This window comes from Nicotiana tabacum, chromosome 16 (assembly GCF_000715075.1).
Source record: "Nicotiana tabacum cultivar K326 chromosome 16, ASM71507v2, whole genome shotgun sequence".
NCBI lineage: Eukaryota > Viridiplantae > Streptophyta > Magnoliopsida > Solanales > Solanaceae > Nicotiana > Nicotiana tabacum.
This window is the reverse complement of record NC_134095.1, coordinates 171018624-171090712: the sequence shown is the minus strand read 5'-3', so window position 1 is coordinate 171090712 and position 72089 is coordinate 171018624. Positions and strand designations below refer to the sequence as shown.

General features: G+C 37.7%; 4 protein-coding genes, 1 long non-coding RNA gene and 3 pseudogenes across 13 annotated transcripts; 6 read left to right on the top strand and 2 right to left on the bottom strand.

Annotated features, from left to right (window-relative positions):
- Positions 1 to 7905: 7905 nt before the first annotated feature.
- Positions 7906 to 10885, top strand: LOC107786231 (uncharacterized). Its single transcript, XR_012700425.1, has 2 exons — positions 7906 to 8115; positions 8221 to 10885. It is a non-coding gene; the product is annotated as an uncharacterized LOC107786231 (long non-coding RNA).
- A 129-nt stretch (positions 10886 to 11014) lies between these two features.
- Positions 11015 to 12844, top strand: LOC142170517 (disease resistance protein RGA2-like; annotated as a pseudogene).
- Positions 12845 to 20690: 7846 nt separating this feature from the next.
- Positions 20691 to 30825, bottom strand: LOC107830562 (sodium/calcium exchanger NCL1). The gene is made up of 9 exons (XM_075233668.1): positions 30374 to 30825; positions 23724 to 23924; positions 23461 to 23642; positions 23185 to 23327; positions 22571 to 22817; positions 22231 to 22382; positions 21710 to 21947; positions 21281 to 21604; positions 20691 to 21112 (listed from the first exon to the last, which is right to left on the bottom strand). Exons 1-9 carry the CDS (start codon positions 30768 to 30770, stop codon positions 20882 to 20884), a joined length of 2115 nt encoding a protein of 704 aa, XP_075089769.1. The 5' UTR covers positions 30771 to 30825; the 3' UTR covers positions 20691 to 20881.
- Positions 30826 to 35197: 4372 nt separating this feature from the next.
- On the bottom strand, positions 35198 to 38655 carry LOC142170516 (uncharacterized). The gene is made up of 3 exons (XM_075232448.1): positions 37495 to 38655; positions 36519 to 37447; positions 35198 to 36380 (listed from the first exon to the last, which is right to left on the bottom strand). Exons 1-3 carry the CDS (start codon positions 38653 to 38655, stop codon positions 35198 to 35200), a joined length of 3273 nt encoding a protein of 1090 aa, XP_075088549.1.
- Positions 38656 to 40792: 2137 nt separating this feature from the next.
- Positions 40793 to 46440, top strand: LOC107806856 (mediator of RNA polymerase II transcription subunit 13-like; annotated as a pseudogene).
- Positions 46441 to 49049: 2609 nt separating this feature from the next.
- On the top strand, positions 49050 to 51473 carry LOC107815621 (uncharacterized). The gene has a single exon (XM_016641236.2). The coding sequence runs from the start codon at positions 49380 to 49382 to the stop codon at positions 51276 to 51278; it is 1899 nt and encodes a 632-aa protein (XP_016496722.1). The 5' UTR covers positions 49050 to 49379; the 3' UTR covers positions 51279 to 51473.
- Positions 51474 to 57758: 6285 nt separating this feature from the next.
- Positions 57759 to 60696, top strand: LOC107801089 (12-oxophytodienoate reductase-like protein; annotated as a pseudogene).
- A 713-nt stretch (positions 60697 to 61409) lies between these two features.
- Positions 61410 to 63839, top strand: LOC107801091 (uncharacterized protein At3g28850-like). Of its 9 annotated transcripts, none has more exons than XM_075233665.1 (3): positions 61410 to 62899; positions 63073 to 63184; positions 63438 to 63839. In XM_075233665.1, exon 1 carries the CDS (start codon positions 61770 to 61772, stop codon positions 62838 to 62840), a length of 1071 nt encoding a protein of 356 aa, XP_075089766.1. In that variant the 5' UTR covers positions 61410 to 61769; the 3' UTR covers positions 62841 to 62899; positions 63073 to 63184; positions 63438 to 63839. The 9 variants fall into 9 exon arrangements, with proteins under 9 accessions (XP_075089766.1, XP_075089768.1, XP_075089764.1 ...); XM_075233667.1 differs by having other exon boundaries at positions 63435 to 63839; XM_075233663.1 differs by having other exon boundaries at positions 63379 to 63839.
- The last annotated feature ends 8250 nt before the right edge of the window (positions 63840 to 72089 follow it).

The window sequence follows — 72089 nt, the reverse complement described above, 5'->3', positions numbered from 1 at the left end:
TAAAGGTATTTCCGAAAACTAATGAAATGTGCTTACTTGCAGGAATATTGGAAAACAAGCCAAAGAAGTCAAAATCAACTCATGAAGGAGTCAAAAGTGAGCAAGAACCAAAACTGGACAAAAAGGCTAGCAGTGCGGACCACACAATTCTAGTGCGATCGCAGAAGGGAGATTCAGAGAAGAGTATTATTGCCAACTCAGGGACTGCGGACCGCATCAAAATTGTGCGGCCGCAGGAAGTCAAGTGCAGCCGCAATCATTATTATATGGCCCACAAGATTGAAGAACCAGAGAGTTGGTTAAAGACCAAAAGTAGAAGAGTGCGGACCGTACCACTTTTGTGCGGCCACATAATCAGAAGTGCGGCTGCACCCACTTTTATGCGGATCGTAGAAGCCTGAAGTCCCAAGTTTTCAAATTCCCAAAGACTGCGGACCGCATGATAATTGAGCGTCCGCAGGAGTTCATTGTGCGGACTGCACCAGAATTATGCGGCCGCACAACCTTCGCAGGGACATTTTTGTCCGATATTTTCAGCTTAGTATAAATAGAACTCTTTGTCATTTTTAGGAAAAGTTTGGTTTGCATAGGTGCACCGAGCAGTTTTCTTTACTTCTTTGAGTAATTTTGTACTATATGACTTCTTAACATTAGTTTTTCTTTGTTTAATCAATGATTATGCATTCTATCTTAATTTCTTCTTATATTTCTTTATTTTTTATAAGTAGATAAATCTTTAGCTAGGGTTGTGGCTCAACGTGAGTATTTAATGGGTATTTAATTTTAGGGCTTGTTTGTGATTGGGTTATTGATATTTAGCCTTGTTTATGTTTAATTTCTAGAATTAATGGTTGCAAACATTAATTCATGCCTAATTGACCTAGTCTTTGCTTGAGAAAGAGAGACTAGGTTTATGAAAACTTTGCTAATAAGGAATTGGGATGAATTCAAGAAATTGATAGGCCCAATTAAAGGATCAAATCTAGAGATAGTAAACCCCGACTTGAGCATACATCACTTGATTTGTGCAATACCCATTTGGGCTTGAGAAAGCCAAATTGGGCAAAATCACTCAAACTACCGAAAGGTATAGAGTGAGCAATTGCATGTGATTGCTATACCACGATCCTGATAAATCAAACTTGCCCTATAGTTTATAACCCGTTAGATAGCCACCTAGGTGAAAGTCACGACCCAAGATTCCTTTATCATTTGAGAAACAACCAAAACCAAAAGCATTGTCTTCTTGTTTATTATTTGCAATCATTAGCTAAAAGTAGAAATAGAAACAACCAACGAATATGTGGAAGTACAAATTGGGTCACATCATACAACTACTCTAGTTATATACCTAATTCCATATCTAACTCTCTGAGGAATCGACCCCGACCTGTGTTGGGATTTATTATTTCTTCGATCACCTCACTACCTATAATCTTGGTGTGAGTTTGGACGAGATCAGATGCACTGACCGACTTTATACATTTCAAAAACAAATAATTATTTAAATAACTAATATTAATATCAAATAAAATTGTAACCACTATATATTTAATTGGGCGTCTAACTATATTTAAACTCCGAACTCTAGATAATTAGGATCCTCTAATTATGAATTAACTATGGAGTTTCTCACCATTCATTTTATTGGAAGTGCAACGGCACTTAAACTATTCTAAATAAACTAGGATCCTCCAACCATAGAATTTGCTCATGGAAAACAACAGTGCTCCGACTCTAACATTTTGGAACATATACAATTTGATTCTTGCTTGAAGATGTGGTATGTGACTTGCCAAATTTACGAAGTCTTTTTAGAATAAAACTACTCCAAGTCAAAGTGTAACGAACCGATCGGTCGTTTTGGGCATTTACGCTCCTTTCAACTATTTGAAGTCTTGAATATCTTCTTATGATGTATTATGACATGTGTGAATTGTCGGATTTGGTTTTCAGGTATTTCAGAGTCAATTTGGAAGAATGAAATTCAAAGTTTAAAGCTTATGTTTAAAGGTTGATGGGATGCTGACTTATGTATAAACGACCTCGGAATAGAATTTTGATGATTTCAATAAGCCCGTATGATAATTTTGGACTTAGGAGCGTATTCGGAAATCATTTGGAAGTCTGTAGTTTAATTAGGCTTGAAATGGCTAAAATGGAAATTTAAGTTTGGAAATTTGACCCAGCATTGTCTTTTTGATATCGGAATCGAAATTCGATTCGAAAATTGGAATAGCTCCATTATGTCATTTATGACTGGTGTGCAAAATTTGGGGTCAATCGGACGTGATTTCATAGGTTTTGACATTAGTTAATTATAGAAGTTTGAGGTTTCAAGTTCATTACGCTTGAATTGGTGTGCGGTTCATATTTTTATTGTTGTTTGATGTGATTTGAGGGCTCGACTAAGTTTATATGGTGTGTTTAGGACTTGATGATACCTTTGGTTGAGGTCCCGGGGACCTCGGGTGTGTTTCGGGGTGAGTTTTGAGAGAGTTCGGGTGTTTTGACACTCTGATATTGTTCTGGAACTTTTGGAGGTGCGGACCTTAGCAGAAAAGTGCGAACCTTATAGGAGGAGTGCGGACCGCACAATTTTGCCTGCGGCCGCACTCCAGGGAGCTCTGCAGATTCGCCGGTCTGACTTTGGAAGCTTATATATTTTGATCTACAAGGAATTTTGAGATGATTCAAAATCGAAAGTCGTAGCGCTTCGTGTCTAGTATCCAGAAAGGTAAAGAAGTCATCATTTGGACATCTGTAGAGAAAGTTATGGCCAAAATATGAAGGTCTGGCAGTGCAGTCACCAAAAGGTGCGGCCGCACAATTTTTGTGCGACCGCACGAGCTGGGATGTGCGGTCGCACTTGGAATTGTGCGGACCGCACATTGGGAGTTCAGGGGTGTACTATATAAATGAGGTTTAGGGTATTATTTCACATTTTGGAGCTCGGTTTGTGATAATATTTCGTGGACTTTTCAAGAAATTCATCGGGGTAAGTGATTCTAACTCAGATTTGGTTAATATACATGAATATATCATTATTTTCATCATTTAATTAGTATTTTGATATGGAAATTTGGGGAAAATTGTAGAAATTTTATAATATAATTTTTTGAGTTTTGAACATCGCATCGGAGTCGGAATTCAGTGAAACTAGTATGGTTGGACTCGTAATTGAATGGGTTATCGGATTTTGTGAGCTTTGTTGGGTTTCGAGGTGCGGGCCCCGGGTGTGATTTTTGATCGGATTTGGGATTTGATTTAGGATTCGATCTTTATCAATTGTAATTGATTCCTTGGGCTTTATCTGATGTATTTGAGTTGTTTTTGGCTAGTTTTGAGCCGTTCGGAGGTCGCTACGCGCGTGATAGCATTTTTGGAGCATCGCTTGCCTTGCTCGGTGTTGGAATTGGCTTTTTCAAGATAAGAAACTCTTTTAAACTTAGTGCTGAGGATATGAAACCCTGAATTATGTGTTGTGTGATTGGTATTGAGGTGACGCACATGCTAGGTGACAGGCGTGTGAGCGTTCACCCTATGAATTGTGACTCCGTTGTTTTCATGGCACAGTATAGTAGTCCTACTTTGTTGATATCTATATTTTCACCATGTGACAAAGTAATTGAGTTATCAATCATACTAGATATCATGTTTAGGCTTTATGCCGATACTATTAGGACCCATAGTGGTCGTTTCTTGCTGTCATTTCACTGATTTCATTGCTATTTTGTACTCAGTCATATTCATGCATTCATATCATATCTCAGTCTCAGTTGTTATTTATTGATACATCATATTATTGTTGTCGGGCTAGCTTTATGACATTGTGAGCCCAGAGTGAGACTGGAGAGATTGATGACTGAGTGAGGCCGACAACTTAATTGTGAGGTTATTGATAGTATAGCACGTGAGTTGTTCGTGCAGCATGTGAGTTGTCCATGCGGATTCTAATATTGATATTATAACACGTGAGTTGTCCGCGCGGGTTCTGACATTGATATTATAGCACGTGAGTAGTCCGTGCGGATTTTGATATTGATACTATAGCACGTGAGTTTTCTGTGCGGCACGCGAGTTGTTTGTGCAGTACGTGAGTTGTCCGTGCAGATTATAGCGCTTGGGCTGAAGGAGCCCCTCCGGAGTCTGCACACCCCCAATGAGCGCAGTCGACTATGTGTGTGTGTATGTGTGTGTGTATATATATATATATATATATGTGTGTGTGTGTGTGTGTGTGTGTGGATCGAGTTGCACGCCGCAACGAGTACTGTACAATGCTGAGTGATTGAATGTGCTGAGTATTGGGCACAGTAAGAGATAATGCGAGACAGTGAGGTTGAGTACTCTGAGAGTGTGAGTGCATGAGTTCATTACTGAGATGCATTGCATTTGACATACGTACTTGAGATACATGCACAGAGATGCATTTTTCCTTTTGCTGCCCGATTTTGGTGACATTCATAATTTTTACCTGTATCTTGACATGTAGGCATAAAGATGTACTTTCCTAGTGCTATCTGAAAATGAAACATTTACCTGATGAAAAGTTTTTGGGAAAAAGTTACAGTTTTCAAACTTACTCTTATTTTTGACGATTTCGGTAAAGGATTTGAATTTTCACTAATATACTTGAAAAGCAGAACTGTTTCGGAAAACTATGAAAAGGCTGAGCATTTTATCTTTGAGCTACTTATTTATTTACTTGCTTTAAACTGTTATGAACTGCTATTGGTTATTGGTGTTAGACCCGACCTATATTCCAGCTCGTCATTGCTTTCAACCTAAGTTTAAGTTTGTTACTTATTGAGTACATGGGGTCGGTTGTACTCATATGACACTTCCGTACATTGCGGGAGCTGGATTCGAAGGTGTACATGTGTCCCTGTTGTAACATGCCTCTTGTTCATGGTAGCCTTAGATTTATAAAAACTCTGTTTATGTACTTTTCAAACAAAAGATGTATTTACTTCATATCAGCTTTGTAAACTCTATTCTTAGAAGCTCATGATTTGTACTACTAGTCCTTGGGAATTGTATAAGATTCAGATAACTCCTTTGTTTAAATATTATTGGAACTGGATATTATTAATTGGCTTACCTAGTGGGTTGGGTTAGGTGCCATCACGACTGGTAGATTTTGGGTCGTGACACAAAGTATATAAAAACTTAAAATATCTACCACAATTATAAGATTGTTTTTTACCATCCTATGACTCGGATACACGTAATATAATAACATAAAAATATACGAAAATTCATGTAATTACACTCCCCTAAATTTCTCTAAAGGCAGAATACATAACCGGATCCTTAAACTTGGTCTTTTTTGTCACTTGGACACTTAAACATAGAGTTGTTCCTATCAGGCCCTTCAACTAAACCACATCTGTGCCAATTAGACACTGTGTAGACCATCCGAGAAAAACTTTTATAAAAATTAAATGCATATATTACAGTTGCCTCTAACACCTTAAAATATTCCACCTTATAGAATTAACCCCCAAAACAAATTGAAACTCATTTTCAGAAAATGGAAAACCTAACCGTCGGCTCTGGCGACTTAGTGCCCTAAAAAGCTCACTGAAAATTTCCTCCGTTCAACTTCATCTCACTTCTTCTTGTTTCGATTTCGCACGCTATTCTCTCTATTCCTCGTCTAAGTTGGTATAGCTTACAAGTGTCGTATAAAGAGAACAAACATGCCAAATGAGAATAGTCAAATCCATGTACACTAAATTTTCTTTTAAAAAAAACTAGAAGGAAAAATGATGGGTTCACGAGAAGAAGAAGAGAAATAGAATGTAGGGTAAAAGTTAGCTTTAACTGAAATAATATATTAGAATATAAAAATAATGAACAACCTTTTTCTCATGTTCACACACGCACTCAATCATGTCACTACAAAGTGTCTAATTGGCACAGATGTGGTTTAGTTGAAGGGCATGAGAGAAACAACTCTATGTTTAGGTGTCCAAGTGACAAAAACACCAAGTTTAAAGGTCCAGTTATGTATTATGCCTTTTCTAAAGCTTTTTGAACATGACATTGTTGATAAGTCTGGATATTAATTTCCATAATACATCAAGTATTTATAACTTATATGTGCAAAGACTCGAGAAACACACACATAGCTATGAAGTATACAAATTACGGACATAGTATTGCGCGATTATTGAGATAAAGGCAGATTTTTAATTTAAACTCAATGGACTCGCAATATTTCTAAAATTATGGGATCATATTTATTATTTATTGCAATTTAAATAATTTTTTTAAATATAAATTCATGTTCTGCATCTAAAGTACTGACTAAATCCACATCCATTCTTAATTGGGTATTTCGTCTAAATTATGCAGTAAAAATAGCACGGGCTAGTTAATTTTCAGACTGGTCATTCAAAAATAGTCAGTGTTTGCAAAGTCATTGAAAAATAGCCACTATTTTGTTGCAACAAGGAAAGGTCCATCATAAATACTGGAGATCGGTGCATCTGTGTATAAACTTCCAACATATTATACTGGAACTCCAGTATAATATATACTGGAGTATTTTTCTGGTTTTTAACAGTGTTATCGTTCAGATTTATCTTTACATAAAAAATGGCTAAATTTTAATTACTTTTAAAATTGTGGCTATTTTTGAATGACCACTTATAAATCTAACTATTTTTGAATTTCTCCCAATTATGCAAGGTGGCTTACTATCATTCCTCGCTCTCAAAGGCTAGAAAAACATGAGAACCTTTTCCATTCATTTTTGAATAGTGTGCTTTTTTTTGTTTTTTGCACTAGCAAATGTTTGAGACATATAAGAAGGAAAAATTAGGGAACGTCCTAAACACTCCCAATTTATTAGATTGGACTTGACATTGGGCATAGGCTTATCACCGCCAATCAGTGGTGGAGGCAGGATCTCTATGAAGGGGGTTCAAATTTTTTTTTTTGTAGCTAGTGGGAATTGAACCCATGACCTTATGTAGATTTTGAACCCCCTTGACCACTAAATTACACTTTTGGATTATATTAAGGATGTTCAAAACTTAATATATAGAGATAAAAAACAGATTTTGCCTTATATATACAGTATAATTTTTCGGCGAAGGGTGTTCGGGTGAACACCCTTGCGGGGTAAATCCGCCCCTGCCGCCAATGGTTGTCAATTGTCATCTATTAAACTGCATTCTAAAATAATTTTTCTCTTTTGGAGAATGCAACTAAATTATCACGATATTTATTAGAGACAATATTATTAGATAATATTGTTATCAAGTTGATGTTTTCCTAGCGATTATAATATAGTAACTAAAAAATGTATCTATATGCTGATCAAAACCATTTTTTTTAAATCAAAAACTAGAACTTGCACTATCTATATGCTTTGATTTTTACTTATAAGTTATATAGGTAATTATTTTTAAAGTATGTCTTTATGTTAAAAGTATGTTAACTTTACATATAAATCCAATAATAGTAGTAGGGCCTACACGTGCGAGGCACATGACATAGACATAGAGACTATTACATATAAATTATAGCTAAAAGTGCATATTTTGGTGAAAGAATCTCATTATTTTGTCCGATCACTTAGGGTCGTTTGGTATGACGTATAAGAGAGTATAGTGCTGGTATAAAAATTAAATACCACCTTAATATTTCGTTTGGTTAGTAAACCAGGTATAAGTTATCCCAGGTTAAAATTAATACCGAGATAACTTATACCTTATAGAGGGCGGGGTAATTAGCATGCTTCTTACAAATTATGTAATTATCATATTTAATACAATATATCAAACAATAAATAAAAAACAATCTCAACATAACTAATACCAGCATAACTTATTATAACTTATTCCGGCATAAGTTGTATTCAAACCAAACGACCCCTTGCTAGTACTAACTACAGTAATCTTTCAACTTACTGTAGATTATAATTTGAGAAGTACATGGGCCAGATTGAAAATTTAGCTATATGGGTCCCACACACTGACACAGGTGCGTGCCTTGGTGGCTTCTATCCTTTGCCGACAGCAGTACCTTCCAAATTACAAAATGGTTCTGTCCTTCTACCACTATATATCGAAGGTTCTTGTACAAATCATTCCTAAAATGGTAAGTCATTAAAGAATATCCTTTATTTGAAATTAAGTACTTTCACACAATTACTTTTGTCCTATATAATATATGTGTGTGAATTTATTAGTAGCTTTTTTGCAGCAAAAATCAATTCAAAAGTTTGGTGGGGTTCAAGTGGTTGGTCTTTCCCAAGAATAAATTTTGGATCTTTTTTGGGACTGATTTCAACAAAAGGTCAACTTTATTGAAATTCAAGGGGTAATTTGTTTCTCCTAATCTGATCAATTTTATAGCATAAACTGAGGAGTAGGGTTGATCTTGAAATGGATTTGGTGTAGAAAAGTGAATGCTTTTTTGGGTTTACATTTTTTTTTTCCTACGCGAATTGGAGCAATAAAGTGCTGAATCTCGGTCGTTCGTGGCAGCAAGGCCACTTGCAATATCTCGTCTGAGTTTGCATTGATTGTTGAATCTTGGAAAGAAAAGGAGGAGGTTGAGGATGGCAGTTCCATGGAGTATGACACTGTGGGTGGCTAAGATGGTGTGGGTGGCATTGAGTGGTTGGGTAGTCTCTTGCTTGACTATTGCAGATGAGGTTGCTGGCTCTATTCGAAGTGGCGATATTGGTCCTTTTCATGTTGGTTGAGTGGTATTTGTACAGCAAAATAGGGTCCATCATGTTGTGGTTTGTTCTTATCAATATGTGGGGTCATTTGTGGATAGTCTTTCTTTCCTTTTAATTGTTCTTTTTGGTTTTCATTTTGTGAATTGTTGCTTGGTTCTCACAGATTTTGTATATATCTGGATAAATATCATTTACAGCAGTTCAATTAATTGTTCTTCACTGTTCTTGCTTGATGAATGTGGTTTCCAGAGGAACCTAATAATCTGAGGTCACAGTGGCTTGATAGGGCTTAAGCTTCAGATACCAATGTGTTCAGCTCTTTGCAGCTTCCGCTTAGCTCCTAATCTGTGAATATTGCTGTTCGGCCAAATGATTCATTTCTTGCCGATTTCTGCGCTAAAATAGATAGCTTTGGATATGATAAGAACACTGTAATGTATTTCCTCTCAGTTAACTCTTTTACCGCACTTATACCTGCATCTTGTACGTAAAATGCAGCCATAATTCTGCTGTGCTATTATTTCTATACATTGAACTGCTATGATAAGATTACAATTTGAGATTCTTGTGCTTCTGATATGGAGGAAAATGTTTTCCGTTGTGAAATCACTTTTTGGGTGATTTTCGAGTGTTTGGTTGGGTATGAAAACAGTTGGTGTCTGGTAACTGTCAAGGTGTAGGATACGGTATGAAGATTATGCTTTCGTGAAATTTTTGTGTATTAAAGGATGACAACAATGTCTAACTTTTGATTGATACAAGTGAGATTGAATAAGATTTTGAGATATTTGTAGAGGGAAATGACTTCCACCTATGAGTGCCGGAAGTCATTTTCTCCATTTTGTGAGAAGACATTGTCCTTGAGGAAAACATTTTCCAGGAATACATTCATTGCACTTTTCATCATGCCAAACATTATCTGTGACTAGAATGCAGCTGCAATTAGCTTGACTTGTTACTTGTTTTCTGAATTACTGATAGAGCGGTCTCTGATACTTGTTGGAAGCATTCTGGTTGTATTGAGGATAATAATGCAGCCTTGTAACTGATTTGGCTAGGCTTGTGTTTTTTCGGGTTGTACTCTGTGCTAAGAGGGCTCTCAAGTTTATAGTGGTCATAATGATTTTAAGTTGGTAAAGGTTTATGACTAAATCTGGTGATTCTACCAGAGTGGCCTGTATAGACTCAATAAGAAAATTCTCCCTACTTAATTCTCTCTTTCATATGTCATTAGAATGCTTAAAGGAGAATGTATGTAGTAGTTGACAGTTCTGTAGTTTTTTAGTTACCTTAAGGTCAAATTATTTATAAGAGAAGTAGTATTGAAATGATATGGATCCTAATAGAGCGGAATGATTACATATGTATCATATACCCGACCCAACTTTGGTTGGGATTCATGAGTCATAGGTGACCGCTTGATCTTACCAGTGTCAAGTATTTTTGTTTCCTTTGCATTCATCTGTCGTGGTCCGATTATCTCTATAAAGTTCATCCGGAATCTAAAGAAGGTAATGTTTCCCATTCTTATAATATTCATGCAGATTTTGTTGCTCAAGTATGAGAATCTGTAAGATTGCACTACAATTAGGATCCCATGTTAAAAATCTCAGGTCTCAATGCAATCCTTTGTCTAGCTTTGGTGGATTCTTGGTTTCTGTAATAGCTCCCTCTCACTTCCTGAGGATAACAAGCAAAGAAGCAAGAATTCAGTTGTTTATTGACTTCCTTTCAAGCTTAATAATCTGTCAGAAACTGTTTTGGGCTCCTTGTTCTTTTATTTGAGGTGAAGTGGAAATCTTGTTTCATGTTGATCATCCCCTATGCTCATTGGGTGCGTAATGAAGGTGTACAGGCCAAGCTAATATCAGATTTCGACAGTGAGGTGGTGCATTGCCATGAATAATATAAGGAATCACCATTTGAGCTGTTTTGTCTTGACCACTTGTTGGAATGTCGATTTTTTTCTGGTTGTGGAGAGAAGTGTTAGAGTCAACGGAAGAAAGTGGATAGCAAAGAAGTGTTCGAGGATGACAATGAGTTACTGATCTTAACAAGTCAAGATTATTTTTCAGAAATTAGCACTGAGGGGTCCTAACTTTTTGATTAAATTGTTGGTTCTCATATCCCATATGACACATGAAGCTATTTAATTGGTATTTACAAGCACCAATTTCTGAGTATATCTCACCATATAATTTCCTTAGTTGAATTGTACTTCTTACTTGGCTCAAAACTATACCTACCCCATAATCACACGGGGTGACCTGATCTCCAAACCAAACTAGATAGTCTCTTACCCCAATAATCACAGGGGCCTCAGATATTATTGGTAGAGATACTGCTCAAGAAAAACATTGTAAAACAGCTGATAGATTCTCCTGATGAGAAAAATATTTCTGTGATTCCTGTTGTTGGACTCGGAGGGCTTGGAAATACCACACTTGTTAAGCTGGTTTATAACAATAATAGGATAGTTCAGAATCTTGATCGGAGAAGTTTTTTGGAAGATTTTAGTCTGAGTAAGGTAATTGAGAAAATTCTGAGGTCTGCAATAGGAGAAAGTTTTGGCCACCTAGATATGGACCAATTACAAAGTCATTTGAGTGAGGTTATGCAGTTGAAAAGGTATTTACTTGTGATGGATTATGTCTGGAATGAAGATCAAAACTAGTGGACGGATTTGAGGGAGTTGCTGATGATTTGTTATACAGGTAGTAAAACTGTTGTCACTACGCGCAGTAAGATGGCTGCTTTGATTACTGGAACAATCCCACCTTACTATTTGGGAGGTCTTGCTGATGATGCCTGCTTACCTTTATTCTTGAAATGTGCATTTGGAGGGCAGGACAATTTGTTTCCTTATCTAGTAGAAATAGGAGTGCCTTTGGCTGTGAAAACCTTGGGAAGGTTGTTGTATATGAAAGACTGAGAATGAACGGTTGCGGATAAGAGATGTGAAATGGTAGATTGAACAGAAGAAATCTGATATTTTATCAATATTGAGATTGAGCTATGAATAGATGCCATCACATTTAAGACAGTGCTTTGCCTATTGCTCTATGTTATCCAAAGCTCAAGAAACTCCAAGGGAGGACTTCGTCAACCACTGGATTGCTCAGGGATTTAAACAGAAACATGAAGTTGGAAGATATTGGTAATCAGTACTCTGTTGAGTTGCTATTAAGGTTTTGCTTCCTCGACGTTATACAAGATTTTGATGGAAAAATATTGTCATGTAAGATAGACAATCTTGTGCTTGATCTTGCACAGTGGTTCTGAATACTTAAATCTGAAATGTAATGCTTCTGTGGTTTCTGAAAGAGTTTGCCACTTATTTAAGATATGTCTAGGAAACACTTCCCAAGATTTTTATTTCCTTTGTAAAAGTTGAGGTCTTTCTCTTATTCATTTAACGTTGGACCTGTCAAATTTCAAATGCCTTCTGGTGTTAGTCTTGAAAGGAAGCCTTGGAGTAACTAGTGAAGTTGCTGCATGTGAAGGTCACGGGTTCGAGCCGTGAAAACAGCCTCTTGCAGAAATGCAGGGTAAGACTACGTACAACAGACCCTTGTGATCCGTCCCTTCCTCGGACCCCACACATAGCGGGAGTTTAGTACACCGGACTGCCCTTCAAGTGTTAGCCTTGAACAATTCAGATTTTGAGGAGTTGCCAACTTCAATAGGTCACTTGAAGGAATTAAGATATATTAACCTTAGTGACAATGGTAGGATCACAAGTTTCTTCCAAGGTCTATGAGAAAATTAGTAAATCTGCAGACTCTTAACCTCATTAACTATGAACAGGTTGCCAAGAGACTTTGGAAAGTTAATCAGCTTGAAGACCTTGTATTTGGAGTTATATCTTTTTATAAATGTAATTAAGTTCATATAAAGTTCATGCCAAGAGACTTTGGAAAGTTTATCTACATAGCAGATATCAGTAGAGATGAAGAATCAACACTCTTTCACGGTGAAGAACTTGATTTGATGGATGGAGAGATGAATTATATATGTTATGGGTGATATTTATTTTTCACCTAGCTCCTTTGGCTATAATTGGAGTTACTATGTTATATTTTTTTATATATGTATTAAGTTCTTGTAAAGTTAAAGTAGAATAATCATTTAATTTTATCATGTCGCGATTCTTGAGCATTTTATAAGTGGCAATTGACAATAAGTTGCAATTACTAAAGGCGATTTATTAGTCTCAATTAGCAGTGTTATCTAGGCCGATTTATTAGTTGCAATTAATGAATGTGAGTTATAAGTTGCATTTACTAATGTGATTTATAAGTTGTAGTTGCGATCAATTCCCATTCATTCTTTAATGGAATAGGGAATGGGTAGAGTTGCGGCTTTCAGGAATGGGCGATAGCCTATGACTAAAAGCGCCAACTATCTATGATTGACCAGGATCGAAATGCAAATCGACGAGATGAGCCAACGAAAGATTTAAGTTCAAACTATGATGACTGGCATCCACACTTACGCAACGAAATTGAGGTGCGATATGTAAGGCGCAATTAAGGAATACGATTTATAAGCCGTAATTTCAAAATGCGAGTTATAAGTTGCATTTACTGCATATGATTTATAAGTAGCAATTGCAGAATGTATAAATTGCATTTATTAAATACGATTTATAAGTTGCAACCGTATAATGCACTTTATAAGTTTCATTTGTAAATGCAATTTATAAGTACAATTGCATAATGCGACTTGTTTGATACGAGTTATAAGTTGCATTTAATAAAGGCAGAATAGCCTAGGAAACACTTGTACTTATTCCGGTTTGACATCCCGGTCCTTGTACTCCACAAAGTTTCATCCAGACACCTCTACTCGATCAAAACTAGTGTTTTGAACGCTTCTAACCATTGACCAAGCTTATGTGGCATTGAATATGTTGAGTTGGACGAAATGCGAGAAATGCACGCGTATAAAGCGAGTGTAAACAACGAATTTGATTTTTAAAAAAGATTAAATAAAAGAAAATAAAAAAAAAGGAAAAAAAGTTAAGAAATTGTTACTTTATTATTAAAAAGTTCCCCTTCATGTTTAGTCCCAAGATTCACCTCTTCAATATCGCAAACAAATTGTCTTTCACCTCTGATTTTTGCTTCCATTTTGTTTGTAAAAGAAGAAAACCAAATCTAAAAGTCAGTCAATAAACAACACTTAATTTGCTAACAATATAGGCTAGCAGGTGAGATTTCATTGAAATAATCTTTTTCTTTTACAAACAATTTCTGTTCATAAAAATGATTAAGATTTTATGGGTCTTCTTGTTGAAACAATATCTTGAAATCATCATAAATAGGATTGAGATCTCCACAGAAGAGTGGGAATTGCATGATTCCAATGTTTTATTTCGGATGGGGTGGCTGCGATTTGTAACATTTAGGAAGTGTTAATTCTATTAACTATTTGATTTTCTTCTTTTTCTTTCTTTGTTTTTGTTTTCATTTGTCAATGAACTGATTGCTGGATGTATTTGGGGTAATAGAGCTAGAGAATTTTTAGGGTTGTGAAGGTTAATTAATGGAGGGGGGGACTGTTTGGGGTGGTGAAAGTGGCGGCATAGAGGCGGAAATAACAAGAGATAGAGAGTAGAGGGGAGGAGTGAAGTGAAAATAAAATAAAAAATAGAGTAGAAAATTTTGAAATAAAGTGACAAAATAATGATATGGCATAAAATATATGAGATGGACATGGATGTGCATCCACATTGGATCGTTGAAGAGCACGCGAGGTCGAAAGGGTTTAAAAGAGTTGTTTTGAACGAGTAGAGGTGTCTGGATGAAATTTTGTAGAGTATAGGGACCGCGATGTCAAACAGAAATAAGTAAAGCTATCTCCTAGGCTACTATGGCTTTAATAAATGGATTTACAAGTCGCAATTCTAGACTGCACTTTATAAGCTGCATTTCGACATGCGTTTTATAAGACGCAATTGCAGAAGGCCATTTACCAAGTCAATTGCTGAGTGGCGGGAGTTTTCTGCGTGCGATTATTTGCATCATATTCCCCCAAATTCTGTCTCCTATGATGGCAATGGCCTGTCAGACAGCATAATTCTGTCTCCTATCATACTCTCCTCAAATTGAAGAATTTAGCAAAGGTCAGTTACTTTTCAAAGAATTATGCTGTTGTTGATGGGATAACGAAGGAATGGTTCTTTGCCTGATGTTGGAATTTGGAGCAAATAAAAACGTTGGTTGCATCAGTGGAGGCAGGCTTGAGATTTTCCAATTGTGTGTCTGCCGTAATCCCAACCCTTGTCCAATTGCTGGCCTCATCTTCTGCCAGTAATGTGGAGAGTACAATTCTTCTATTGATGAGATGCAGACAGTTCCAAATAGATGACTCAGAGGATTGCCTCCGGAAAATGTTTGCCACTGGTAATTCTTACTTTGCTAGTTAGTGCAAACGCTGACCATGTAGTGTTGTTTGAGATTATGCTTATTCCAGGTTCTTATTTTGTTTAGTTAGTAATCAAGTTTTACTCAGAACTCTGACCGATAGCAGCACCACACCTACAGGTATTTTCACAGGACAAAGCAATTTACGAAGCTGTTGAGAATGCTTTCGTTACAATTTTTGTAAGGAAGAACCCAGTTGAAACTGAAGCCGTAGATTCAAGTATTGGAGATCTTGCTGCTCTGGAGTTGATAGTTGGAGCCTTGGTGTCAAAAGGCGATATAACTGTTAAGTTTGGCAGAAATCTTTTGTCCCACATCGGTGGGAAAAGAATGGTTGGGGGGATTTTCCCCTTATAAAAGAAGGCTTAATGTTTAGGATTTAAACACACCTCTCATTTGCCTTCTCATCTGTTTAAGGCATTTGTATCTTCTCTCTTTAGTATTATTTCACTTGTATTTTTGGAGTGGAATAAAATATTGGTTGTGTCCGAGGAGTAGGCAAAATTAGCCGAACCTCGTAAATTCTGGTGTTCCCTTTATTGTTGCTTTGTTGTCTTATTTATTATTTGGTGGCTGTCATAAATTTTGGTATAGTAGTTGTGACTTATTCACACTCTATACATTTGGCTTCCGCAACCATTGGTATCAGAGCCAAGGTACTGTCTAAGTATGCTCTGTGGTTGCAGCATAGTCTGATCTTCCACATCAGAAAAGATTTATCTTGGTAACTGAGTCAAGGTTCTGTCTGAGTATGCTCTGTGGTTGCAGCTTAGTCTGATCTTCTACATCAGAAAGGAAATAATCTTGATTTGTGTCGTCATCTATTAAATAATATTTGTGTCAAATATGGGAGACAATAAACAAGAAGAATCTACATCAAGTGTCAACAATACGTCATCATTGGTATCTTCGCTTATGACAAGAATTGTGTCAAATGCGAAATTTGCGATAGAAATTTTTGACGGGTCCGGACATTTTGAGATGTGGCAAGGCGAGGTTCTAGATGTCCTTTTTCAACAAGGGCTAGATCTGGCCATTGAAGAAAAGAAACCAGATGTTATTGGAGAAGAAGATTGGAAGATTCTCAACCGTGTTGCTTGCGGTACCATTCGATCCTACCTTGCTAGAGAGCAGAAATATCCATACACAAAGGAAACTTCTGCAAGTAAATTATGGAAAGCACTGGAGGATAAATTTTTGAAGAAAAATAGTCAAAATAAATTGTACATGAAGAAAAGACTGTTTCACTTCACCTATGTTCCTGGTACCACGATGAATGAACATATCACCAGTTTCAATAAGTTGGTCACAGATTTGCAAAATATGGATACAACTTATGATGATGGTGACTTGACCTTGATGTTGTTGGCGTCACTTCCTGATGAGTACTAGCACCTTGAAACTACTCTACTCCATGGAAATGACGAAGTTTCTCTCAGAGAAGTTTGTTCGGCTTTGTACAGCTATGAACAAAGAAAGCAAGAAAAACAGAAGGGCGGAGAAGGAGAAGCACTATTTGTGAGGGGTCGTCCTCAAAGTCAAACGAGGACAAAGAAGGGAAGATCCAAGTCAAGATCCAGACCCAGCAAAGATGAATGTGCCTTTTATCGAGAAAAAGGGCACTGGAAGAAAGACTGTCGAAGTTGAAGAATAAGGCCAAACATAACAATGGAAAGACCATTATGGATTCAAATGTAGCTGATTGTGATGATTCAGACTTCTCATTAGTTACAACAGAGTCATTAACATCATCAGACATATGGTTGATGGACTCGGCTTGTAGCCATCATATGTGTCCCAACAGGGACTGGTTTGTGGAATTTCAAGAAGGAGAATATGGAGTCATCCACACAGCGGATAACAGCCCTCTTACCTCATATGGCATTGGTTCAATATGATTAAGGAACCATGATGGAATTATCAGAACATTGACAGATGTTCGATATGTACCGGATTTGAAGAAGAATCTCACCTCTGTGGGAGCCCTGGAATCAAAAGGGTTCAAAATCATTGCAGAAAATTGAGTGATGAGAGTATGCTCCGGTGCACTAATGGTAATGAAGGCTAATCGGAAGAATAATAATATGTACCGCTATCGTGGCAGTACAGTTATTGGGACAGCGACAGTGACATCTAGTGACGACAAAGAGGCAGAAGCAACCAAGCTATGGCACATGCGCTTGGGACATGCTGGAGGAAAATCCTTGAAAACTCTATCAGATCAAGGATTGTTAAAAGGAGTAAAGGCTTGCAACTTGGAGTTTTGTGAGCATTGTGTCAAAGGGAAACAGACAAGGGTTAAATTTGGTACAGCGATCCATAATACTAAAGGCATTTTGGATTATGTACACTCTGATGTTTGGGGTCCTTCCAAAACACCTTCATTGGGTGGGAAACACTATTTTGTAACCTTTGTTGATGATTTTTCCCGAAGAGTATGGGTGTATACAATGAAGAGCAAAGATGAATTGTTGGGAATTTTTCTCAAATGGAAGACGATGGTGGAGAATCAGACAGGTAGGAGGATCAAGTGTATTCGCACAGACAATGGAGGTGAATACAAAAATGATCATTTCAATAAGGTATGTGAAAATGACGGCATCGTCCGACACTTCACTGTTAGACATACAGCACAACAAAATGGAGTGGCAGAACGTATGAACCAGACCTTGCTAGAGAAGGTACGGTGTATGTTGTCCAATGCTGGCTTGGGCAAAGAATTTTGGGCTGAGGCAATTACATATGCATGCCACCTCATTAATCGCTTACCATCTGATGCTATTAATGGCAAGACACCATTTGAAAAATGGTATGGAAAACCTGCTGTAGATTATAACTCTTTGCACGTGTTTGGCTCAACTGCATATTATCATGTGATAAAGTCAAAATTGGATCCAAGGGCAAAGAAGGCTATTTTTATGGGAATTACTTCTGGAGTCAAAGGATATCGCTTATGGTGTCCTATGACAAAGAAAGTAATATTCAGTAGAGATGTTACCTTTGATGAATTTGCTATGGTAAATAAGGTAACAGAAGATACCAAACAAAATAAAGGTGCTTCTAAGCAGGTGGAGTTTGAGGGAAAATTTATTTTTCCTACACAAGAAGCAGAGGAGAAAACAAATGAAGATTACCCTCTGGAAGGAGAGCCAGTAGAGGAGATTCCAACTCAGGAATCTCAACAACAACTTGAATCAATAGCAACCAGCAGGCCAAAAAGAACAATAACAAAACCTGTTCGTCTCATAGAGACGGTTGCTTGTGCAACCTCAATTGTAGCTGATGATGTTCCTACTACTTATAAAGACGCTGTCCAAAGTTCAGAAGAAGATAAGTGGAGGATTGCCATGAATGATGAAATACAATCCCTTCATCAGAATCATACATGGAGATTGGCCAATCTCCCGAAGGGAAAGAAAGCAATTGGGTGCAAATGGGTATTTGCAAAGAAGGAAGGATTTCCTAACCAAGTAGATGTTCGCTACAAAGCAAGATTGATGGCCAAAGGATATGCTCAAAAGGAGGGAATTGATTACAATGAAGTGTTTTCTCCAGTTGTAAAACATTCCTCCATTAGAATTATGTTGGCTTTAGTAGCACAATTGGATTTGGAACTAGTTCAGATGGATGTAAAAACTGCGTTTTTACATGGAAACTTGGAGGAGGAAATCTACATGACTCAGCCAGAAGGATTCAAAGTTGCTGGAAAAGAAAATATGGTGTGCAAACTTGAAAAATCGTTGTACGGATTGAAACAATCTTCTAGACAATGGTACAAGCGATTTGACGAGTTTATGTTGCGGCAAGGGTACAAGAGAAGCAAATACGATCATTGTGTGTATTTGCACAAACTTAAAGATGGTTCCTTTGTATATCTTCTCCTATATGTTGATGATATGTTGATAGCTTCCAAAAATTTGGAAGAAATTGATAAGTTGAAGATTCAACTGAAGAAGGAGTTCGAGATGAAGGATTTGGGTGAGGCAAAGAAAATTCTTGGCATGGAGATAATTAGAGATAGACGTTCAAAGAAACTCTGTTTATCTCAAAAGGAATATTTGAAGAGAGTACTTCAACGTTTTGGCATAGATGACAAGACTAAGCCAGTTAGTACTCCACTTGCTTCCCATTTTAAGCTAAGTACTACTATGTCGCCAATGGATGAAGCTGAACGAAAGTATATGTCAAAGGTACCATACGCAAATGCTGTTGGTAGCTTGATGTATGCAATGGTTTGCACAAGGCCTGACATTTCACAAGCTGTTGGAGTTATTAGCAGATATATGCACAATCCAGGGAAGGAGCATTGGCAAGCTGTGAAGTGGATTCTACGGTATATTCATAATACTGTAGATGTCGGGTTAGTTTTTGAGCAGGAAGACAATCAGTCTGTAGTTGGATATTGTGACTCAGATTTTGCGGGTGATCTGGACAAACGAAGATCAACTACTGGTTATGTGTTTACTTTTGCAAAGGCACCAGTTAGTTGGAAGTCTACTTTGCAGTCAACAGTTGCTTTGTCTACAACAGAGGCAGAGTACATGGCTATTACAGAGGCTGTGAAGGAGGCAATTTGGCTTCAAGGATTGCTAAAGGAGCTTGGTGTTGAACAAAAAGATATCACAATTTTTTGTGATAGTCAAAGTGCTATTCAATTAGCGAAGAACCAAGTTTATCATGCAAGGACGAAGCATATTGATGTTCGGTATCATTTCGTACGAGAAATCATAGAAGAAAGAGGAGTCACAGTGAAGAAAATTCATACTACGGAGAATCCTGCTGATATGCTAACTAAGGTGGTGACTGCGATCAAGTTTCAACATTGTTTGGATTTGATCAACATTGTTGAACACTAAAGATTGAAGATGAAGACACAACCAAAATTTGTTATTGAGAGAAAATTGAAGATGTGGAATTTTGCCAAGGTGGAGATTTGTTAAGTTTGGCAGAAATCTTGTCCCACATCGGTGGCAAAAGAATGGTTGGGGGGATTTTCCCCCTATAAAAGAAGGCTTAATATTTAGGATTTAAACACACCTCTCATTTGCCTTCTCATCTGTTTAAGGCATTTGTATCTTCTCTCTTTAGTATTATTTCACTTGTATTTTTGGAGTAGAATAAAATATTGGTTGTGTCCGAGGAGTAGGCAAAATTAGCCGAACCTCGTAAATTCTGGTGTTCCCTTTATTGTTGCTTTGTTGTCTTATTTATTATTTGGTGGCTGTCATAAATTTTGGTATAGTAGTTGTGACTTATTCACACTCTATACATTTGGCTTCCGCAACAATTGGTATCAGAGCCAAGGTACTGTCTAAGTATGCTCTGTGGTTGCAGCATAGTCTGATGTTTTGATAAAATATCACAAATGCCTAGTCTACATTTAAGAATAATCAAAAGATAATGACGCCCTATTATTTTCTCTAGTTTGTTGCCCTATGGCCTGGTCTCCTTTGCTCACTAATTGCTATGCTTAGTTAGTTAGTGTGGGCAAAACCTGAAAGAACAAGAACTTAAAAATTTATAAGCACAAAAAAGTATAAAAGAATTTGAGACTAGTGGATCTAAATTACAGCATCAAGCAGTTATTATTGAAGAATGGAGAATGTAAAGCAGTACAAGTGAGATTTGATAGGTGGTGGGGATGATGCAAATAGGCCTTCTACAACTCAAGACCACCATACATATGTTGCTATCAACACTTTCATGAGTTGAATAACTTTGAGATTAGAGGATTTAATACAAGATGCAATTAATGGAAGAGATAAAGCAGTACAAGTGAGATAGGATAAAGTAGGAAAGCTATGATACAAGTCCAAAGTGGATAGGTTGTGCGGACGAATGCAAAAAGGCCGGTTACAGCACAAACCACCATAGATGTCAACACTTCAACTGAATACTCCCATGTTAAGTCCTTTGCATACAACACAAATAACACTGTTGACATCCCCATAATGTTGTTCAAGATTACTCGGACATATATCTGCTTGTAAAACAAATGAAATAATATTAGAGTTGTCAACACAAAATTACAAATAAAAAAGAAAGCAAGTACTCTGCCGGAGGTTTCATGAGAAAATAAAGAGAAAAAATTCTACTGAACATAGTAATTGTGTTGGAGAATTTGAGATAGAGGAGAAGAGATGTAGACCTCGGAAAATGTCAAAGAAGAAGTTGTGGAACTCTGCTGGCTTGTTGAAGATAATAAACTTATTGCTGTTATTGCAGTTCTTGCATTGATAGCCAGAGGTACTATGACAAATGATAGGAAGAAAGAAGGCGTGCCAATTGCATTTGCGAGTCGTATAATATTATCCATGAGTGGATCAGCACACAATGTTAATATAGCAGTGCCCAAAATCACTTGCAGCACAGACTTGCAGAATGCTCCTTTCAACACCAAAGAGTAGTCGAAACGTTTATGTTTTTCTCTTTTAGCCTCATCCAAGAACTTGTCGACTTCTCCCCATATCATCTGCAAAAATAAATTCCAAAACAAACTCTAGCTGTCAAAATATCTTGTACATATATACATCAGACACAAGACATATAGGACTATTTAGTTAGTAATATATTTTACTTTATCCTGAAGTTCTTCGGTACTCCTCTTGGCATTACGAAGCCAATATTTCACACCATCGAGAAACTCATTTTCGTCGATCTTGTTATCTTTATTTTGATCAAAATCCTTGATGATTTCCTCGATAGAGCCTTGGTGATCTAGATGTGCTTCTCTGATTTTGACATTTTCCGTTAGTTTCTCCAGTTCTGATGGTGTTAAGTAACTGTTTTGATCATCATCTAACTTATGGAAGAGCCTGTAACACGATCAGATGATAAGGATTAATGAGACATTGATTCTTAGGAGCTTGTGAAATTTCTCCTCTGAAGATTTATTGAAAGTTTCTCTCTTGAATTTTATTAAGCGTGGAGGGCTTTAAATAGCCTACTCTGAAAACAGAAAATCTGTAGAATAAAATTCAAAAGCCTAAAATATCTAAACTAAACTTATCTAACTAAAGTTAAATTCAAACAAAGAGTTCTCCTACAACTAGACTACTTATTATTCTAGTAACATATGCAAAATCCAACAAACATTACCTTTTAATAGCTTCTATGTTGGGGCTACCGTCATCTTTTAAAAGGCCTTCGGATTCAATTGCCTGGTTCTGTATTTGTGTGAGAACTCTTGGCATGAGCTCCTGAATCTTAACTACTTCTTTTTGTTGTCCCTCAGTGTACGCCTTAACTACCTGCATATATATGGAGTTGCCAAAATTAATCATTTTACATAGTACTAGCTCAAATTATGATCATATTCCACCTTGTTCCTATCAACATCCTTTTATTTTGACTAACTAAAAGTAATTCTTTTTGTCACAGATAGAGTCACTAGTGTCTATATTAGTGAAAGAGAGCAAAAGAAGAAGATTTGTTTTGCCTCATCAAAATATTTCTTGATGGAGGTGGAATCGCCCTTGGATTCCCGTATCAACTTCTTGCATCCCTCAATGAACTCTTCCTCATTTATCCTTTCATCTCCATTTTTGTCGAATATCCTTGACAGTGTTGACAGGGCAAAGTTACTGTCCACTTTAACCTTTCCTGATTCAAGCTGGTTTACCAGTTCTTCTAGTTCAGTGAGTGTTATGGAGTTGCTCCTATCTTTGTCGGCTTTGGTAAATAATCTGCACGAGTGAAATTATCTTGACTTAAATAGATCAAAATGCTGCTACTTTAAATGAATTGTAGTATTAACTGTACGCCAACAACAACAATAACAACAACAACCCAGTAAAATCCCACGGGTAAGGGTAGTGTGTACGCAGACCTTACTCTTACCCCGCTGGAGTAGAGAGGTTGTTTCCGATAGACCCTCGGCTCAAGATAGTATTAACTGTAAGTCTTGGTAAATATATGAGGAAACAAGACTTTTCATAAGAGTTTAACTTCTACACAGTGATGTGTAAAAAGGAAGATGTTTACACTTCCAGGTGACTTAAAAGTATGGGTGGTAGATTTAACTCATTATTTAAGGGTGTCAAAAAATGTTACCCTTTGAGCACGTTAATGTCAGGACGTCCATCTTTAAAGAGATTTCCTCTTGCCTGCCTTTGGATATGCTCCACAAATACTTTCACCAGGTTTTCGTATCTTATATATTCTAAACACTTTTCTTGAATCAATGGATTCCACATCTATATATATCAGAACATAAACAAACATGTTATTATAACATGAAGTACATAAAAGAGTGACTTATATGACCTTAAGTAATAAATAAATAAAGTGGTATTGGATAATAAACCATAAAATTAGGTTGTTGATCACCTGATATGCGAAATATGACAGCAGCAATGTGACTGATACTATGAGAGCAACAAGAATGGTGATGCGCTTTCCCACTGATGAACTAATGATATCGATGAATAGCATTATTATGAATGGTGCAAGGGAGAGAAACATGACACCGGCTATATAACCAGTTAGATCATTTGTTATGATTCCAGTACCTGTAAAGAAAGATCTCATTCTTATGATGCTTAGTTGTATCTTTTTCCAAACTTCTTAGTATGAAAAGGAAATTAACATACTCTTTAAGTCTTTCATTTTCAAAGTAGAAGAAGATGAGTCTGCACTTTGTGTATTTGAATTTCCTGAGATGTTTTGTCTCCCAAGTATGACACATATGCCCCAGAGCACAGTAAGATTCAAGACACTGGAACCAACATTCGAACCGAGTGCAGAAGATACCGATAGTTGAGCTTGCTCTCTACTGATCACAAGTCCAGATACTGAAAAACCAAATGCTAGCTAGTTAGAATATAATTTCCAAAAAGGAAGAATTGGCTAAATCCCCTACTGAATTTAGAGATGTAGCCATGTTGTTTCAATGCTTAAAGGGATGAGAAGCAGGGGCAGAGCTGCAACCAGGTTGTTAGTTGAACACCCTGTTGCGGAAGCCAAATGTATATAGTGTGAATAAGTCACAACTACTATACCAAAAATTATGACAGCCACCAAATAATAAATAAGACAATAAAGCAACAATAAAGGGAACACTAGAATTTACGAGGTTCGGCTAATTTTGCCTACTCCTTGGACACAACCAATATTTTATTTTACTCCAAAAATACAAGTGAAATAATACTAAAGAGAGAAGATACAAATGCCTTAAACAGATGAGAAGGCAAATGAGAGGTGTGTATAAATCCTAAACATTAAGCCTTCTTTTATAGGGGGAAAATCCCCCCAAAACTTAAGAGCCCACCGATGTGGGACAAAAATTTGCCAAATTCAACAAATCTCCACCTTGGCAAAATTCCACATCTTCAATTCTCTCTCAATAACAAATTTTGATTGTGTCTTCATCTTCAATCTTCAGTTTTCAACAATGTTGATCAAATCCAAACAATGTTGAAACTTGACCGCAATCACCACCTTTGTCAGCATATCAGCAGGATTCTCCGTAGTATGAATTTTCTTCACTGTGACTCCACTTTCTTCTATGATTTCTCGTACGAAATGATACCGAACATCAATGTGCTTCGTCCTTGCATGATACACTTGGTTCTTCGCTAATTGAATAGCACTTTGACTATCACAAAAAATTGTGATACCCTTTTGTTCAACACCAAGCTCTTTAGCAATCCTTGAAGCCAAATTGCCTCTTTCACAGCCTCTGTAATAGCCATGTACTCTGTCTCTGTTGTAGACAAAGCAACTGTTGACTGCAAAGTAGACTTCCAACTAACTGGTGCCTTTGCAAAAGTAAACACATAACCAGTAGTTGATCTTCGTTTGTCTAGATCACCCGCAAAATCTGAGTCACAATATCCAACTACAGACTGATTGTCTTCCTGCTCAAAAACTAACCCGACATCTACAGTATTATGAATATACCGTAAAATCCACTTCACAGCTTGTCAATGCTCCTTCCCTGGATTGTGCATATATCTGCTAATAACTCCAACAACTTGTGAAATGTCAGGCCTTGTGCAAACCATTGCATACATCAAGCTACCAACAGCATTTGCGTATGGTACCTTTGACATATACTTTCGTTCAGCTTCATCCATTGGCGACATAGTAGTACTTAGCTTAAAATGGGAAGCAAGTGGAGTACTAACTGGCTTAGTCTTGTCATCTATGCCAAAACGTTGAAGTACTCTCTTCAAATATTCCTTTTGAGATAACCAGAGTTTCTTTGAACGTCTATCTCTAATTATCTCCATGCCAAGAATTTTCTTTGCCTCACCCAAATCCTTCATCTCGAACTCCTTCTTCAGTTGAATCTTCAACTTATCAATTTCTTCCGAATTCTTGGAAGCTATCAACATATCATCAACATATAGGAGAAGATATACAAAGGAACCATCTTTAAGCTTGTGCAAATACACACAATGATCGTATTTGCTTCTCTTGTACCCTTGCCGCAATATAAACTCGTCAAATCGCTTGTACCATTGTTTAGAAGATTGTTTCAATCCGTACAACGATTTTTCAAATTTGCACACCATATTTTCTTTTCCAGCAACTTTGAATCCTTCTGGCTGAGTCATGTAGATTTCCTCCTCCAAGTTTCCGTGTTACATCCATCTGAACTAGTTCCAAATCCAATTGTGCTACCAAAGCCAACATAATTCTAATGAAGGAATGTTTTACAACTGGAGAAAACACTTCATTGTAATCAATTCCCTCCTTTTGAGCATATCCTTTGGCCACCAATCTTGCTTTGTAGCGAACATTTACTTGGTTAGGAAATCCTTCTTTCTTTGCAAATACTCATTTGCACCCAATTGCTTTCTTTCCCTTCGGGAGATTGGCCAATCTCCATGTATGATTCTGATGAAGGGACTGTATTTCATCATTCATGGCAATCCTCCACTTATCTTCTTCTGAACTTTGGACAGCATCTTTATAAGTGGTAGGAACATCATCAGCTACAATTGAAGTTGCACAAGCAACTGTCTCTATGAGACGAACAGGTTTCGCTATTGTTCTTTTTGGCCTGCAGGTTGCTATTGATTCAAGTTGTTGTTGAGGTTCCTGAGTTGGAATCTCCTCTACTGGCTCTCCTTCCAGAGGGTAATCTTCATTTGTTTCCTCCTCTGCTTCTTGTGTAGGAAAAATAAATTTTCCCTCAAACTCCACCTGCTTAGAAGCACCTTTATTTTGTTTGGTATCTTCTGTTACCTTATTTACCATAGCAGATTCATCAAAGGTAACATCCTTGCTGAATATTACTTTCTTTGTCATAGGACACCATAAGCGATATCCTTTGACTCCAGAAGTAATTCCCATAAAAATAGCCTTCTTTGCCCTTGGATCCAATTTTGACTCCGTCACATGATAATATGCAGTTGAGCCAAACACGTGCAAAAAGTTATAATCTACAGCAGGTTTTCCATACCATTTTTCAAATGGTGTCTTGCCATCAATAGCAGCAGATGGTAGACGATTAATGAGGTGGCATGCATATGTAATTGCCTCAGCCCAAAATTCTTTGCCCAAGCCAGCATTGGACAACATACACCGTACCTTCTCCAGCAAGGTCCGGTTCATACGTTCTGCCACTCCATTTTGTTGTGGTGTATGTCTAACAGTGAAGTGTCGGACGATGCCATCATTTTCACAGACCTTATTGAAATGATCATTTTTGTATTCACCTCCATTGTTTGTGCGAATACACTTGATCCTCTTGCCTGTTTGATTCTCCACCATCGTCTTCCATTTGAGAAAAATTCCCAACACTTCATCTTTGCTCTTCATTGTATACACCCATACTCTTCGGGAAAAATCATCAACAAAGGTTACAAAATAGTGTTTCCCACCCAATGAAGGTGTTTTGGAAGGACCCCAAACATCTGAGTGTACATAATCCAAAATGCCTTTAGTATTATGGATCGCTGTACCAAATTTAACCCTTGTCTGTTTCCCTTTAACACAATGCTCACAAAACTCCAAGTTGCAAGCCTTTACTCCTTTTAACAATCCTTGATCTGATAGAGTTTTCAAGGATTTTCCTCCAGCATGTCCCAAGCGCATGTGCCATAGCTTGGTTGCTTCTGCTTCTTTGTCATCACTGGATGTCACTGTCGTTGTCCCAATAACTGTACTGCCACGATAGCGGTACATATTATTATTCTTCCGATTAGCCTTCATTACCAGTAGTGCACCGGAGCATACTCTCATCACTCCATTTTCTGCAATGATTTTGAACCCTTTTGATTCTAGGGCTCCCACAGAGATGAGATTCTTCTTCAAATCCGGTACATATCGAACATCTGTCAATGTTCTGATCATTCCATCATGGTTCCTTAATCGTATTGAACCAATGTCATATGAGGTAAGAGGGCTGTTATCCGCTGTGTGTATGACTCCATATTCTCCTTCTTGAAATTCCACAAACCAGTCCATGTTGGGACACATATGATGGCTACAAGCCGAGTCCATCAACCATATGTCTGATGATGTTAATGACTCTGTTGTAACTAATGAGAAGTCTGAATCATCACAATCAGCTACATTTGAATCCATAATGGCCTTTCCATTATTATATTTGGCCTTATTCTTCAACTTCGGACAGTCTTTCTTCCAGTGCCCTTTTTCTCGACAAAAGGCACATTCATCTTTGCTGGGTCTGGATCTTGACTTGGATCTTCCCTTCTTTGTCCTCGTTTGATTTTGAGGACGACCCCTCACAAATAGTGCTTCTCCTTCTCCGCCCTTCTGTTTTTCTCGCTTTCTTTGTTCATAGCTGTACAAAGCCGAACAAACTTCTCTGAGAGAAACTTCGTCATTTCCATGGAGTAGAGTAGTTTCAAGGTGCTCGTACTCATCAGGAAGTGACGCCAACAACATCAAGGCCAAGTCACCATCATCATAAGTTGTATCCATATTTTGCAAATCTGTGACCAACTTATTGAAACTGGTGATATGTTCATTCATCGTGGTACCAGGAACATAAGTGAAGTGAAACAGTCTCTTCTTCATGTACAATTTATTTTGACTGTTTTTCTTCAAAAATTTATCCTCCAGTGCTTTCCATAATTTACTTGCAGAAGTTTCCTTTGTATATGGATATTTCTGCTCTCTAGCAAGGAAGGATCGAATGGTACCGCAAGCAACACGGTTGATAATTTTCCAATCTTCTTCTCCAATAACATCTGGTCTCTTTTCTTCAATGGCAAGATCTAGCCCTTGTTGAAAAAAGACATCTAGAACCTCGTCTTGCCACATCCCAAAATGTCCGGACTCGTCAAAAATTTCTACCGCAAATTTCGCATTTGACACAATTCTTGTCATAAGCGAAGATGCCAATGATGACGTATTGTTGACACTTGATGTAGATTCTTCTTGTTTATTGTCTCCCATATTTGACACAAATATTATTTAATAGCTGACGATACAAATCAAGATTATTTCCTTTCTGATGTAGAAGATCAGACTAAGCTGCAACCACAAAGCATACTCAGACAGAACCTTGACTCAGTTACCAAGATAAATCTTTTCTGACGTGGAAGATCAGACTATGCTGCAACCACAGAGCATACTTAGACAGTACCTTGGCTCTGATACCAATTGTCGCGGAAGCCAAATGTATATAGTGTGAATAAGTCACAACTACTATACCAAAAATTATGACAGCCACCAAATAATAAATAAGACAATAAAACAACAATAAAGGGAACACCAGAATTTACGAGGTTCGGCTAATTTTGTCTACTCCTCGGACACAACCAATATTTTATTTCACTCCAAAAATACAAGTGAAATAATACTAAAGAGAGAAGATACAAATGCCTTAAACAGATGAGAAGGCAAATGAGAGGTGTGTATAAATCCTAAACATTAAGTCTTCTTTTATAAGGGGAAAATCCCCCCAAAACTTAAGAGCCCACCGATGTGGGACAAAAATTTGCCAAATTCAACACACCCGTGGTCCGAAAATTATACTATGTATATAAGGTCAAACATTACTTTTGCTACATATATTTTATAATTTTGAACATCATTAGTGATATTGCTTGCTCCGCCACTGATGAGAGAAGGACTAATTAACAATTGCTAGACGATGTGGATCAAACATGCTACTTATAAGGATAACAGTTCAAGTTCTCTGCACTGACAATGTGACTATTTTAGTTAACTTATAACAATAAGTCATCAGAGCCAGTGTTTTAAAAGGCGTTTTCGGGGCGAGGCGCACCAAAAATGCCCCGAGACAATGGTGTGGGGCGAAAGTTTCAAGAGGCGTACGCCCGGGCGTTCGGGCCACGTTTTTGTAGTGAGGCATAAGCCCAGAGACTTTTTAAAATTAAAATAAAAATTGTTAAATAAGTCCTTCATATAATACCCAAACTAGTATAAGAACCCGTGCGATGCGCGGATAATTTGACAGAATATTAATCTTATAAAACTATGATCTAATATATCATATTATTTTAATAAATATTAATTACTACATTAAGACACTTGTCTTAATGTAGTGCTTTTGCTTCTCCTATTCTATATAGATAGATTCTCAAAAATCAACTTGTAATTACTCGAAAACTTGAAAAAGGAACTTAAATATATTAAATTTAAAAGTCAAGACCTTTTTTTATTAATTGAAGCCCTAATTTATGATTTTTCTCAATTCTTTATCTTATCCGCTAGTATACTAATATCTCCCAGAATCAACGAATATTCAAACTTTTTTTTACAAATACAAAGAGAACTACATTCTATTTCATAGTAGCAAGTTCAAAATTCAAATTGCAAGTTAGTCATCCTTTTTGTTCTTTCATGTAAAAATTTTTATTCTTTTCCACTCAAGTTACTTGTGTTTGTAAGTAGCGTATAATAGATTGTTTTGACTAGTTTGTTGTGGGGATGAAGCATATATATAACACATTTATAGTTTTCTTTAATTTTTATGCAATTTTACCTATTTATAAATATTTATTGTAATTATATTATTTTATAAAATATTAAAAATTAAATACCCTCGGGGCTTACGCCCCATGCCTCGGGGCTTACGTCTTGTTGAGGCACATGTAAAAGGACTCGCCTTATGTCCACGCCTTTTAAAACATTGATCAGAGCAAACTTGATATGGTAACATGTGAAATAGGATAATAACCTGCTATAACAAGTTAAATTGTACTGATATAATATTTTATGATCCTATGAAATACTTATGGTACTTGAACATTTCCTTGGAAAGATAAAAAAAAAGTTATAAGGAATAGATAATTACCAAACGCCATAACAATTCTTGGCCAAGTTATAAGGGTTGGAAAGATACTTGCACCAAAAATTCCAGTGTCAAGAATACTAAAGAGCCTGTTGCTTCCTTGGGACAGTACTTTCTCACCAAGAATTAGCAAGTACTGAAATGTGAAAATCATGAATATGTACCCTCCAATATTTTCTGCACATGGAAAGAAACCATATATATGTTTACATTCATCCCCTGAAGTTATAATTGCCTTTGAGCTGCCTAGAATTAGATAATCTGATTGATTCTTGAATTGTTCAACTCCATTTGAGATCAATTGAGTACTTTCTGAACCTTCAAGTTTCAGAATACGCCCTTCAATAATGGGAAAAACAAAGATCAAGATTGTAATAAAGAAGAAAGAAAAGCTAGCCATTGTAGAGAAAATGAAGAAAATTTTGTGCAACTATGAACCTCAATGTTTATTACTTCTTAGCTGCTACTGGTTAATATTTATTGTACTCAACTGGAGAAGTGAAGTTGCAGAATAGCACATCATGCTCACATCAGAAGGTTGCATCATCGTAATATTTTATTTTGTCCACCAAAAACATAGTAGTTAATTAAGAGTTAAGACTCGAAAATTTAGAGTCTATATTGTTTAGGTTATAATTGAAGACTTACAGATTGTTTGGATGGTTGTTACATATCGTTTTATAATGTATCGTATCGTATCGTATCGTATTGTATTATATTGTACTGTATTGTTTGATGAATACTATGTTTGGATAGATTGTGTCGTTTTCTATCGTTTCATGATATCACGCACCAACAATATGAAGAATAAACTTGCAATGTTATAAATAAAAGTTATCATACAGGGTAAAATTACTATATAAAAAGGTAGGGTAAATAATAAAATAAAATTATTTAATAATACTGAAGGGCGAGATTGTGAGAAAAAGACAAGGTAACGATGCGACCACACCAAATCGGTCGTTACATAAAGTGACACATTTCATCGTTACGTAACGACGAATTTAACGACACGATAAATTTTTACTAACAATCAAAACAAATATTGTATTTAAAGTAACAATACGATATAATAATACAATAAGTAACAACCATCCAAACAAGCGGTTAGTGAAAACATAAATAAAAGTACAATTGAATAGGACATCATGCTCACATAAGGAGGTTGCATCATCATAATATTTTATTTTGTCCATAAAAAAATATTTAATTAAGACCCGAAAATTTAGGGTCTATATTATTTTAATGAATAATTGAAGACTTAGTGAGAACATAAATAAAGTAGCACAATTGAATATTCATATAGTAGTATGGTTGTCAAGTGGAGGTGCTAGAATTAATATTAATTTCCTTCCAGTTGGTGGTGCAAAATGTGGTTAATAATGGACAAAGAGTGGTGACGCGCGCATGAGATTAATGGTTTAGCTATAATAGTATAATTTAATTAATGATCTCTCACATGTTTTAATTCGAAGACAATTAGGTTATAGGATTTCTTTGATTCCTAGTACACAACTTGGTCCAACGTTGTTCTTTCTTAATTTCCACCATTTAATTATTGCCTTGGAAACAGCCTCTCTACCCTTCGGGTATGGGTAAGGTCTGCATACATATTACCCTCCCCAGACCCCACTTGTGGGATTATACTGGATCGTTGTTGTTGTTGTAATTATTGTCATGGAAATAAGATTTCAAAATACATTAATTCATCAAAATCAGAAAATTAAATGTGTCCACGAAATCATCTTTCACTCGGTGGTTAGATCAATTGCCTCCAAGAATATTTAAATAGTAACAAAGTTTAGCAGTAACTAGTTGATTTAATTTATTTGGTCTTCTGGTAACCACTCTAAATATTTTATAGAAATAATCAAACACCATAATCTTTAGCTGGCTTCATCAAACCCACTTGTCTGGGTATCACAGAAAAAAAAAAGTAAACGAAAGAACCCTTTTGATTGGTGCTTACGCTAAACTAATATGTGTAAGTATTTAGAGTTTTATCAATTAATTAAAGTTAATTAATGTATATTATAACAATATTAAATGACTTAATCATGATAAATTAATATGATTTAGAGTAAAAATCGGGTGCAGAATAAAAAAATATAAGGTACATTACGGGGTCATTTGATATGAGGTATAAGAAGGTATGATGTTGGTATAAAAATTTAATACCACCTTAATACTTTGTTTGATTAGCTAATCAGGTATAAGTTATTCTAGGATTAAAATTAACACAAGGATAACTTATACCTTGTAGAGGGTGGGGTAATTAGCACTGGAATAACTTATACCTTCTTTTTAAAAATTATGCAATTGTCATTTTCAATACAACATACCAAAAAATGGATGAAAATAATCCTAGCATAACTAATCCCAGCATAACTTATCCCGGCATAAGCTGTATGCAAATTTAATGTGTAAGTTGCATTGTTTATCACATTGCTTGACGTTTACTTCTTATTTGTTTATTCATATTATGGTTACTAATTTATTTTAGTGACAACGATGAAAATGACAAAAACTAGGAGGACGACCAACTTGTGAATTAATGGGACTTTTTTGGCAATTTTGGATTTTTTAATTATTTTTAGTATCTTTCTAGTTTCTAGTGCAATTTTTATACTATATTTTTTGAAATTTGATAGCACTTTCCTCATGTTTAAGGTTAAATATTTGTCGAGCATAAATTGTTGATGAAGACTAAAAGTATTAGATTTTGACAAACTTAAAGGATCAAAACTGTCTAGTACATGCTTAAAGGACTATTGTTAACCTATCTTCAAACATAAGGGGCCATTATTGTCAACTTATAGAAAACTTAAAAAACCAAGACTATTTAGTAGTTAGTACATGCTTAAAGGGCGACTATGAACCGATCTTCAAACATAATGGACCATTTTGTCATTTTCTCGAAACTACATACCTGTATGTATTTGGATTCTCTCTTTTTGACTGCTAGTTCCCCCTCTTTAATTTCCCGATCAAAAACCTCTCCCCGTCCGACAGATTCCGCCATAATCGGCGGCATTGCAGTGCTGTCTTTGTCCCAAGCTTCATTGAAAAATCTCCAACAGTGAAAGGCATGGCATTATGGCTTTCTATCAATTTCAACTTCTGTTGGATTTTACGAAACTGAGTATAGGTAATGGTAAGACGACCCAATTTTGATCTATTAATTCTTTTTCAGAGAGAATTTTCCCTGCCAAGTATTTGTTTGCATAAGATTTGTCATATTCTACGTTGACGTCAAACACAAAAGTCCTTTAAGTTGAAAACCATGATGACTGAAGGTAAGTATATTTAAAATTACCGAAGGTACTATGCTTTACATCAAATGGTGTTGTGATAGGAACTCAACTGAATTCCAGCTAAGAAACGAAGGAGAAGCTCACCTAAAGGGCAAATATGGAGAATTGCCCTTGAACAGTGTGCTCGATTAGAACTCAACAATGGAGTTCTGAGTAATTGAAGAGAGAGAGAGAGAGAGATGAGAAGAATATAGAATTCTTATTCAAACATTACATGAGAAATTACAGAATTGGGGAAAATTCAATCTATATAGGAGGGCGGGAAAGTTAGTTGTAACTAACTTTAGGAACTCCCCTTCCTTCAGCTGCCTAGCGCGTGCAACTCACGTGAGTTTCTAACAACTTTTTAACAAACTCCTAACTGATTTAGCTAATGGGGTATTTAGCTAATAGGATCGTATCAACTACCCCCCTCTACAGACAATCCTTGTCCTCAAGGATCAAATAAAGGAAACCTCTGCTTCATGACATAGTAGTCTTCCCAGGTGCTATCTTCAGGAGTAGCATTAAACCATTTGACTAAAATCTCAGAAACAGCACGCCCATGTTTTTGAATCATGCGCCTATCCAGTTTAGCTTCAGGTTCCAATAGAACATGACCTTCATCGGAGAGCACCACTGGTAAGGTAACTGTGGCTGAGTGAGATCCAATCTTCCTTTTCAGTTGGGAGATGTGGAAAGTGGGATGAATCTTTGTACCAGCAGGCAGGTCCAAGGTGTAAGCAACTGCTCCCACCTTAGCAATGATTTTGAAAGGACCAAAAAACTTGGGTGAGAGTTTCTGATAACCATGTGACTTGAGAGAGAGCTGTCTATAAGGTTGTAACTTGACATAAACCCAATCTCCTACTGCATATGCCCTATCAGTTTTTCCTTTGTCAGCTTGGGCCCTCATCCTATTCTGGGATTTCTCCAAATGAGACCTCAACAGTCTGAGGGTGGCCTCCCTAGCCTGTAGACTTCTATCAACCAAGTCCAATTGGGAGTCAAAACTCATATAAGGAAGCAAGGGAGGAGGCTTCTGGCCATAAACTGCCTCATAAGGGGTCATGTTGGTGCTGGAATGATAGGATGTGTTGTACCACCATTCAGCTAGTGGCAACCACTGTGGCCATGTTCTTGGTTTCTCAAATGTCATGCATCGAAGGTAGGCTTCTACACATCTGTTAACCACCTCTGTCTGGCCATCTGTTTGAGGATGGTAGGCTGTGGAAGTTAGGAGAGAAACCTGCTGCAACTTGAACAACTCCTTCCAAAATTTACTTGTGAACACAGCATCCCTATCTGACACTATAGACTTAGGCATTCCATGAAGTTTTAACACCTGATCCATGAACACCTGAGCCACTTCCAATGCAGTGTAAGGATGCTTGAGGGCTATGAAATGGGCAGCCTTGCTCAGTCGATCCACCACTACAAAAATCACTTCTTTCCCAGCAACCTTAGGAAGGCCTTCAATAAAGTCCATGGAGATGTCTTGCCAAACCTTCTCTGGTATAGGTAAGGGCTGGCGTTATCCTGGATAAGCCACAGTCTCATTTTTGCACTTTTGACACACATCACAGCTCCTTATATAGTTGTAAACATCCTGCTTCATTTTCTTCCAATAGAAATCTTGTTTAAGCCTTTTCAATGTGGCTGTAATGCCAGAATGACCTCCTATAGGACTGTCATGGTAATAGGATAAGAGTTTAGTTCTGAGTGCTTGATCAGTACCAATCACCAATTTATTCTTCCTGCTTAGAATCCCATTGTGAAACCTATAGTAAGGTTTAGTGGTTTTGCCTTCCTGTATGGATTTGATAAGCTGTTGAAGTGTAAGATCCTGAGTCCGTGAAGCTTTGACTGATTCCAAAATATCTGAGCTAACATTGGAAATGCTATATAGTTGAATGCCTTCTTCCCTCCTAGATAAAGCATCAGCAACCACATTCTCTTTTCCCTTCTTGTAGTCAATAGAATAGTCATAACCAAGCAACTTGACTAGCCATTTCTGCTGGCTTGGAGTAGTGATCCTCTGCTCCAACAGGTACTTAAGGCTGTGATGATCAGTTCTGATGGTGAATGGTCTTCCCAGCAAATAGGGTCTCCACTTTTGTACAGCAGATATCAAGGCTAGTAATTCTCTTTCATATACTGATAGTGCCCTGTTCTTGGCTGATAAACCCTTGCTAAAGAAAGCAATAGGTTTATTGTTTTGGGCCAGAACAGCTCCAATCCCCTTACCAGAAGCATCAGTCTCAACTGTGAATGTTTTTGAAAAATCTGGGAGAGCTAGAACAGGTGCTGAAGTGATAGCTCTCTTCAATTCTTCAAAAGTAGTATTGGCTGCAACATTCCATTGAAAGTTACCCTTTTTGAGCAAGTCAGTTAAAGGCCTTGCAATAATACCATACCCCTTGATAAACCTCCTGTAATAACCAGTCAATCCCAAGAATCCCCTTAGACCCTTGATGGAAGAAGGTAGTGGCCAATCCAGCACTCCTTGTACCTTCTGATTGTCCATAGACACACCATGCCCAGAGATAATGTGGCCTAAGTAGTGAATTTGAGTTACTCCAAAAGCACATTTACTCTGTTTGATGAACAAGGTATGGGATCTCAGCACCTTGAAAGCTTCCTCCAGATGTACTAAGTGGTCAGTCCAACTTTGGCTGTATATGAGGATATCATCAAAGAAAACTAGGATAAACTTTCTGAGGAATTTGTGAAAAATCTGATTCATCAAGCTTTGAAAGGTAGAAGGGGCATTGGTTAAACCAAAAGGCATAACTAGGAATTCATAGTGGCCATGGTGAGTCCTAAAGGCAGTCTTAGGTATGTCTGGTTCAAACATCCTAATCTGGTGGTAGCCAGCCCTTAGATCTAGCTTAGAGAAGTACTTAGCACCATGTAATTCATCCAGCAGCTCTTCAATTACAGGTATTGGGAATTTGTCCTTGACTGTGTAGCTGTTTAACTCCCTATAATCCACACATAAATGCCAGGATCCATCCTTCTTCTTAACCATCACAATAGGGGATGAATAAGGACTAGTACTGTTCCTTATGATCCCAGAATCTAACATCTCGTTCACCATTTTTTCAATTTCATTTTTTTGCACATTAGGATATTTATAAGGTCTGATATTGATAGGAGAAGTACCTTCTTTTAGGATGATCTTATGGTCATGCAGTCTAGGAGGAGGAAGTTGTTTTGGTTCCTCAAAGAGATCACTGTACTGCTGCAATATAGCTTGTAACTCTCCATTCCTACTAGGCTCCTGGGGCAAGCTTTCCACTGCCAACAGGCTAATTTCCACATCTTGCTGCTGGTGCTCCATGAACAAACCTACAGATATCATGCATAACTCTGCAGGTTTGGCCAATAACTTGTCTATGCTGCCTTGCTGAATCAACTTGGTAGCTGGGGGTTGTATTCCCCTTAATGACACCTTGTGCCCCATAATGTTGAACTCCATTCTAAGTTTTTTGAAGTTCCACATGATATCCCCCAATGTAATTAACCACTGAATACCCAAAACCATGCTGCACCCTCCAATTGGTAATACCAACATATCTGAATCAAAGGACACACCCTGCATCTTCCACATCAGCTTCTTACATATGTTGTTGCTTTTCACCTTCTTCCCATTAGCTACAGACACATCAAAAGGACCTATAGCTGTCAATACACAACCCAATTTCTTGGCAGTATTAAGGTCCAAAAAATTGTGAGTGCTGCCAGTGTCAATTAGGACCTGCACAACCTTGCCCTTGACACCCTAATAGTCCTAAAATCATGCAGGCCATTCATAGTATGAACTGACACATGAGGCAAAATGGACCCCTCATCATCAGTTTCCCACTCTTGACTAATCATACTCAATAATTCTGCTGAATCCAGCATCACATCTTGCTCTATCTCCACTCCTTCTAAGTCCTCTTCCACTTCCATAGAAAACAGTTGTCTCCTATTTTTACACACATGACCAAAACTGTATTTCTCATCACAGTTATAACAAAGGCCTTTACTTCTTCTTTCCTCCATTTCAGCAGGGGTTAGTCTTTTGGCATTTCTATAGGTAGGTTTAGAAGGTAAGGTTTTGGAGTTGGAAGGTTTATTTGAGGGTTGACTAAATCTGGGAATTATCTGAGTATTGGATTGAGAAGGTTGAGGGTTAACAGACGAAATTCTGGGTGTATTCTTGGTTGAAAATGAAGGATTCGAGGGAATCATGAAGACTTGTTTCTGGACTATCAATGTCTGCTCCTGAATCCTAGCTAAACTAATGGCTTTAGCTAGAGATCTAGGTGCTAACATCTTACCAGGTAAGCCAATTTCTGGTTTCAAACCCCTAATGAAACAGCTAACAACATATTCTTCTGATAATTCCACCCTAGTTAACAGTTCGTCAAACAAATCAACATAGTCTTGGACTGAACTTACCTGTCTTAGGTCTTTAAGGTCTCCCATGGGATCATCAAATAGCTCAGAACCAAATCGAGCATACAAGCAAGCTACATACTCACCCCACCTTGGCCAATCCCTGGTCACCCTGTGCTTCATATAGGATTGATGCCATTGTAGAGCCCTTCCTTCCAGCTTGCACGAAACTGCTCTCACTTTAGAGTCTTCAGGTATCTCCTCATATGCGAAAATCTGTTCGCATTTGTATAACCAATCTTTCAACCCTACACCATCAAAAACAGGAAATTCTGTATGATAATCACGATTGGGAGGTTGATGGCCTCCAGGACGAGGGCCTACCACCTCTGGCCTTTCATTCTCTACAGGGAACTCATGATTTTGGACTCCAGTCGTAGCCAAATTTCCCACCAGCAACTTCCTAATTTCATCCATAGCCTGAGCCACCCTATTGTCGACTGATTTCTGCAATTCCGCCACTGACGATGTAACTGACTCTATCGATCCCTTGAGACTATTGACTTCTTTCCTTAATTCGTGCATTCGAGTGTTGTGATCGCCCATTTTCACAGCTCCAAGGAACGAATGCTCTGATACCAATGATAGGAACTCAACTGAATTCGGGCTAAGAAACGAAGGAGAAGCTCACCTAAAGGGCAAATATGGAGAATTGCCCTTGAACAGTGTGCTCGATTAGAACTCAACAATGGAGTTCTGAGTAATTGAAGAGAGAGAGATTTGAAGAATATAGAATTCTTATTCAAACATTACATGAGAGATTACAGAATTGGGGAAAATTCATTCTATATAGGAGGGCAGGAAAGTTAGTTGTAACTAACTTTAGGAACTTCCCTTCCTTCAGCTGCCTAGCGCGTGCAACTCACGTGAGTTTCTAACAACTTTTTAACAAACTCCTAACTGATTTAGCTAATGGGGTATTTAGCTAATAGGATCGTATCATGTTGTTAAGAGTCTGTCAAGAGGTTTGTTTGTCAATAGACAATGTAGAGAACTTTTAGTGTTAGAGAACCTAAAATTATTGAATATTGAATGATATGAGTCCAAATAGATCAGTGGATAGTCAGTAATGTATGTGGTGTGTGTGTATATGTATTGCTTGCCAAAAAGTCACTTCAATTCACAAGTTTGTTATTGATTAACATTTAACACATGGCACAACTATGCCTCAATCCAGAATAAGTTGGGGTCGGCTATATAAATCCTTACCAACGTTGTATCTTCTATAGTGTTCTTTGACCGATTATTTGCCACCTGCTCTCCTGTGTGCATCTACTGCTGTTCTTATTAGTTAGTAATTGACAAAAGCTGAAAGAATAAGAACTTAAAATTTTATAAATACTATAAAGGTACAAAAGAATTTGAGATTAGTGGATCTGAATTACAGCATCAAGCAGTAATTATTGGAAGAATGGAGAATAAATTGGATAGGTGGCCGGGACGATGCAAATTGTGCTTCTACAACAGAAACCACCATTCATATGTAGATATCAACACTTCATCTGAGTAAATTTGAGAAGAGAGCATTTTAATTACAACATCAATTAGATTATTATTTATTGGAAAATATAAAGCAGTACAAGTGAGATAGGATAAAACAAGAAAGCTAGGAGACATGCCCAAAGTGGATAAGTGGTGCGGATGAATGCAAAATGGCCAGTTACAGCACAGACTACCGTAGCTATCAACAATTAAGCTGAATACTTCCATGCTAAGTCCTTTGCATACAATACAGTTAACACGGTTGACATGCCCATTATGTTTTTCAAGATCACTCCCACATAGATCTGCTTTTGAAGCAATTTAAAGAATAGAGTCGTCAAGACAAAATTATCAATAAAAAAGGTAAGTATTCTGCAGGAGTATTCATGAGAAAATAAAGATAAGAAAGAATCTACAGAACGTAGTATTTCTGTAGGCATATTTGAGATAGAGGAAAAGAGATGTAGATCTGGGAAAATGTCAAAGAAGCAGCTGTGGAACTCTGCTGGCTTGTTGAAGATAATAATGTTATTGCTGTTATTGCATTGATAGCCAGAGGTACTATGACAAATGACAGAAAGAAAGAAGGCACCCGATTGCACTAGCCAGTCGTATAATATTAATGGATCTGCACACAATGTTAATATAGCAATACCCAAAATCATTTGCAGCACAGATTTGCAGAATGCCCATTTTAACACCAAAGATTTGCAGAATGCCCATTTGATCTTGAGACCTGAGACTACCTGGAGCCAAATAAGAATTTGCCTCAAATATGAGAGCTGAGAAGCATATGTATCACATAAAACCAGAGTGTCATCTGCAAATAAAAGATGAGTGACCCGTAGGTCACAATGCTCGCTGAACGAGCCGGTGAAGCCCCTTAAGAGACCCCCTGAAGCCTTAAAATGCGATGGTGTTGGTTGAATTACTAAGTTGCATTTTGTCACCAGTTACTAGATCTAGGACTTCTTTTCATATGGATTACTTTAAGAGTTCAACCTGATGATAACTGAATTAGATGAAACCTTGCTGGAGCTGCATTTGATTCTTGTATTTACCTTATAATGGAGAGGACTCACATGGACATTGTAACATTGTATTTATGACCACCAAATTATTTGGAGTTCCTTTTATGTTTCTGGTCTTAATTTTGCTATGACAGGGTAGGAACTTAAGTCATTTACGTTGCAGATACCAAGACGATTGGCTTATGATGGACCTAGTTCTCTTCAGCTCTGGGAAAAGGCACCTTTTGAGCCTTATGCAATACCCAAACATGTAAGTTTATGATAGATAACACAAGTATTAAGTTCTTAATATCTTTAAGCAGTTCTTTTGCATTTCTCCTTAACTACTATTTTTCCACCATTTTTTCCAAAAATTTTCAGATGTCATATTACGTTGTCTGTCCAGACATCAATGCTCTAACAACAGCTGCAACTGATTTTTTCCAACAGCTTGGAACTGGTTAGTGTACTTAAATGTCTTGCTGATCTGAAGATAACATATTGTGTTCCATCTGTGCTACAGAAAATAATACACTGGTTGCTTTGGTTGTAGGAAGGTTAAGATTCAGGTATCTGAAAAGTGTAAATACACATTGATTTCACAAGGTGGCTGGTTCATATTTAATAATCTGCATTTCATAACTCAACCTGCATGTCTCTTCCATTTTGGAGATGTGGATAAGTGACTAATTTGAAATCATTTTTTTTAATTGCACAAAAAGATGAGATCAAGGTTTGAAATCATTTTTTTGGTGAAAATCTGAATACATAGATGATCCTGAGGAAATTCTAGATGTTTTAGGTTCCTTGTAAGAACAAGGTTTTTTGTTTTTTACTATTTTGGGGCTTTGATGTAATATACACACACACACACAAAACACACACACACACACACACACACACACACAGAGAGAGAAATATGTTACCATTCTCAAATAAAGAAGATGAAATCAAAGTTGGAAAGATTATATTGAAGTAACTAGAAAAAGGAGATCAAATTATTGCGTTCTTCTCATATAAATCCAGCTTCAAAATTGTCCTTGACCTGGATATTTGTAATGTAAATATGGCCACCTCTATGTTTGACGAATGAAATTTTGTCCTTGACTTGGATATTGACTACGCTTCTCTCTTTCAGTTTATGAGATGTGCAAACTGGGAACTCATTCACCTCAATGTATGGGAAATGAGATGGAGATAGATTCTGGGAAGAATGTATCTTCTGTTTTTGTTCTGATTGATTGCCCTCAGTCAATGAAGATAGACAGCAGTAGTGCATCTATGCTGGGATCAATCAGTGATTATTTCCTATCCCTTTCCAATGGCTGGGATTTAGAAAGCTATTTGAAATCTCTCTCAAAAGTTCTCAGGAATTTAAAGCTTGGTTCATGCATGACCATGAATCCAGAAGAAGGAAGTACTGGTCCATGTACAGTAAGTTGTGACTCTCTTTGTTTGTCTTTTTTATTCCTCATCTACTTTTTTCTCTCTATCTCGCTTTTGTTCTCTCTTTCTCTCTTTTCCTCTCTCTTTTCTCTATTGCACTATAAAGTCGAAGATGCATCATTAAAGTGAACTTCGTTGAGTCCATTATGGATTAGCGGAAATAAAGTATCCTTTTGATAGAGTTTAGATGTTAGGACAGTCCCACCCCTTTCTCTTGATATGGGTATGCAAAGCAAAAGGGCAAGAGTAGATTGAGAGAAAAGAGTGATTACGTGGTCGTTAATTGTCACATGTGCTTCATAAGTATTTTGCCTTCTGGATAAGCTAATGCAAAAGGAAAAACTGGAAAGTACTTGTCAATCTAGAACTTTTCTTACTGCCTCTGGTACCTCCACTACGTAGCTATTTATTTTACTATGATCGGTCGTGACAAGAATGTTTATGTTGCTAAAGCTTGGGGTTTGGTAGCTGTCAAGTTGATAGTGAAGGAATGCCTTGCACAATGACCTGGTCTGTTATAATATTGTTACCCCAAGAGTAGTTCTCACTTACCTAAGGTTAGTGAAATGCCCAGTAGTTGGATGGGCAAATATAGCAAGGGAGACTTGTAAATGTTTCGTCTTATGTAGGTGTCAAAATTTACTAGTAAAATGCATCTGCTAAAGGGGATTAGTCAGCTTCAAAGGTGATAAATCTCTAAGGTAGAGCAGCAGACGAAGTGATTGGATTCTAGGCGTAACAGTAGCTCAAAATTCTCTTAATGTGAGAGAAGGATATACTGTGACCAGTTGAAACATTTGAGAAGCTTAATTATTAAGGGCTAAATTTTTGAAAACTGAGATGAAGTAACCTTGGCTAAGGGCTAAATGCTCTTATATTTCTGGTTGCATTTCTGATTCATAATTACTGATTGTTTTCTTTTTTCTTAGTTTCGGATACCCACTTGTTCCATTATTTTGGTCTTTGACTTCCATCTATCCAAAATGCTTCTTTTCAGAAAAGTTGAAATACTCTACCGACACTTTTGAGGAGTCAATGCAATGTAGCTTTGAATGAGAATCTGACATGCTGTTCTGTTGGGTCCAAATGGGGAAGAAATAGATATTTGAGAATTCATATAGCAGACTTAACTAGTTTGGGATTGAGGGTATTTCTTTGTGTTATTTTCTGTTCTACCATTTCCATAGTTATAAAACCCTGGAGTATCGGACTTAAGCGAATGAAAAGATGATACTAGGAAATATCTCATTTAAGCGATAAATTATATGGACAAAGTATTTCACCAGAAACTGATATCTGATTGTATATTTGAATGTTAAATCAGGTGATATACGTGGTTTGCCCTTTCGCTGAGCCTCTTGCGGTCCTACAGACGGTGATTGAATCTTCTATTGCTGCTGGATCAGTAATTCTTTCTTCAGACAAAGAGAGGCGATCTACACTGCAGAATCAAGTCGGGAAGGCCTTAAGTTACTCAGCAGCAGTGGATGAGTCACTCCCAAATGTTTTAACACTTTCAGGGTTTTGTATTCCTAAGTTGGTACTGCAGATTGTCACTGTTGATGCAATTTTTAGGATTACAAATCCTGCTGTCAGTGGGCTTGTCATCCTAAAGGAAATTGCTTTCACAGTTTATTACAAAGCCCGCAGGATATCTCGAGGGTCCTCCAGAGACATGGTTCAGTCATCATCCATGTCTGGTAGATCTCATCCGGTCCTGATGCAAATGACTTCCCCAGTTCCAGGGATGTGGAAGGACTGTGTTGGTCCTCGAAGCATAGGAACTTCCCTTCAGAGAGAGGCTGAACTTGATGCTAGCCTAAGGTCTGGTAGTTGGGACAACTGGCAAATATCAAGAGGGGGAGGTCTCGGATGTGATCCAAACAGAATGGAGGATTTTTCTTTTCAAGATGAAGTTCGTTATTTGTTTGAGCCCCTTTACATTCTCGCTGAACCAGGTTCATTGGATCGTGGACTTTCATTTCCTATGTCTTGTAATCCAATGGCTGAATCTTCAAAGCTTTTGTTAGATGATTGTACAGGTGAAAATTTTATGCAGAGTTCAGCTTCTTCAGGTGGCGGAGACACTGGAACAAACAATCAGTCTGAAACATCTGAACCAGATGGCTTTGGATCTGCACATCAAAAGTCACTTCCAAGCCTGCATTGTTGTTATGGATGGACTGATGATTGGCGCTGGCTGGTGTGTATATGGACAGATTCCAGGGGAGAGTTGCTTGATAATTATATATATCCATTTGGAGGAATAAGTAGTAGGCAGGATACGAAAGGCCTGCAATCTTTGTTTGTGCAAATTCTGTGACAAGGATGCCAGATACTTCAGGCATGTCCTCCTGAGGCTGCCATTGCCAAGCCTAGGGATTTTGTCATTGCACGTATTGGAAGCTTCTTTGAGCTTGAATGCCAGGGTAAACATTCGCTATCAATATTTTGTGCTTATTGTTTACTTTTATTGCATTACGATCCACAACGGTCTTGAATTTTGATGACATTGACTTGCTGGCTCCACCTTTAATTCCAACAGATTTTCAGCTGATCTCATTGTTATTCTTGGTGTGGGATAAGATTATATGACACTTTGAACGTCTTGAAAGAGTGCAGCTTTTGTTGGTTTTATTTTGAGGGACTAGAATGAAGTTTCTGCTTGGGTTACCATTCATCTGTAATGTTGCTGAAGTTGCTAATCTTATTGATGCAATTTTCTGGACGCAGAATGGCAGAAAGCCCTGTATGCAGTTGGGGGATCTGAGGTGAAGAAATGGTCTCTGCAGCTAAGACGATCTGTGCCTGATGGAATGTCGGCAAGTAGTAATGGGACATCCTTGCAGCAACAGGAAATAGGTCTGATTCAGGAAAAAGCACTTCCTTCCTCCCCTAGTCCATTGTACAGTCCTCACTCAAAGGCTTCCTCTTTCATGAAAGGTGGCTTGGAGCAACCATCCACAAGGAAGCAGTTAATTGGTGGACAGGGTATGGTGGACAACTCGAGGGGTTTACTTCAATGGGTGCAAAGCATTAGTTTTGTCTCTGTTTCAATTGATCATTCCTTACAGCTTATGTTGCAAGCAGATTTAATGAGTCACGGTAGGTGTCGTCTTTTCCCTTCTTTTTGTTTCTTTGATTCCCTTTTTATCTGATTGATTTGACTCTCCTTGCCTTTCTTCTGGAATCTCTTATACTATCTACCAATGAACTGTAAAGGAGATGTTATTTCTGAAAACTTAACCAATCAGAGATAAAATGAACTAGGGGCCACTTGTAAGCATAATGTTCTTTGCAGATAACACTCCAAGGGAATTGCTTCTCTAGTTGGAGGTGTGAAATTATTCTTTGAGAAACTCTAGGGAGGAATAGCCTAATGCTGAGGAATTGTGGTTGAGATACGAGTACCAAGGGAGTAAAGTGGGATTCAGCACGCGCTGGGCTTATGTGTTGCAGTTTTTTTTGTGTGTGTTGGGTTGGGGAGGGGGGGGGTGGGTTGGTGTTTACCATATGGACGAATATTCTTTGAGAAATATTCTCTGGATTTATCATCAGTTCACATTTTTATGCCTAGTTATTTCTGTTTCATACTTGTGTATGGTTGTATATGAACAAGAAAATTTTGCAGGGACGAGTCAAAGTAGTGGCATTCTGAGTCAGCCAGGTTATCTTGAAGGTTATACTCCAGTGAAGTCCCTTGGTTCTACATCCACCTCCTATATTCTAATCCCATCACCCAGTATGCGGTTCCTACCTCCTGTTGGTCTTCAGCTTCGCACTTGCCTAACTGCTGAATCACCACCACTCGCCCATCTTCTCCACAGCAAGGGCTGTGCTATCCCTCTTTCAACAGGTTTTGTGGTTTCAAAAGCAGTACCTACAATGAGGAGAGATGCGAGGAGCATCTCAAAAGAAGAATGGCCCTCAGTTCTATCTGTCAACCTCGTTGATTACTATGGTGGCAGCAACATCATCCAAGAAAAGTTTTTGAAGGGTGTTGGTAAGGTTGGGGGAATGGGAACAGGCTCGGAAACATGAGATGTTGAAATAGAGACTCACTTGATTCTTGAGAACATAGCTGCAGAACTCCATGCTTTATCATGGATGACTGTAAGTCCGGCATACTTGGAGAGAAGATCTGCTTTGCCTTTTCATTGTGACACGGTATTAAGGCTTCGAAGGCTGCTTCATTTTGCTGATAAGGAAGATTCTCGGCAACCTGAGAAATCACAAGTTTAGGGTATGTAAAAATTGCACTATGCGCACAAAACTTGTTGAAGCCGTCCATCATGTACGCAGCTTATATGTTTATTTCACTTTAGAAATGACTGCAAACGCGAAGTGCATATAGTACTAGCTTACTTGTTAGAAGACAATTCTTTTCGAAGAGTGTAACCTTAGGAGAAGTTAGTAGTTGTAGGATAGTAGATTGTTAATTTTTGTACATAATGTTGTGTATACTTTCACAGCGATTCGAAGAGAGTTGAGTACACAATTCTTTTGCCTTCAAAATTCGTTTCAAGGTCGAGTTCTCATTATCTTTACAACATTCTAAGGCACTTTATGACGGGATACTTTACTTGACTGCAATCTTGTGAGTGTAGTTTATTGATTTTTTTCCTATTTGATAGCGCTTTTCTGAATGAGAAATCGGATCTTAAACCAAGTATTGGTGCTTCATTCAAAATTCAGATGTTGTATTTGAATTTTTATGAAGGAATTGTTATGAGGGAATTACTTACATTATGAAGGAATTGTTATGAGGGAATTACTTACATTAAGGATATTTTTGTTTTTTAGTACTTTATTCTATGTATTGCTAATATGTATTTCTATTTCACATTCTATGTTGTATAAACTAATATCTAGATTCGCTCATAAGTTAACGAGGGTATCATTTATACCGTCAACCATATGCTACATAGGATTATGCGCGATATTATCTTATGCAGGAGTTTATGTTGATATTATTTTTCCAATCATTCCGATCAATGGATCTTTAAAAACCGACTAAATCGATCGAATCGTACCGAACTAATTATTAGATTTATTTTAATAAAATCGTTTGCTTTTATATAAACTTGTAATCGTACCGAATAATAGGCTAGGTATCTAATTTTACAAAAATAAATCGAAAAAATATCGTACCGTACAGAATAAATTTATATATAAAAATATATTTTATATACTAAGTTTAAAACTAACAAAACATTAAGTTTTTTTCTTGGGTCTTGGGATTATGGAAATGACGACAAGTGACCAAATAATTAATATCCAAAGAGTGTTTTGGTACGAAGGAAAACATTTCCTTATGAACTCATTTTCCTTATCAAGAGAAAGGAAAACATTTTCCAAAACTTTTTCTCAACCTTCCGCACTCTCACCACCCCACCCTACCCCCTCTCCAAAAATATTTTTTTTTTCTTTCCAAATTTCAGTTTTTCCGTTACCACCCACCCTACTACCCCTCCAACCCCCACCCCTCCTTCGCACCCCGAAATTTTTTTTTACCTTAATTTTTTTTTTTTTTTTGCAATTTCAAATTTCTGTTTTTTCATTTTTCTGCACCACCCACCACCAACCCCAACCCCCTCCTCCCCCCCCCCTCACCCGCACAAAAAAATTATTTTTTAATTTTTTTTGTAATTTAAATTTCTGTTTTTTTACTGCCCTCTCCCCCATCCCCCTCCCCCCCCCCACTCGAAAAAAAATTTAAAATATTTTTCAGTTTTAATTTTTTTATTTATCAGTTTAAAGGCTCAAAATTTTACAAGTTCCAAAATTATGATTTCGGAGGTTTATGTGTTTGGAAGTTTACGGGTTTAGAAATTATAAAGTTTACGGGTTTGAAATTCCGCGGTTTTGAAAGTTTAGCGGTTCGAAAGTGTATGAAATTTATGGGTTCGGAAGGTTGTTGGTTTGAAAGTTTATGACTTCATGTTTATTATATCTAAATTATTTATGAATACTCTTGAGAAATCATTTTCTTTAATTTGCGTACCAAACACCGAAAATGAATAAGATTACTACTTGTTTTCCAAGAAAATATTTTCTTGGAAAACATTTTCTACGGGAAACATTTTCCGTTATACCAAACACACCCAAAGTCTCAACTTCCAAACCTATTCTACTACTCATATCGAAACTAAATTAGTTCTAACATCTTGAGTAGCAAGCCACTAAGTATTCCAACGATCTTCAGTAGCAAGTCATAAGGTAGTAGATATCTTTCCTCTCGTATGATTTCGATTTATTATACTAATCTTTTAATAAGTTCTATTCTTGAGTCCCAAATAGATTAATATCTTTTCACTCGTATGATTTATATTTCTCTTGTCTTTACTTAATCTGTTTTACGCAACTATAGTGAGGTCGAGGGTCAATGGGAAACAACCTCTCTGCCCTTGCAGGATTGGGGTAAGGCTGCGTACATCTTACCCTTTCCAGACCCCACTTATGAGAAATTACTGGACTTGTTGTTGTTGTACTATAAAATAGTGAGATGAGTCTCTATTCTGGACATCTGTCACGTTCTTTTGATCATCACTTTTAAAATAGTCAAAATGCCTAAAGAATTTTGCCAAAGTTTTATGCAAGTACACATTATCGCGTTCTAACTTCGACTAGTGACTCTTGCATGATATTTTAAAAAAAATGCCGAAAAATTAACCAAACTATACCGATACCAAAGAGAAATCGAGATGATTGAGACGGTTGCGAAAAATATAATTTTGTTTATACAAAATGGAATAACTAAAAATTTGGTATGATACAAATTTTATAAAATAATTGGCCGAACCAAACCATTGACACCGCTAATTCCAGCTAAACGACCTCGAGTGTAGTGCTGGAAATGAAATATATGTTTTGTTTACTTTTAAGAAAATGTTGAGTATATGTTTGAGGTATTTTAGTTATTTTAATTCGTATATTACTAATTCTCATATTTATTTTCTCACATTTTATCCCACAAAATTATAAACATTCTCCATAACTAATGCATATAGCCCTTTTTGTCCAAATGAAGTGACACCTTTATTTTTTTAATCAGTCCCGAAAAGAATATAACCTTCTATATTTAGTAACCATTAACTTTAAAATATGATGATTTATAGCTAGAGAATTGTTATTGTTTGTTTTAGACCAAGAATTTTAAAAGTAATTTTTTCAGGCACAAAAAAAGACAGCCAAACAGTATATTGTACACTAAATACTACACTCCGAATCCTGGATTTCATGCAAGTGTTATAATATGAGCTCACTTATAAGCTAGATTATGTTTTGCATTAGCCAATTGATCTTATAATCTCCAATATCCCAAGGTTGGAGATGCTGAAACAGTTTGTAGCTCCAGTAAAGCTCAAACATTGTTTTAATTTCTGCAAGTCAGCTATTAAGCTTCAAACTGAACTTCATTTTCAACTAAAGAATTATTCTTTACTTCCCAGAGTAGATTACACATGTAACCAAGATGTTGTTAGGTCAAATAGGATTATTTCCAAGCTAAGCAAAGAAGGTCAGATTGAGGAAGCAAGGAAGCTGTTTGATAAAATGCCTGAACCAGATGTGGTATCATGGACAGCGATGATTTCGGGTTATATAATATGTGGGAAGATTGATAAAGCGAGGGAGTTGTTTGATAGGACTGATGCAAAGAGAGATGTTGTTACTTGGACAGCTATGCTGGCTGCGTATGCGAGGACGAATAGGATTCTTGAGGCTGAGTTGCTTTTCAACGAAATGCCCGAGAAGAATGTTGTTTCTTGGAATAGTATGATTGATGGGTATGTGAGAAATGGTGGGATTGATAAGGGGTTGGAATTGTTTAGGAAAATGAAGGAGAGGAATGTGGTTTCCTGGAACATGGTTATAGCAGGATTGGCTCGGAATGGGCGAATGCATGAGGCAAGGTTGCTTTTTGATCAGATGCCTGAGAAGAATGTGGTGTCTTGGACTACAATGATATCAGGGTTGTCAAGAAATGGGAAAGTCGATGAGGCTAGAGTACTTTTTGATTGGATGCCTGAGCGGAATGTGGTTTCTTGGAATGCAATGATTACTGGGTATATGCAGAACTCGAGACTTAATGAAGCGCTTGAATTGTTTGAGATGATGCCAGAAAAGACTGTGTCTTCCTGGAATACAATTATCATGGGCTTCATTCAAAACGGGGAACTAAGCGGAGCTAGAATATTGTTTGATAAAATGAGGCAAAGAGATGTGGTTTCTTGGACAACGATGATTAACGGGCATGTGCTAGAGGGGAAAAGTGAAGAAGCGCTAAGAAATTTCTGTGACATGCAAATGGATGGTGGAGTGAAACCAAATGAAGGGACTTTTGTGAGTGTTTTGGGTGCTTGCAGTGACTTAGCTGGTCTTAGTGAAGGAATGCAAATTCACCAAGTAATTAGCAAAACTATTTATCAGGAGAACGAAATGGTCATATCAGCACTTATAAACATGTATTCAAAATGTGGAGATGTAGCAACTGCAAGGAAAATATTTGATGATGACTTGAGAGGCCAGAGAGATCTTATATCTTGGAACGTCATGATTGCAGCTTATTCTCACCATGGATGTGGAAGAGAGGCAATCAATTTGTTCAATGAAATGCTGCAAATGGAATTCAAACCAAATGATGTGACCTACGTGGGATTGCTTGCTGCCTGCAGCCACACAGGTTTGGTGGAGGAAGGGTTAAAATACTTTGATGAGCTCTCTAGGGACGATTCCATAAAGTTGAGAGAAGACCATTATACATGCCTTGTAGATCTCTGCGGTCGAGCAGGAAGACTTAAAGAGGCCTTGGAAGTTATTGAACGGCTTCCAAGTACAGAATCAGCGTTCATTTGGGGAGTACTTCTTGCGGGGTGTAATGTTCATGGAGATTCAGAAACAGGAAAATTGGCCGCAATGAAAGTATTAGGGATTGACACAAAAAGTTCTGGAACCTATTTGTCGTTATTGAAATTGTCCGCTTCGAATGGAAAGTGGAAAGAAGCTGCAAAGCTGAGGACACAAATGAAGGACAGAGGATTGAAGAAGCAACCAGGTTGTAGCTGGATAGAAGTTGGGAACAGAGTTCATGTATTTTTAGTAGGCGATGAATCTCATTATGAAACCGAGGTTATTCACTCATTACTTAGAAACCTTCATTTGAAAATGAAAAGGACAGGTTGTGCACCAACAGATAATTTTGCAATGGAAGAAGATTATCTTATTATCTAATTGATTCGTCAAATCAATTGATTCGTCATGGTAGAGAAGGAAAACAGTGCACGGACAAGAAAGGAATAGCCGGAATAGAATGAAGGAATGATTCAATCTTCGGTCATTTCAGAACCGACGCCTCCTTTTTTGCCTTTTATCTATACTTCCCACCCCAACAAATTAAGGAACAAGCAACTGCTTTCACGCGAAAAAGTCTTTTTGCTGGGTGTCAAGTTGGTTGCTTTTAGATTTGATTACCTAATGACATTCACATTTCACCACTTTTTTTTTTTTTTGGCAATCCGCTAGGCAAACGCCTAGGGTTAGTTTTTCATTAATAAAAGAAAAAAAAAAGAAAAAAATACAACAATTCGGAAAAGTACAAATAAGGGGGACAATAGCACCGGTATTGTTAACCATATGCCTTGGCTATATAATCACTCCTTTGCGCCTCACATTGCCTTATGATGGCAGCCTCATGTAGAGGATTCATGGTGTAGCTGCCGGCAAAGTCTCACGAGGGCATATAATCTCATAGTCGTGTGAATATTTTTCCAAAGGCATAGGACCAAGGCAACTCAAACCGGGCTAAACCTTACCTTACTAATCCTATTGAGGCTTTAAATAGCCTCACCTACTAACATGCATGTAAAAAATAAGAACTGGAAAGTACCAAATATTCAATGATCATCACAAAGTTTATAACATACTCTGTGATGATATTACAAATGAGAATACTAATATAATGGTAGAATAAAATGATGAAGGAATTAAAATGTTGTCCCTTCTTGTCCGAACTTGTAATTTCTTCAATTTGTAACTCTTTTTCATCACAATCCCAATTGTTCAAGATGTATTCAAAATTCATGATTTCTTTTTTGAACGATTGGACTTTGTAGATATAGTTGGGGCGACCTTCTTTTGTTTGGCAACTCTCATTGGAGGTCGCCTAACATTTAAAAAATCACTAACCTTGTCGTCCCAACTAAATTTCCTTGTATGAGTCCTCTTACCTTTGTCGCTATGCATTGGTGATAGATCCCCTTTTCTTGCTGCCTCTGCTCTACAGTGTTGTAACATTGCTTCTTCCTCTCCGTCTTCATACAAGTCTCTCTCCAGGTGCACAGGTTGTTGAACATTTTGGTCGATAACAATTGTCTCCAATGCAGATTGACCTTGTGTATTTGTCGCCATTGCCTTGCTTTGATGTTGTTCTATTTTTTGCAATTTGTTCCTGCTCATACTCAACACTCCGATGCTAGAAGCAGTAGGATTTACAGGATTTAATGGATTAGAACTCACCATTGCATCCAAGAGTCTTCTTTCCTCCTCTGAAATATCTGGGATGGTTGTAACAATTTGATTCTGTCCAGAATTTGTTGTTGTGACTTCTCGATCACGTAGATGAGTAGCAGCAGTATGAGTAACATTTGAAGTGTTGGGAATAACTTGTTGCTGCTGCACAGTAGTTGTAGGTGTTCCAGCTACTGCATTTTGAATAGCTGGAGATGACGGACTTCTGGGAATGAAAGCAGGAGCATTGGAGTTCAAATTGCTCATTGGACTGGCTGCTGGCATTCTTTCAGATTTTACCATCGCTAAGGAATCAATCTCCTCACCTGCACTATCATGATTAGCCTCACGCTCAGCTTCTTCTGATGAATAACCAGCAAAACCATCTCCCCAATCCTCTTCATCATCATCATCATCCCGTTGATCTAGCCAAAGTTTGGACTTGATAGCCATCAACCTCAAATTTCCTTGTGTAACTTCATTGTTATTCCCCGTTGATAACATAAGTAGCCCAGTTTCACCTTCAACCCCTCCACAAGATTCCATTGACTGCGAAGGAACCTCAAAAATAGATTTGTTTAAGGTGACCAAAGGTTGTCTGACCATGGGATTGTTCATCATCATTTCTTTTTTAACATTTTTAATGATTTGTTCAACCTGTGGATTGGAGAAGTGCAATGTAGGTGCATTGGAGCTGTGTACCTCTGCATTTTGCGCATCAACAGGAACATTGTCCTTCGAAGTAATGAGTCGTTCACCTGTGTTTTTGAACTTTTGCTGTTGTGTGTTACAGCCTCGAGCTTGTGGCTACCCCAATTTTGGAGTTGTGTTGATCATCATAGCTGCATGGGCATTCTCTACCATTTTATCTAGCTCTGTATTGGAAATGTGCATTGTTGTTGTAGGATCATCAGGTACTTGACTTTGCTCATCTAAGTGATATTTATCTATTGCAGTCCCAAGTCTAGCAGCTAAGTCCTTTGCATTTTTCTGCTGAATTACATTGCATGTAACTCTTGTTTTTCCACCAACTGATTGTGTCTCATCACCCTCATTGACCAATGCATCAAAAGAGTTCGCGACTCCAATGACTGTTGATGGTATAATCTGATTTTGAAGAGCTGGAGTTTGCTTCTTGCTAGGTGATTTACTCACCACTGTCCAATTGTTTTGATTTGATGAAAATTGCTATTGAGTATTAGGTACATCAGTCGTGCTTGATGAAAGAAATACCTGCCCTGCATTTGCATTCAGTGTTTGGTGCCCAGTTTTACCATGAAGTTGCTCTGAGTCAGACCTTATAGAATCCCCAGCTATGACAGGAACCTCAACCCCTGCTACTGATGCATTATTCTGAACAAGATCAGATGTAGCTTTGTTTGGAGATGGATGTGATCGATGCACCACAGACCAATCTCCAGCTTTTGCATTTTGCACACCCTGAGCATCAGATTTTTGTGCAGCAACTACCTCCAACTGCCCAGCACTTTTAAACTTGGGATCAATTACTGCTGGATCAACAGTATGTTTCAGAACAACAGTAGGTTTCAAAGCTCCACGATCAGTTGTCTCTCCTCCTTTATTAGCTTCATTTTTTTAAATTTCTGCTTGTGTTACTTGTTGATCCTTTTCCTGCCGTTGGCCCTTACAAGATTGCCCAACCTCTTTAACACCAGATCCTCTAACACCAGCAACATTTATACTAGGTGTTTGGACAGCTGCTTCAAGAGCAGCAACTTTAGTATTAGGGACCCTTGTAGAAATTGCAGCAGTAGGTTTTGTTAATTCCGGTAGAAATTGCCCAGGTGCAACACGATTATTCTTGGGATCTTTAACAGCATGTGCATCTACTTGCAACTCCTCAGAAATCCTGTATAAGGCTGCTTCAACTGGAGCTATTACACCACCATTAAATACTGCTCCTTCATCAACATTTCCAGCACTAACAACCTGACCAGTCTCCTTCATCAGCATTGTTTCCCTAACCAAATTCACTGCATTGGAAACTCTAGCTAGAGATCGATCAACTGGAATATCGGCATGAAGTGATGCATTAGTTTTTTGCTGCGACTTAGCAATTAAATAATCCCTGGCATCCCCTTGTAATTTTCCCACCTTACTCATCTCCTCAGCCAAAGCCAAAACTTCAGCAGGCATTATACGATCAATATCAACAGTTTCTTCATGACATTGCACGTTCCTTGTTGTATTTTTATTTAATCTGTGACATGTTTTTTCATCATGTCCTTGATGTTTGCAACAGTTACAATACAATGGTAAGTTATCATAAACAAAATCTTGAAAGAATTCAACAATCTTGCCCGTTTGTTTATCCACAAATTGCAAAAACAACTTATCATGTAATTTGTCCATTAAATCAAGAATCACTTTAACTCTTGCAGCACTAGGACGCGACTTAGTCTGGGTAGCTTTGTCTATGGCTATAGGCTTTCCAACAACTGAAGCTATTGACAATAAAGCCTTCATTGCAAAAAGTTCCGTTGGCAGATTAGGCAATGAAATCCAGACCACTGCTTTCGTCGTTTCTTCATTTACCTTAAAATCAAGGGACCATGGAAATATTCGGATTTGATGCTCCTTACCATTGTATTTGAAGTAGTTAACTGACCTCACAAGTGAATTAACGAAGTCTTCATGTTGATCCACCATGATAAGCAATTGTCGAGGTGCGAGTTGACCAATCAAAGATGGTTCTTTGATTCCGAACAGTTTCGGCAGTACATTTCTTAATGCTATTAGTTGGTGTAAACCTTCTTCTTTTGCGAATTCCATCCTTTCCTCCATTGAAAACTTGATTGTTGGGACGCCATGAATAATTTCAATTGGTTTCAACAATTTTTGATTCAAAGTAGCAGCTGCCTTTTGTTGGGACAATTGAGCAGCTGCTGGAGGTGTTGTAGCAATTTTTGATTCAACAATTATGTTGTATGTTATTAGTTTGGTCACTCTTTACAGCTGCTGGAGGTGGTTCGCCCACAGCTAAATGTGTGGGAGATAGATGCACGTTCATAGCTGCTTAACTGCCCATTGTTGTCGGTAAAGAAAAAACGAGAACTGAAGCTTTTGCGCTACAGTACCTACTACGTTTATCTTCAAATCTGTAGTAGATGGCTATGGATTTGAGGATGAAAACGATTGGGGATTGTGCGCAATGAGAAGACGCTTCTTTTGAGACCAATTTGGTGAATTTTCACTACCGGAATATGGAGTTATTGCCGGTCAACTGTTGCGTCGCTACTATTCATCGCAGCTAGAGAGAGAAAGAAGAGAGAAGGAGGAGCAAATCAGGTCAAGGGTTCAAACCTCCACGCTGTATACCTATTACGCATTATAATACTACATTTTCCTCTCGAGACGACAAAGAATGATAATGAAGATACCTTTTCTTGCTGAAGATTTTGTCAGTATACTGCAACTGATTTTAGCAACTTTGCTCTTCATATTATAAGTCAATTATATACTGTCGAATCTTTCTATTGTTTAATCAGTCGCCCCTCATGCATGTAAATTAAAGTATAATATATATAAAGTATAACTTGAATGTGGATTTTTCCCCCACATATATAATAAAACAATGAAAGGAAAAGATCTATATATGTGTCTTTGATTTTTAGTGGGCCAAACAAAAAAAAAAGAAGCAGCAATATGTCAGTATTCAGGAGAAATTCAAAAATAGTCAGATTTACAACTGATCATTCAAAAATAGTTCAGTTTCAAAAGTAATCAAAATTTAGCCACTTTTCATGTAAAGATAAAAAAGAGCGAAAATATTGTTCAAAACCCGAAAAATACGCCAGTATATTATACTGGAGTTCAAGTATAAGTATGCTTGAACTCCAACATATTATATTGGAGTTCCAGGATAAGTATGTTGGAACTCCAGCATAATATGATGGAGTTCCAACATAAGTACACTAGAACTCTAGCATAATATACTGGAGTTTCAGCAAGTATAATTGTCCAGTATAATATACTGGAGTTTGGAGCACAAGTGCTCCAGTCTCCAGTATATTAATAATGGAGTCAGCAAAGTATACCGGTCCAGCATAATATGCTGGAGTTCATACACAGGTGCACCGAAATCCAGTATATTATGCTGGACCGGTCTCTGTTGCAGCAAAATAGTGGCTATTTTTCATTGACTTTGTAAACACTGACTATTTTTGAATGACCAGTCCGAAAACTAGCTATACCGTGCTATTTTTACATGAAAAACGGAATACATACTATAATATATCATGTTGTTTATATAAATTGAAAAGACGAATAACTCGAATAAAAATTCAAAATAGTCAAATCGATCAAGTGTGTACCATATTTGGAACGTGTAAATAGCAAATCTCTATGTCGGTGGGGCACCCTCTCTGTTATAATACAGCTCCAGATAAGTACAGTCTAAATTGAAGTTTCAACTTGTGTTAAAATATTTAATCTGATATTATCTGCATGCTACATAATTATTGTACGAGCTTGGACTTTGGGGCTCATGCTTTTGTCCTTCGTTTCGAGAACGCAAATAAGTTCGGTGCACTAAGCTTTCGCTGTGCGCGGGTCCGGATAAGGGTGGACCACAAGAGTCTATTGTATATAGTTTTACCCTACATTTCTGCAAGAGGCTGTTTCTATGGCTTGAACCGGTGACCTCCTGGTCACATGACAGCAACTTTATCAGTTACTCCAAGACTCCCTTTTACAAACTTCACTTATTATTACGCAAAAAGAAAAGAAAATTGTTGTGGCTTAGTTGGATAGGACACTTTATTTGACGCAATTCTTGAAATGGTAAAATACACTTAAAAATCAAGCATTTTTTATATTCTCTGAATCAGGTCAACTATTCAGAAGTGTTTCCAAGTTGTCATACAAATACTTTTTCCCCCCAAGTTGCAGAGGTCATAACTTAACTTACTTGACGTCAAAAATTTCATTTAAGGTGTTCAAACTTAAAATAAGTAAAAAAAATCTCCGATAAAGGGTGTTTAATATATCTTATATATCATTAAAATTTAATATTTTACCTATATATATAATATAATTTTCAGACAAAGGGTGGTCAGTTGACCAGACTTAGGGCTATGTACCTTCGCCCATCATGACTATATATATATATATATATATATATATATATATATATATATTGTTAGTAGCCCTTCAAAGTTGCATAATTATTAGAGAGAATACACATTTAAATATTGACCAAACTTGTCTATAAATTTGGATATTTTTGCTACTTTAATTTTCTGAAGCAAATAAGAAAGAAGATCATTTGAGAAATGGCAGCAAAGTCCACCTCAGTTCCTCTCCTTACTCCTTACAAAATGGGAAGTTTTGAGCTCTCTCATAGGTACTGTGTATATAGAATATTTCACTTTACATACATTAATTGCTTCTTAGTTTATCTTTTTTTTTTTTCTTTTGCATGATATATAGAACCATTGAGGTTACGGGCGAAACTATGTATGACTAAGGATGGTTAACTGAACACTCTTTGCCGAAAAATTATACTATGTAAAGGATAAAATATTACTTGTTATTGATTAAAATATAAATTTTGAACACCCTTGCATAGCTCACTGGCAAATGGTGTTCAAAACCCCATTTCCTGGCTTTGCCGCTGATTGAGACATATTATTGTATTATGTTATGATATGCAGAGTTGTGATGCCACCAATGACAAGGAACAGATCATACAATAATACTCCACAACCACATGCAATTGAATACTATTCTCAAAGAGCCACTAATGGCGGTTTTCTCATTTCTGAATCAACTAGTGCTTCTGACATCTCCAAAGGGTAAGGAGTTAATTTTCCTCTGCATTTATTTTTCTGCAATATAAGTAAAGCATATTGAAGGGTAACCTTGGAGCAATAGTAATGACCTATAGATTACGGGTTCGAGTCGTGGAAGAAGCCACTAATGGTTGCATTAGAGCAGGCAGTCTACATCACACCCCTAGGGGGTGTCCCTTCCCCGGATCCTGCCTAAATGCGGGATGCTTTGTGCACCGCGCTGCCTTTTTTTTTTTTATATTAGTAAAGCATATTATATTGAAATAACATGGATTCAAACGGAACGAAATGCATATTAATGATTCATAAAGCCGACCTGTACTATCTTGAAATTGAGACTTTTGTTATTGTTGTATTTGAAGGTCCCCAAATATGCCTGGAATTTGGACAGAAGATCAAACAGAGGCATGGAAACCCATTGTTGAATCTGTTCATGGCAAAGGTGGTATCTTTTTTTGTCAGCTTTGGCATCCAGGGCGGCTAACTGACTCAAGCCTCAACAATTTCCTTATAGCTTGGAATGCAGGTAATAAATTCGTTAAACTTTGATTATATATACTGCTAGATACTGATAATGTTTTCTGAGACTAATCATTAATTCATTATGGTCTCTTCATATGATCTTAGACAATCCTCGTCTCTTAAGTTAAGTTTAGTTAGGTACAAAATCATTTCTTTAAACATAGTATATATCAGAGCCACACACATTCTTGATATTGAGCTACCTGATCTTGGACTTTTATATTATGTTATCAGTGCTTTAGATGTCCAATCCTAATTGTGCGCTTTACAACCGGAATAAGGAAACTTAGAATTCATCCTACCCGTCGATGAAAAAATGGGATTTGAGAGGAGCTGAAAGCCACTTGACTCTAAGGAGAGGCCACCAGCTTGCCGATCAAAAAGCTTTGTATGGAATGTCCTATTCCTGCTTGAGCTTTCCGATCAACCAATCCCCTATTTCAGGGACATTTGTGTTAGGTAGGCCCAGGGATCACTGATTTGTCGAATGAGCCCATCTCTCTAGCCTATCATGTGTTGGTCGATTCGGCTGGCGGCGGGCGGCTCCCGTGCCTCTCTATGGGGCCCCCTTTTTTTAGATTAGTTTGCTGCTAGGAGTCCCTAGAGTCGAACTAATAATAAATAGAAGTCCCAATAGAAGTTTACTGACCTGGCTCTTCAATTGACGATCTACTGCTTCCTCTTAATAGCAGATGCCCATGCTTTGATTCGAAAGCCCTAACCAATGATGAATCCCCATGTATTCACCATCTGATTTGATATGGGATGTAGTCGCTTTATATAGTGTTAGACAATTAGCTTCAGTTGAGCTTGTTTTTTTGATTGAATTACAACCATGATCCACTCTCTTTAACATATATAATTAGTGGAATATAAAACAATAAATTTTCTTTTACATATATGGTTTTTTTCCTTATAATTACTAATGGTTCTTTACTATGTGTAGTACCTGACGACAGCGAGTACTTCAGACCAACACCAAAGCAACTAAACGCAATTGAACTCCCCTTCATTGTCAATGATTTCAGAATTGCAGCTCGCAATGCCATTAAAGCTGGTGAGTTATCCATTCATTAACAACTTCAGGACATTTGACATTTTAGAGCAAAGATAGACCAAAAGTTAGTTATTGTCCACAATTTTTACTTGATGAATGGTGACTTATTAACATGTTAGTATTCCTCATATTGAAGGATTTGATGGAGTCGAGATCAACTCAGCAAACAGCTACATAATCGATCAATTCTTGAATGATCAATTCAACGACAGAACAGATGAATATGGTGGAAGCATTGAGAACCGTTGTAGACTTGCTCTTGAAATTATAGGAGCAGTTGTGGATGAAATTGGAGCAGATAGAGTTGGTGTAAAACTCTCTCTTTTCTCTGAAGTGTACGGAAAAAAGGACTCGAACCCAGAAGCTCTGGCGACTTATTTGGCTAGTGAACTCACTAAGCTTGGAGTTTTATATCTTCATGTGTTCGAGCCGAGGGAAGAACATCATGATTGCCTCAAATCATTTAGAATGGCTTTTGAGGGTGTCACTTATTGCTTCTGGTGGCTACAATAAAACTAAGGGAGATGAAACTATAGCTGAAAGTTATGCAGATTTGGTCTCATTTGGACGTTTGTTTTTGGCGAATCCTGATTTACCGAAGCGTTTTGAAGTGAATGCACCATTGAACAAGCATGATAGGAGCAGTTTCTATAGGAATGATCCAGTTGTAGGTTACACTGATTACCCATCTCTTGAAGTTGTATATTAGGTTATTAACTTTGTGAAAAAAGATGGAGTTTGTGAGAATATAGGTCAAGGAGCAGTTTCTATAGGACTGAAACTTAATTTATGTGATGTATAAGAAGCTGAATGTACTTTCTATTTTGGTAAAAGAAGTGATGAGGATTGTACTAGCTACTTGGACGAGGGATACATAAACTACAATTACCACAACGACCGACTCTATTTTGTATTTTGTATGATAATCGAAGTAATGTGTGGTCATCATGTTCTCATGAATTTATAAAATAGAGTCCGACCACAACGACCGAATTGATTATGGTATATATATGATGCTTTCCTACTTAGAGCTGTTAATACGAGCTGGCTCGGTCCAGCCTAGCCCATCTCACGCGCGCTTTGGCATTTGACGGGTTGAGCTGGGCCGATCCATTATTTCGATGGGCCTTAAAATTATATATATATATATATATATATTAGTGCTTCCTTACATACTAATAGTCGTGATTACTAAAATAGTTGTTTCAAATTATTTGTTACTATTTTAAAAGTTCAAGATAAAAGTCGATTATTTTTTTCCTTTTTTACCCTTAGTAATATTATCTTTAAAGACTACAAACACATCAATTATGGATAACTTTGTTCAAATACCAATGAAGAAAGATTAAATATTAAGACATCAATTAAGGACGCGTACAAGAGAATCATGACAGATAATTTGAGACGGGTGAGTATACATGTGTCTCATACACCAGCTATCCCCTCACATATCTGTCTGTTCTTGATAATTATCGAGCATTAAATGTACACGAAAGGAAGATACAAGTGGAACACATTTACTCAAAATTTAAAGAAACATTAATGGTATGTTGATGAACCGTGCCAACTTGAACTTTGCTAGATGTTGTAACCAGAGTCATTATCAAAAACTACTAGTAGTATATGGACAAATGAGTTTTACCAAATTACGTCAAAATTTGCAGCCATTTGAGAAGCTTTTGTAATTTGTAAAGCTCAAACTAATAATAAGCAGACTAATCACTGCCTAAAATCCCAACCCACCACCCTTTACAAAATTCTCTTGTTTTCTTGTTCAATCTGCACAAAATTTCATCAATTTTGTGTTATTCTGTGTTTCCATTCATGGGTTGTTCTGCTTCTCGTTCCTATAACTTTGTCACCAAAGATCCACAAAACCCATCAAACTCATTTTCTTCTACACATTCCACGTATTCCTACTCTGATTCTTCTTCAACTCCAGTTTCAAGAACCCTGTCCTTACCTACTCCTCTAGTTCACCACCCACCCCTTTGTAAAGGGGACACAAACCACTTAGTCTCACTTACTTCCTCTACCTATGGGTTGCTTGATCCTCAAGTTCCAGACAATCCCACCACCTGTTTGATGAAATGCCACAATGAGGGTGATCCGCAAGACCTCTTATCTCCTGACTCAGTAATCAACACTTGGGAGCTCATGGAAGGCCTTGATGACTTAGATTTTCGTATGGTTCAGTCCCATGTCGAAGAGTCTCCCTCTCCTAGAAAGTTCAAGTGTAATAGTAATGCTCATGATGTGAAGCCATTGTGGAAGCATTTGTCTGAGGAATCATTGTTGGCTAAAATGGATCCTAATGTAGCTTCAAGTTATCGAAAAGCATTGTCTTCGAAACAATTTGAGCATCAAGAATCGAAAATGGTTAGGTCTGTGGATAGGCCTCTGAGCTCATTTTTGCTTAATAGTGATTTCTACTTAAAGGGTACTGAGGACAGGATTGTTCTGTATTATACTAGTTTGAGGGGAATTAGGAAGACTTATGAAGATTGCTGCTCTGTGCGTATGATCTTTAAAGGGTATCGAGTATGTGTAGATGAAAGGGATATCTCTATGGATTCGTCGTATAGGAAAGAGTTACGAGATGTTTTGGAAGGTAAAGCAGTGAGCTTGCCACGGGTGTTTATTAGAGGGAAGTACATTGGTGGTGTAGATGAGATTAAACGACTTCATGAGACTGGAGAATTGGCTAAGCTTTCGGAAGGGTTTCCGGTTAAGGACGATGGATTCACTTGTGAAAGTTGTGGTGAGGCGAGGTTTGTACTATGTCCTGGTTGCAATGGAAGCCGGAAATTGTATGAACTGGAGGAAGGGAAGTCAAGGAAGTGCCCGCGCTGCAATGAAAATGGATTAATTCGTTGCCCCAGCTGTTGTCCTTGAAGCTTCACTCTTTTGTCTGCTGTTTCTGAATTTTGTTATTACTAATGTATTGTATATGAGTATGTGTAGGTCCAATCATAGACTTGTTTGTTTCAAATTTCTATATTATGTATCTCTGGAGCTATCATGTTCATTCTCTCTTGGAACATGGTGCTTGTTTGCTTGCCCTATTTCAAACAAGTCTACTCTGCAAGTGTTCTACTTTATTGATCCTTTTTTTTTTTGTTATCAGAAAAGTAAGCTACAAACTGGAATATTTCTCAGAGTTTGTTTGCTTCGATCAACATGAAGTGAAGTTTGCAGTTTAACCAGATGGATTCGTGATTCAGCCAGTTTTGGTTTCGGTATGTCAGCCTTATTTTTGTTTTATATGCTATATAAAATATGATTCCTGCCGTTGCTGTCAAGAGAGTAAGTTGCTTTGGCTACAACTATGATGCTGTGCAGTAAATTTTATTGTTGCAAGTTTTCTATAAGTGATGCCTTATTGGTTTAATACCTTATGCAACATAAAAGTTTCAATATTTTTCCCTCATAGGAAGTACAAGTTCATTGTATATGATGAGTTGCTTTGAAGCTTTACCATATTCTTAGTAGGTGAATGTTGCAGTAAGATATGCTCTCTCAACCAACGTCTCTGAAAAAACTACTGGTAGAGAGCGCTACCCTTAATGGGCCTTACATGACACGAATTCGGATCAGTCGGGGCTACAAAGCGGCTATCAGACATCGGTGGGAAAAAAACCGACGTCTTCATTCTCTCTGTTGTAGCAGCTTTTCTGCTTAGTTTAGGTTTATTTGTATGTCAGCATGGCAGCTTCTTCATTATAAAAAGTTGAAGTTCGTCAGTGGTCAAGATTTTCAACTGATTTATTGTCGGTGGCTGCTAATCTTCTTGCCTTTGTATGAACTAAGTGGCGAATGCAAAATGCCAAAATCCATGAGAAATATTTAGTCATGGCCCATTCTTTAATAATGATAAGTATGTTTATGATGAAATGCTCCAACTTACCATTTTGGGACAATGACACATTAAGTAGAGATACTGAAAGAAGAAAATGGATATTTGCATGGTAAGCTCTGGTGGACAAAGTTATATGATATTTGTGTTGGTGGGAGGTAATAAATACCCGATAAAATAGTTGAGATGGGCACAAACTGACCTACATATCACCATCATAGAAAAGGATTAGTTGTCTTGAGCCTCTCTTCGGAGGCAAAACACAGTAGGTGATTGGTTACTTCTTATCTACTTAAGTTTTGGAGAATAAAGTTACATAATACTTGTGTTGGTGGAAGGTAATAAATACCTGGTGAAATAATCGAGTCGGGCGCACGCTGACCCAAAAATCACCGTCATTAAAAAAAATCAGTTGTCTTGGAGCTTAAAAAAAAAGTTTCTTACTATTGCAGGCACTGTAGGTAAGTGATTTGGTTTGCCAGAAAAAATACATTGTCTACCGACATTTTAATTTGCTAAAATCAGTTCAATTAAGACATTCAACAATTTACCTGTTGAAGCCATTGAATGGACCATAGCATTTATCACCTGTGCTAGTACTCAATTCTACACATAGACATATTGGTGCATTTGGTGGGTCTGCAAAATTTTAGGGCTCAAAAATAGGAATTCAGGACGATTCCCAGATTTTTCTGTGCTATAATCCACGCCATTTGCATGCATCCAGGCGATTGACCTTAAATCTCCTAAAATTTTGTGGGCCCATAAAAAATGACCGAACGAACAATAGTCATTGCTCTGACATGACCGTTCTTCATTTTTTGGCGTTTTAGGGCAAGAAAATAGGAATTCAAGACGATTCCCAAATTTTCGTGTGCTATTATAGTCCACGCTATCTGCATGCGTCCGAGTGACCGACCTCGAATCGCCTAAAAATTTTTGGACCCATCAAAATCGACCTAACGAATAATAGTCGTCGCTCCGACATGAGTGTTCCTAATTTTTGGCGTTTTATGGCTATAAAATAGGAATTTAGGACGATTCCCAGATTTTCGTATATTATAGTCCACGACATCTGCATGCATTGGGATGATCGGTCCCGAATCGCCTAAAATTTTGTGGGCTCATAAAAAATGACCCATTGAACAATAGTCATCGCTCCGGCATAATTGTTCCTCATTTTTTGGCGTAAAGCACGAATTTGAGACGATCCACGTCATCTACATGCATTTGGCGACCGGCCCCGAATCTCCTAAAATTTTGCGGGATAATATAAAATGACCTAACGAACAATAGTCATCGCTCTTGCATGACCGTTCCTCGTATTTTGGCATTTTAGGGCAAAAATATAGAAACTCAGGACGATTTTCAAATTTTCGTGTGCTATAGTCCATGCTATCTGCATGCATCCGAGGAACCGGTCCTGTATCGCCTAAAATTTTACTATCCCATCAGAAATGACCTAATGAACAATAGTTATCGCTCCGGCATGACCGTTCCTCATTTTTTGGCGTTAGAGTCAAAAACAGGAATTCGGGATGTTTCTCAGATTTTCATGTGTCAAATTCATCCGCATCATTCGGACGACCGGCCTCGAATCGCCTAAAATTTTACGGGCCCATAGAAATGACCTAACGATCAATAGTCATCGCTCCGGCATGACTGTTCCTCGCTTGTTGCCGTTTAGGGCAAAAAACAGGAATTCAGGATGATTCTTAATTTTTCGTGTGCTCCACGTCACATGCATCCGGGCGACCGACCCTAGATCTCCTAAAATTTTGCGAGCCAATAAAAAATGACTTAACGAATAATAGTCATAGATCTAGCATGACCGTTCCTCCTTTTTTGGTATTTCAAGTCCATAAAATAAGAATTATGATGATTTCCAAATTTTCAATGCTATAGTCCATACCATTTGCATGCATCCGGGCGACCGGCCCCGAATCTCCTAAAATTTAGCGGGCCCATAAAAATGACCTAACGAACAATAGTCTTCGCTCTGGCATGACTTTTCCTCAAATTTTGGCATTTTAGGATAAAAACAACAGTAATTCAAAACGATTCCCAGATTTTCATGTGTGTCCAGGTCATCTGCATGCATCCTGGCGAATGGCCTTGAATCGCCTAAAATTTTACAGGATCACACAAAAAATGACCTAGTGAACAATAGGCTGCGCTACTATTCTAAGAATTCGGGACGATTCTCAGATTTGTGATATAGTCCACGCCATCTGCATGCATCCGAGTGACCGACCTCGGACTTCCTAAAATTTTGTCGGCATATAAAAAATGACTGAAGGAATATTAGTCATTGCCTCGCCATGACCGTTCCTCATTTTTTGGCGTTTTAAGGCCATAAAACTGAAATTTTGCCCTTTCCCTGATTTTCGTGTGCTATAGCCCCGGATCGACAAAATAAATTCCATCTTATAAAAAACAACGACCTAAGGAACATTTATCATCGCTTCGCCATGACTGTTCCTCGTTTTTGGCATTTCAGGACCATAAAACTGGAATTACGTATGTTATAACCCACGTCATCTGCGTGGACACGGGCGTCCGGATCTGGATCGCCTAAATTTTTTTCTGGCCCACCAAAAACGACCTAAGGAACATTAGTCATGACCGTTCCTTGATTTTTGGATTTTTAGGACCATAAAACTAGAATTCTGCCTCATTCACAAATTTTCGTGTGTTATAACCCACGCCATTTGCGTGGGCCCCGACGTATGGACGCGGAAAGCCTAAAATTTTGTCGGCCCAGAAAAAATGACCTAAGGAACATTAGTCATCGTCTCGCCATGGACATTCCTTATTTTTTGTGTTTTAGAGCCATAAAACTGGAATTTTGCCCAATTCTCAGATTTTCGTGTGCAATAGCCCACGCCATTTGCATGGGCCCAGGAGCCCGAACCTGGATCGCCTAATATTTTGTCGTCCCATCAAAAACCACTTAAAGAACATTACACATCGCCTGGCGATGACCGTTCCTCGTTTTAGGCCATAAAACTGGAATTCCGCCCAATTCCTAGATTTTTATATGGGATAGCCCACGCCATCTGAGTGGGATCGTGTGTCCGGACCCGGATCGCCTAAATTTTTGTCATCCCATAAAAATGATCGAAAGAACATTAGTCATCACCTTTCCATGACCGTTCCTATTTTTATAGCCTTTTAGGGCCATAAAATTTGAATTCCGCCCGATTCCAAGATTTTCGTGTACAACAGCCCACGCCATCTATGTGGGCTCGGGCGTCCGGACTCAGATCGCCTCAAATTTTTCCGGACCATCAATAAAGGCCTAAAGAACATTAGTCATCGCCTCGTCATAACCGTTCTTTATTTGGCATTTTAGGTCCATAAAACTGGAATTCTGCGTGATTCTCAGATTTTCGTGGTCTATAGCCCACGCCATCTGCATACGCTGAGGTGCTCAGACCTAGATCGCCTAAATATTTACCGAGCATAAAAAACGACCTAAGGAACATTAATCAATGTCTCGCCATGATCGTTTCTCATTTTTAGCGCTTTGAGGTCAAAAAACTAGAATTCCGTCCGATCTCCAAACCTTCATGTGTTATTGCCCATGCCATCTGCATGGCCCATCAAAAATGACATACAGAACATTAGTCAACCCCTCGCCATGACCGTTCCTTATTTTTTGGCGTTTTATGGTCATAAAACTGGAATTCCGCTCGATTCTCAAATATTCATGTGCGATAGATCACACCATCTATGTGGGTCGGGCGCCCGGATTGGGATCGCCTAAAATATTGTCGGCCCATAAAAAATGACCTAAGGAACATTAGTCATCGCCACGCCATGATTGTTCCTAGTTTTTGGCTTTTAGGGCCATAAAACTTGAATTCTATCCAGTTCCTAGATTTTCGTGTGCAATAGCCCACGTCTTCTGTGTGGTCTAGAGCGTCTGAACCCAGTTCGCCTAAAATTTTACCGACCCATTGAAAACGACCTAAGGAACATTAGTCATCGTCTCGCCATGACCGTTCCTCATTTTTTTTGTGGTTTAGAGCCATAAAATTGGAATTTGCTCGATTCCTAAATTTTTGTGTGTTATAACCCATGCCATTTGTGTGGGCCACGACACTCAGGACCGGAACACCTAAAATTTTGTCGGCCCATCAAATCTGACCTAAGAAAGATTAGTTATCGCCTCGCCATGACCGTTTCTAATATTTTGGCGTTTTAGGGCCATAAAATTGGAATTCTCCCCGATTCTCTGATTTTCGTGTGCGCATGCCATCTGCGTGGGCCCGGGCACCCGGAACCGGGTTAACTAAATTTTTGTCGGCCCATAAAAAATGGTCTAATTAACATTAGTCATCGTCTCGCCATAACTAGTCCTAGTTTTTTGGCGTTTTAGGGCCACAAACTGGAATTCTGCCCGATTATCACATTTTCGTATGCTATAGCCAATGTCAACTACGTGGGCCCATGTTCCCGAACTAGGATCGCCTCAAATTTGTCTACCTATAAAAAATAATCTAAAGAACATTAAGCATTGCCTCACCATGACTATTCCTCATTTTTTGGCATTTCAGGACCATAAAACGGGAATTCTGCCCGATGTGCTATAGCACACGCCATCTGCGTAGGCCCGAGCGCCCAAACCTGTATCATCTAAAAGTTTTCTGGTCCATAAAAAATTACCTAAGAAACATTAGTCATCGCCTCACCATGATCGTTCTTCATTTTTTGGCGTTTTAGGGCCATAAACTCGAATTCCGCCCGATTACCAAATTCTCGTGTGTCGTGGCCCACGCCATCTATGTGGGTCTGGGCGTATGGATCCTGATCACCTAATATTTTGTAGGCCCTTCAAAAATGACCTAAGGAACATTAGTTATCGCCTCACCATAGTCGTTCCTCATTTTTTGGCGATTTAGGGCCATACAATTGGAATTCCACCGGATCGCCTAAAAATTTGCCCTCCCATAAAAAATGACCTATGGAACATTAGTCATAGTCTCACCATGACTGTTCCCCAGATTGTTTGGCGTTTTAGCGTCATAAAACTAAAATCTAACGATTACCACATTTTCTTGTGCTATGGACCATGCCATCTGTATGGGCCCGGGCGCCCCGACCTGGATCGTCTAAATTATGCCGGCCAACAAAAACGACCTAAGGAACATTGGTCATCGCCTCGCCATGACTATTCCTTGTTTTTTGGTGTTTTAAGGCTATGAAATTGGAATTTCGCCCGATTCCTAGATTTTTGTGTGTTATAGCCCACGTCATCTACATGGGACTAAGAGCTCGGACCCGGATCGCCTAAAATTTTGCTGGCCCATCAAAAAGGACCTAAGGAACTTTAGTTATCTCCTCACCATGACCCTCATTTGTTAGCGTTTTAGGACCATAAAACTGGAATTTCACCCGATTTCAAGATGTTCATGTGCAATAGTCACACCATCTACGTGGGCAAGTGTCCGGACCCGGATTGATTAAAATTTTATCGGACCATCAAGAACAACCTAAGTAACATTAGCCATCACATCGCCATGATCGTTCCTCATTTTTTAGCGCTTTGGGGCCATAAAACTGGAATTCCTCATGATTTTCAGATTTTTGTGTGCTATAGCCCACGCCATCTAAGGAATTTCGTCCAATAAAAAATGACCTAAGGAACATTAGCCATCATCTCGCCACGACCGTTCTCCGCCTTTTGGTTTTTTAGGGCCATAAAACTAGAATTTCGCCCAATTTTAAGATTTTCGTGTGTTGTAGCCCACGCCATCTGCGTGAGCCCTGACGTCCGGACCCGGGACACTTAAAATTTTGTCGGGATAGAAAAAACGACCTAAGGAACATTAGTCATCTCCTCGCCATGATCGTTCCTCGTTTTTTGACGTTTTAAGAAAAAGTGGAATTCCGCCCGATTCCCAGATTTTTGTGTGTTATAGCGAATCCGCATGGGACCGGGCGCCGGGACCAATCAATGAATTAGGCTAAAATATCAAAAAATAGGAGAAAAAACTTACTTAATGTAGAGTTGTTTGTCTTTGTTCCTAGACATCCCGCATTTCATAAAAATAAAAAAGACTAGGATAACCCCTTCTATTCTTTTAATTTACGTTGCATCAGCCCCATAGAATATGATAATTATTTAATCTATAATTGAATTGATATATAATAATAAGTCGAGTGACTTTGCAGTTATAGTAAGTATAGTTAAGTTGTTTTAATCTGTTGAAATTAAATGTTATTATTTACTATTATAATGGGTAAAACTTTATAATATTTTTCTATTAAATATATGAAATTTTTGCCTGCGTATATACTACCTTGTTCACGTTACAATTTACAATGCCGCTAGATTAAGAAGTCGCCCTTACACCAGATGACCTATCGCTTGATTAAAACGTCGCCGTTATATGGGGCGACCTACTGCTTGACTAATATTTTTTTAGGGTGAAATTCAAAAATAGCCAGATTTACAAGTGGTGATTGAAAAATAGACACAATTTCAAAAGTAATAGAAATTTAGCCACTTTTCATGTAAAGATAAATCTTAACGAAAATACTGTTCAAAATCCAGAAAATATTCCAGCATATACTGGAGTTCCACTGTTCCAGTATAACATACCGGTCCAGCATAATATGCTGGAAGTTCATACACTGGTGCTCCAATCTCCAGTATATTATGTTGGAATTTTCCGCGTGTTGGAGTTCCAGCATAATACGCTGAAAGTTCATACACAGGTGCACCAATCTCCAGTATATTATGCTGGAACTTTTCGTGTTGTAACAAAATAGTGGCTATTTTTCAATGACTTTGCAAATGTCGGCTATTTTTCAATTACTAGTCCAAAAATCGGCTAGCCCGTGCCAGCGGCGGATTTATGTGGGGGGGGGGGGGTACATGCACCTATGCTCCCCTCCCTAGGCTATGTATAAACAAACTAATTTTAAATTATCTATATAAATATATTTGTGACCACCCAGGTTCAATCGACTACCTTGGTGCATTGATAAGTTGGTGGCCCTGTGTACCCCAGGTCAAGGGTTCAATCCCTGCCCCTTCACCTTTTTATATTAAGTTTTTTTTTTTAAGTTCCTTTTGGCTAAAAACATGGTCCACGTTTTTAGGAAGAATTTGGGTATATTTGATCAAATCCCTAATTCCTAAAAAAAAATACACCATTTGTCTCCATCTTAACTCTGTCTCTCTCTATATATGTGACTAGATTTTTCAAGAAAGCAGCAATTTCTTCTATACGTTCCTTTAAAATTCTCACCCTCAGGTATCTAACTACTCTCTCCTTACTCTGTATTTTAATTCACTCGGTGCAACTTTCTTCTCCTCTTGCTAGTTGTTATTCCCCGCACGCTTTTAGATCTTACTTAGTCACTTATTTATTTGCTTGTGAAGTTGACTTTGCTTATACTTGTTGTGTCACGACCCGAATTTTATACCCTCGGAAGTCGTGATGGCGCATACTAGTGAAAGCTAGGAAAATCGACAATTACAGATTTTATTATCCTTTTTCCTTATCTTTTAAAAATTTCACAAGTTAACATATGATCAATAATAGAATAAAAAGTGCGGACGACGAAATTCAACAATTTAACTAAATACCAGTACAAAATCCAAAATACAACTCCACCCAGAACTGATGTCACAATGTCACGGACTATCTAAGAATACTACAAATAAGGTCTAAACAAAGAAAAATACATGTCTATCTCTGGAAAAAAAATAAGAACAGAAGGCAATAGGATAGAAGGGGACGTCAAGGCATGCGGACGTCTGCAGGATTACCTCGGGTCTCCGCTGGACTGAAGGCAGGAACCTCATTGAGGTCCAAATGCTCCAGCACCGGAATCTGCACGCAGTGCAGAGTGTAGTATCAGCAAAACCGACCCCATGTGCTGGTAAGTGTCGAGTCTAACCTCGGCGAAGTAGTGACGAGGCTAGGACAAGACTACCAAATAAACTTGTGCAGCTAAATCATATACGACAAATAATGATAACAAAAACTAGCAGTTAAAGATGGGAAGGGGGTACATGTTGCGGGGAATATCAAGTACTAACCGAATTTCAGTAGAGAAGCATAAAGTACACCATAACTTCATATCAGCAAGAATAAGGAAAACAGTAACAAGTACACGGCATTAGCCTTTGTGCTTTTACTCTCATCCTCACCATAAGAATCAATATTCACTTTAATTCTTTCTTGTTGTGGCATGCAATCCGATCCCAATCATATAATATTATTGCAGCGTGCAACCCGATCCCAATCATATAATGATGTTGCGGTATG

Excerpts from the sequence above, each read along its gene's own strand:
- LOC142170516 (XM_075232448.1), bottom strand. The coding sequence starts at position 38,655 with ATGGGCGATCACAACACTCGAATGCACGAATTAAGGAAAGAAGTCAAT. Across the intron at positions 37,448-37,494 it reads AGGGGTCCATTTTGCCTCAT|GGTGTCAAGGGCAAGGTTGT; the intron begins GTGTCAGTTCAT and ends TAGGACTATTAG. Across the intron at positions 36,381-36,518 it reads GGCTACCACCAGATTAGGAT|AAAGTTTATCCTAGTTTTCT; the intron begins GTTTGAACCAGA and ends CAAATTCCTCAG.
- LOC107830562 (XM_075233668.1), bottom strand. The coding sequence starts at position 30,770 with ATGGCTAGCTTTTCTTTCTTCTTTATTACAATCTTGATCTTTGTTTTT. Across the intron at positions 23,643-23,723 it reads GAAAATGAAAGACTTAAAGA|GTACTGGAATCATAACAAAT; the intron begins GTATGTTAATTT and ends CTTTCTTTACAG. Across the intron at positions 22,818-23,184 it reads GACATTAACGTGCTCAAAGG|ATTATTTACCAAAGCCGACA; the intron begins GTAACATTTTTT and ends TCACTCGTGCAG.
- LOC107815621 (XM_016641236.2), top strand. The coding sequence starts at position 49,380 with ATGCTGAAACAGTTTGTAGCTCCAGTAAAGCTCAAACATTGTTTTAAT.
- LOC107801091 (XM_075233665.1), top strand. The coding sequence starts at position 61,770 with ATGGGTTGTTCTGCTTCTCGTTCCTATAACTTTGTCACCAAAGATCCA.